Source organism: Panicum hallii, chromosome 7 (genome assembly GCF_002211085.1).
Source record: "Panicum hallii strain FIL2 chromosome 7, PHallii_v3.1, whole genome shotgun sequence".
Taxonomy (NCBI): Eukaryota; Viridiplantae; Streptophyta; class Magnoliopsida; order Poales; family Poaceae; genus Panicum; species Panicum hallii.
Window position 1 is genome coordinate 13,110,914 of NC_038048.1, and position 64,373 is coordinate 13,175,286.

Sequence of the window (64,373 nt, forward strand, 5' to 3'; positions counted from 1 at the left end):
TTTAAACTACCTTGGGGAATAATCTCAAGATTGAGTTTCCTCATTTGATGGCAAAGAGTGTCATTAAAATTGAATATGGTTAAGCAGTGACAATGTGACTTGCGGCTAAGTGCATCCGCAACCACATTAGCTTTGCCCGGGTGATAGTGCACCTCAAGGTCATAATCTTTGATTAATTCTAACCAACGCCTTTGCCTCATATTTAGATCAGCTTGAGTGAAAATATACTTGAGGCTCTTATGGTCAGTGTAAACGTTACACTTAGCACCCATAAGATGATGTCTCCAGATCTTGAGAGCATGAATAACCGCTGCCAATTCAAGATCATGTGTTGGATAATTTTGCTTATGAGTCCGAAGTGCTCGGGATGCATAAGCAATAACCCGGTTGTTTTGCATAAGAACACAACCAAGGCCAATTCCAGAAGCGTCACAGTAGACATCAAAAGGCTGGGTACTATCTGGCTGAGCTAGTACTGGAGCAGTCGTCAGAAGTTTTCTCAAAGTGTGAAATGCTTCCTCACACTTCTCGTCCCAACGGAACTTAACTTCTTTCTTGAGTAGCTCAGTCATGGGTTTAGCTATCTTGGAGAAGTCTGGAATGAATCGACGATAATATCCTGCCAATCCAAGGAAACTTCGTATTTGATGGACTGAAGTGGGAGGATTCCAGTCCATAACTTCTTGAACTTTGGTTGGATCGACCGATATGCCTTGACTAGAAATAGTATGTCCCAAAAATTTCACACTATCCAGCCAGAATTCACATTTTGAAAATTTGGCATAAAGGCGATGATCACGTAGTCGTTGAAGAACGACACGTAAATGATTAGCATGGTCTTCCTTGGTTCTGGAGTATATCAGAATATCATCGATGAAGACCACGACAAATTTATCGAGCTCCGGCATAAATACGGAATTCATGAGATACATGAAATATGCCGGTGCATTTGTAAGTCCAAATGACATGACCAGATATTCATAAAGTCCGTATCTGGTTGAGAAGGCCGTTTTTGGAATGTCGCTAGGCCTGATCTTGATCTGATGGTAACCAGAGCGTAAATCAATCTTAGAAAAGACCTTTGCTCCAGCTAGTTGATCAAATAAGATATCAATGCGGGGAAGAGGATACTTATTTTTGATGGTAACCGCATTGAGTGGACGGTAGTCGACACATAGTCTCAGGCTATCGTCTTTCTTCTTGACAAAGAGAGCAGAACAACCCCAAGGTGAAGCACTGGGGCGTATATAACCCTTATCAAGAAGATCTTGTAGCTGAACTTTTAATTCTGCCAATTCATTTGGAGGCATGCGGTACGGCCTTTTTGAAATTGGAGCAGTGCCGGGTTGAAGTTCAATAATGAACTCGATGTCTCTATCTGGGGGCATTCCAGGCAAATCGTCTGGAAAGACATCGGGGTATTCACACACTACAGGGATATCCTTAACTTTGATATCTGTGATAGCATATGTGCAAGGGTGTAGACATTCTGGCGGAGGCAGAACAAGAGTAATGGCTCCACAATATGGTGAATCAATTTCGATAACCCGGGAAGATATATCTAACTGAACTCGATGTTCAGCCATCCAGTTTGTCCCAAGTATGACATTGATACCCTCTAAATTGAGTAAAACCAAATCAGTTTTAATCTCTTTACTACCTAACTGAATTGGCACATATCTACTTATTCGGTTGGAAGTAACATTTCCTCCAGGGGTAGTGATCATATATGACCCCTGGATAGGACAAGATTCAAGTCCTAGTCGGGTTCCACAGTTGTTACTAATAAAGCTATGTGTTGCCCCAGAGTCAAATAAAGTAACAACTGGTTGGTGGTGAATAGAAAATGTACCCGACATGACAGGAGCTCCATCTGGAAGTTCTGCAAGAGTGGTGAAGTTAATTCGTCCTTGTCGGACCTGCATCACCGGCTTCTTGCCCTTATTCTGATTTCCCTGGGTGGAGCTCTGTCCTTGATTGGATTTCTTAGGCCGCGGGCAATCTCGGATGAGATGATCCGCACTTCTGCAATTGTAGCAGCGATAGTTGTTGCCTTTCTGTGGCACTTGCGGAATATTTGGCCGTTGGCCAGATTGTTGTGCTTGTTGCGGTGGCACAGGAGGTCTGAACCTTCCTTGCTGCTGAGGCGGCCTAAAAACCAATCTTCCCGTAGGGGCATTGCGTTGTGGTGCTCTGGGCGGCGTATTGGGAACAACCCGATACCTCGGTGGTTGAGCACTCGAGGTCCCAGCAGGGTTCTTCCGCTTCTTCTCGGCATAATGCGCCACAATGCAGTCTTCCTGAGTTAAGGCCATGTTGACCAACTCACTGAAAGTATTTGCCTTCACAAGGTTCAGGCGCTCTTTGAGTTTGGTGTTCAGGCCCCGACGGAAGCGGTCTTGTTTCTTAGTATCATTATCTGCATGATACCCTGCATACTGGCACAGATGATTGAAATTCTGTGTGTATTGCAAAACTGTGTTGGCACCTTGGGTAAGGGCCAGGAACTCGTTAAGCTTTCACTCCAATAATCCTGCGGGAATATAGTGCGCTCTGAAAGCGATCCGGAATTCATCCCATGTGATGACATGCCCTGCAGGTTGCATGGCATAGAAATTGTCCCACCAGATTCTAGCAGCACCACGAAGTTGTTGAGCAGCAAAAGAAGCCTTGCTAGAATCCGCACATGGTATGGTCAGGAGAGCGAACTTCGATTCAATGATGTGGAGCCAGGCATCGGCATCTAATGGTTCCTCAGCCTTACTGAAGAAAGGCGGTTGGGTACTGAGGAAATCTTGGTAACTAGCCACAGGAGGATTACGATCATCCCGGCCTCCTCGGAATTGTTGCTGCTGATTCTGCTGTGCTTGAACTAGCAAATTAAGCAATTCCGTTTGCCGAGCCATGACTTCGGCAAGGTTGGGAGGAGGTGGTGGCGGTTGCTGAGAACCGCTGGCCTGGTCAGCCCGGAAACCCTCCGGGGTTCCTCGTGTAGCACCAATCATCTGAAATAAAGTAGATGTCCATTGTTAACCATATATCCTTACTCCCAATTTCAGAAGACATAAACAATGCATATATTCCGCACCATCATCTCATCTCAGAATTAAAGATAATGAACAAGATGATTAAAACCGGAAATTATATTACATTGCTGACTCGGATAGTTCCCACTTTGCATATCGAAAGCTCACTACATAGGCCATCTATGTTACATCAAATGGCGCGAGGTTTGACTACTTAAATTATTACATTTCCTTGGATTACATTTCGAGAGTCGACGATTTACTAAAAATCGTCGAAATTTCCTACAGAAGACTGACTACCAGATAGAGAGTGATGGGGACTAAGAACAGGATCCCCATGCTCAGAATCAATTTCTGAGATACCCTCAATCTCCTCTGGGTCTTCTTCTTCTTCTTCTTCTTCAGGTACTATGGGTATAGCAGGGAGTATGGGTTGCTGCTGCAATTCTTCAATATGAGCCTGGGCATCATCCGCTTCGATCATCAGATCATGAATTTGTTCTTGCAGAAATTCGATAACAGCGTCACGTTGAGTGATAAGATGATCACTCTCAATGATCTGATCTTCACGATGAAGAATTGTTTCATCTCTTGCTACAATAATTTCATCCTTTTGGGTTACCAAAGCTTGTAACTCTTCTATTTGGGTTACTTGGTGATCAGCATTCCGATAGTGGCCTTGAGCCACACCAGTTATCTGACTTACCCCATGACGCAGTAGCATCTGGTAACGGTATTGCACATCCATAAACCTGGTAACAATACGGACGGTTTCTTCAGCTATATCTCCTAGCAAATGACCAAGATGATTTGTCCGAAAATCCCAGTCCGAATTACCCGGGTCTATGGTAGGAAACAACCCAATAGGATATGAAGCAACTTCAATCGGATGTTGATTGCAGAAGAGTTTGATTCCTTCTAAAGCGGCAGTTTCAAGAGTATCCACTAGACGATATCCAACCACTTCCACTTCTATGGGAGGCCATAAGGAGCGGAAAGGGTGTTGAGGAATTATCATCTTAACCCTACAGCGGAAAACTCCTTCTTCAAGATACTCTACCCCATCATACATAGGAGGTTCTGTATAATGAAACATACTCAAGGATTCCCACAAAAGACGAGGAAACCCTTCCCAATATAAACCATTGGTGTGAAAGTGCCCCTCCTGATCCCAAAAGGTACTAGTAGGAGCAGCCATCTGCGACAACAATGTAAATGGTAAGATATTTTTACCCTGTTGAGAAAGTTTACAAGGTAAAATGGATTAAGATAGCTAATTCTGATAACAGCAAAGGCTGGAAATCAGATGGATGCCTAAGATACCCAACTAAGGATTCTTACTTTCCCAAATTAAGAAATACCACATGTTACCTATTTCTTAGGAAGCATTAATTTAAATATTCAATTTAGTTGATTAAAGGATTTATGCATGCACGTACTAAGCGATCTCACAACTAAAAATAACTGCCAAGTAATCTTGGTCTTACGTGGTTAGTTATGGTGGCACAATATAAATACGTCTCTCCTTATTAACTAGTCGATAAACCCTATCCGTCCTAGTTTCGGAATCGTGGTTAGTGTACCTGCAGAAAACCACAATGCATATATATCCAATGAACCTTTCATGCCAGCATGTCATGAAAGCGTCCCCATTCATTACTGTTTACTATAGAAACAGCATCTGTACAATTACCGCCGTACAGACAACGTTAACATACATTATTGGATAACGTATTCACGGGGGTACCACAAAATGCGGGGGTATGAACAGCGATCGCCATACCCTGCGCCGAACCATATACTCCCAATGTAGTCAACCGAGGTTGGTATATTGGCAGCATCTCAAGTAGGCCACTGCTTGAGAAACAGCGTTCGGTTCGCATCACCGACAGGAAGGCCAAGCTCCCTCAGTTGGCTGAGGATTCTTACCTTCTTACCTCCCGATCGAAGATGTCGTTACATAATTGTAAAGTTGAATTGTGCATGAATTTAAATTTCAACTGAAAAGTAATGCTGGAAGTTAGTCGTATATATATATATATCACAGCCACCTTTAATTCCCATAATAGTATTACCCTAGGGCTTACGTACTATACATAATCCTTAACGAACCAACGTAGTTCGCAAATACTTGATTAATGAAATTTTATACTAAAAATTACTTTTTAAGGCTAATTATATCTCCAGGGTACACTTGTTAGCTCTGATACCAGCTGTGGCAGAACCAACCTGAATTATACTAGCTCAAGTACGCTAGTCCTCCCTGGAGGGCTAACTCGTACTTCAAACAGTATAGTACTATTGGTCTGTCGGGTAACGTCCCGATAAACCACCGAACTCAGGATCCAACAAGGTACCTCACACGAAGGTGAGTCCAGAGATATAATGCCAAAATAATTTACACCACAGGCAGTTATATTACAAAATGTATAAAATAACATTTGTCCTCACTGGGGAGAGTTTATTACAACACAAGTTCAAGTTTCTAGTTAAAGCAGCGGAATTTGAAAAGCGGAGTCGATATACACGGCGTCATTACAGATATTATGCTAGCCCTGGCATAATATCACTCGGCGGGGTCTGTGTTGGCCGGGGACGGATCCCATTCCACGGACCAACCATCAGGCAAAGGGTAAGGCCACGGTGTAATGAACGCTGGCTCATCAGAAGGGTTACCTGAAGTAAATTAACAAAGCAAGGCTGAGTATACTAATACTCAGCAAGACTTACCCGGAAATGGGTATACCTTAGCCCATAACTAGACTCATGATGGCTTTTAGCTTTGGGTAGGGTTTTCAGCTGAAAAGCAACAAAGAGTAGATCCTTATTTTCAATTTTTAGCTTTCAGATTCTAGTTGATTAACCATTCTAGGTAAGCACCTATAGCTATCCAAACATGGTAGAATCTTTACTCAAACATCAGCTTTAATAATCCCATAATTGCTCTTGTTACTCTATGTGATAAAGGGGATAAGCAGTCTCATACATCGTGAGAGGCGGACGATTCTGAATCGAGATTCAACCCTTGCAAGGTAAACCTAACACACACGCTTGGAACGCCACAGGGTCGTTCCGAAGCAACCGTTTGCCTTTCATTCCGACTCGTGGATCAGTGCCACCACAAGCGACTGCAGGTCATACGCACTACAAAAGTGCAGGAAGTACGTCTGTAGCGCGACTACAAAACCCGTACTCCTGGTTGCCCAGCAACACATATGCCTACACGTCGAATAGAGTAACCAAAAGAAGCAAATACATGTGGTGGGTGGTATGTCCACTCCTCGGGCCGATCGGTTACTAGGCTTACCGCTTACCATATTTCACGGCATGTGGTTAGTACTTTCAAACGCTTAGCCACCGCTACCACACACTGCGACCTTATCAAAATTCAACAACACAGACGGGGTATTATCTTGACCATGATACCTCATAAAACTCCCGTCCGGTATCCTTATAGTGATAACAGGAATGTAAACATTACAATTCCTATATCGCGCCAGTGACAGGAAATCACTCGACTTCTACCGGTCCTATAAGCAGAGCAGCTAGTCGGACTCCAGTTCTAGTGATCAATACATTGGTTCCTGGAATAATGCAACTAAGTTTTCAAACAACTCCTAAGAACGTAATGCATAAAAAGATATATATAAATAATATAGGTTGCAGTGTAGTAAAGTAGGGGTTATGTCCGGGGCTTGCCTTCGCTAGCAGGGTTGGGGTTAGTCAAAATATTTTCTTCCGAACCTTGGTTCGGGGCTTCAGAGAAATCTGCGACAAGAGTCCCGGGGTCTTCAGAATAACCTTCTTCTTGTTCCGGGATCAACTGATAATCCCCGTCAGCGAGAGTGGTCGAGTCTATATGAGATGCAAGGTTATTAGTTATAAATTTGTATAGATATTTTTTTATAATGATTCACAATAGAGTTGCAATCCAATTCTAAGAAAAATTACATTACGATGATAAGTTAATTACCCTGCACTGGGCAGTCATTTATCGAGTACTGACTAAACTAACTAGTCTCGTTAGGCAACCGGGGGGGGGGGGTTACCCTAAACATCCAATTTAATTATAATAAGTATTGTACCTAATTACCTTAAGCAACATTATGCACACTTAGCAATTCCCATGTATTAATTAAACATTGTAATTAACTTTAGGTCATTATTTAATTATGGTTAACCTTGAATTAATCTTAGACAAATTATAACTTAGTAAATTAAATTAATACTTATGAAAATTATCCTAAGTGGGTTTAATTGAAATAACTTTACTCTAGATATTTTATACAATAAATAACAACTTACCTAATTTTAAACAAGATTAAGATTTGAAATTTCAAGGTGTAATTATAACTAGAGTTTTATACTACAATTAGGGTTCAAAATTTAAGGATATGATAGACTACTCAAGTCTAGTATCCTGGAAAAGTTTCATAAATTTTCATGCATCCTAATTATTATTTATGATTTATCTAGGAATCTAAGCTTGAAATTTATAACTCAAGTTATGTTAGGTTTCTGTTCCTCAAATTTTTATGTTATATCACACTCATAAAGACTAAACTATAGTAAAAATTTCATCCTTAAATATGCATAGATACTTCTGAAATTAATTTGCCAAGCTTTTATTAACTTATAACACAAGTAACTAAATACTCTAGCTAGAGGGCTCTTCTAGACTCCAAAAATTTATGCAAGCCTTCTTAATTCAGGTACAATATATGCTCCAAAGATTAACATCAGTAAAGCTATGGATCATAAGATTCAATTAAAACACCCTTTTACTTGTATTTAGAATACAGAACAAACTAAGCCTTTTCATAACTTGACTGTGAAATAAAAGTTGTAGGACTTATCATAAGGATTCTAACCCAACAAGTTTGGTATTTTTCTGATTTTTCTACGAATTCTTACACATTTTAGAACTTCACTGGTTTGAAATAGAGAAAGGGACTGAAACTTTGCATAAAGGACCCTAACAGAATTAGATTGCTTGCAATCGGGTCCCTGCTGCCATGGCCGGCGGGGAGAGCTCTGTGCCGGCCAAAATCCGGCGATTCTCGGGGCCGGCGGCGAGGGGCAAGGGGAGAGGAAGCACCAGTGAGTCAAAGGCTACCTGTAGAGGGTCTCGGGGAGGTTGGAGATGGCCGGTGGCGAGCTGCCCACGGGAGCAGTAGCTCCGGCGAGCGGCGGCTCAAATTCCGGCGAGCTCGGGTGGGGAATGGGGATGGCGTGTGGTCTAGGAGCTCTAGGGCGAGAAGGGGACCCGATTCCGAGGCTCAACTCAGGGAGAGAGAGGTCGGAAGGGGAAGCTCGACGTGGAGCAGAGGGCGGCGGCAATGGAGGTGGGGCGGCGGCTGTTGATCCACGCACAGAAGCAAACCGAGTTGCTTTGTATAGATTACCAGGAAGTAAATGAGTGAGAAGAGAGGCAACATTGCAGTTGGAGGTAGCTACTTAGGCCCGGCGGTGGAAGAGCAGAAGGGCGCCGTGGCCAGTGGTGCTGGCAGCCCGCGGCAGGAGAATGGCGAGGTGGCACGCGAGGAAGGAGACAACGGGGAAGGGCTAGGGCGGTGAGAAGGCATTCCAGCGACGCGTGTGCACGAGTAGCAGCTGGAGGTGGAGCTCGGGCGCTGCGCCGGCGGTGAGCGGCAGAAGCAGAATGGAGCAGAGGAGAAGCAGAGGTGCCAGAGGAGGAAGAAGGTAGACAGGAGTCAGAAGGACTGATTCACAATTTTAGAAATTTCCAGGGATCCCTCTGTAAAGGAAAAATTCCCGTTGATACAAAAGCCTAATGAGAAAAGTGTTAACAGCAAAGTTGTAGAGAATTTCAAACTCTACAAGACTGCTTTAAGGTTCAAGTTCAAAATCTCAAAGAATATAGTTTTATTTTAAACTTTAGAGCACAATTCAAATTATAAACTTTGTCTTGTAATTCAAACAAATTGCTTTAATGTTTAGGGCCTTTTTGCAAGTTTTCCTGCAGTCATCATTACTAGTTCTTTTTACATTTTAGTCCTTAAGTAAAACTGAGTTTTACTTTTACCTTTTAACCATTTCACATGTAAACCCCTTATATTTTGTGTTAATTACACATAGATCCCTAGTTTCCAATAAAGTCCATTTTTCTTATGTTTTATTTAACTTTTGCATTGTTCTCTTGTACAATGATGTAGGTTTACCACTTAAAAGTACTTTTACACACTTATACTCAAGTAATTACATAATTCCTAAATTACAATTATACTCCTGATGTCTGGTACAACTTATATATATATTATAACATGCATACATAATACACCCAAACTTAGTATCTAGTTGTCTAACTACCTGGATATCACACGGCATTTGTCACGGCGGCGGCGTGGTGGCATTTGGGTGGAGCCGCAGGCGGCGTGTCGTGCGTTGGGAAGGCCAGAGGGGAGGGAGTAGGGCCGGGAGAGGTAGGGGGGCGACGCGTGGAGCGGCCAGGAGCTAAAGGTGGCGCCGGGGATGGCCTAGAATGGCGGTGAGCGGTGGAGCAGAGGAGCAGCTGGGGCGCTAGAGGAAGAAGAGAGAGAGGGAGGGGTCCGAGGGACTTGTTTGCAAAAACAGAAAAGTGAAAGGACCTCACTGTAAACTAAAATCTCCCACCAAACAAAAGCTCAAATGAAAAAGTAGTCAAAAGTAAAGTTGTAGAACTTTTCAAAACCTACAACATTGCTTTAGGGTTCAAGTTCACAAACTCAAAGGGTGAAGTTTTATTTTGAAATATTGAACCAAATGCAAAAATATAAAGTTTTTGTCCTAATCCAAATAAATTGCACTAAGTTTAGGGCCTAATTGCAAGTTTATCTGCAGTGTAATGATGACTAGCACTTTACACTTTAGCCTTTAGTAAAGTAAAAGTTACTTTTGTAATTCAAAACTTTTTGTATAAAAGGACTTGTACTTTTGTAAAATTACATAAATACCCTTATTTTCATAACTTTACACAAATTTCACACAATTCAAAACATACAAAATATTCTTCCTATTTTCTTGCTATATTTAACACCTAGGGTGTCACAACCTTCCCCCTAAAAGGAATCTCGCCCCGAGATTACAGGAATGATAAAATGCGATGATAGATACCTAAGAAGTCTTGAGGAAGTCGGGGAAATTCTTCTGAAGATAGTCTTCGGTTTCCCAAGTAGCTTCTTCTTTAGTATGATGATTCCATTGGATCTTAAACATTCTAATCTTTGCTCTTCTGGTACTTCTTTCCTTGGTATCTAAGATTCTGATCGGATGTTCCATATAAGAAAGATCAGGTTCGATGTCGATGGTTTGTGTATCAATGATTTCAGTAGGAACACTGACACACTTCTTCAGTTGAGATAGGCTAGCTGAGGAGGAAGTTGAAGTCGATAGGCTACGGGCCCACAAATTTCAAGGATTTCAAAAGGGCCAACGTAGCAAGGAGCAAGTTTGCCTTTGATACCAAATCGTTGAACACCTCGAGTAGGAGATACTCGCAGGTATACAAAATCACCACTTCAAACTGTATTGGTTTCCTCCTTTTGTCTGCGTAGCTCTTTTTCCTTGATTGGGCTGCTTTTAGATTGTTCTGAATGATCTTTACCTTTTCTTCGGCCTCAGTGACAAGATCAGGCCTAAAGATCTTCCGTTCTCCTGTCTGAGACCAATTCAAAGGAGTGCGGCATTGGCGGCCATATAATGCTTCAAAAGGGGCCATTCGGATACTTGACTGATAACTGTTGTTTAAGAGAATTCTGCCAATGCTAAGCATTTGTCCCAATTCTTATCATACTGGATTACACAGGCTCGAAGCATATCTTCTAGAATTTGATTTATGTGTTCTGTTTGCCCATCTGTCTGTGGATGATATGCGGAGCTTCGGATTAACTTGGTTCCAAGAGTTTGTTGAAGTTACTCCCAGAATTGAGCAATGAATTATGCTCCATGATCAGAAATAATCATCTTAGGTATTCCATGGAGACGAACAATTTGATCTAAATAGATTTCTGCATACTTTTTGGCATTATACGTAGTATGCACGGGAAGGAAATGGGCAGTCTTGGTCAATCGATCAATGATTACCCAGATGGAGTCATGTCTTTGAGAAGTGTTGGGTAAGCCAACGATAAAATCCATGCTGATATCCTCCCACTTCCAAGAACGAATACGTAGAGGTTGAAGAATACCAGCAGTCCTTAGACAACTGGCTTTAACTCTTTGGCAGATATCACACTCCGAGAAATACTTGGCAATTTCTCGTTTCATACGAGTCCACCAAAAGTTTTGTTTCAAGTCCTGATACATCTTAGTACTACCAGGGTGCATGGAAAATTTGGACAAATGGGCCTCGTCCAAAATCTATTTACGGAGCCTATGTTCTTGGGTACAACGATACGTTCGTTGAACCATAAAACTCCCTTCTGGTCTACCCGAAAGCACTTATACTTTCTTTCTCCTTGTGCTAACCTTTGTTTGATTATTCTGACCCCTTTATTATGCTGTTGTGCCAGAACAATGTTATCCCAAAGTGTAGCTTCAATTGAGAGATGGTTCAGGCTACCTTGAGGAATGATTTCAAGATTGAGCTTCCTCATCTCCTAACAAAGCGTCTCATTGAAAGCCTCTACTGACAAGCAAGAGCAATGTGCCTTACAACTAAGGGCATCCGCAATGACGTTGGCCTTGCTGGGATGATAGTGCACTTCTAGATCATAATCCTTAATAAGCTCTAGCTAGTATCTTTGCCTCATATTTAGGTCTGCTTGCATGAAAATATACTTGAGGCTCTTATGGTCAGTATAGATATGGCACTTTGTACCCATCAGATGATGTCTCCAAAACTTAAGTGCATGGATGACAGCTGCGAGTTCAAGATCATGAGTAGGATAGTTTTGTTCATAAGTTCTGAGCGCTCGTGATGCATAAGCAATCACTCGGTTGTCTTGCATAAGCACACAACCAAGTCCGATTCCTGAAGCATCACAATAGATGTCGAAAGGTTCTGAGACATCGGGTTGAGCTAAAACTGGGGCAGTGGTAAGATGTGCTCTGAGGGTGTGAAATGCATCTTCACATTTCTGATCCCAGGAGAATTTAACTCCTTTCTTTAGCCGTTCAGTCATAGGCTTGGCTATTCTTGAAAAGTTAGGAATAAAACGATGATAATAGCCAGCGAGATCAAGAAAACTGCGGATCTGATGGACTGATGTTGGAGGTTTCCAATCCATCACCTCTTGTACTTTATTGGGGTCAACAGATATACTGTCACTGGAAATAGTGTGACCTAGAAATTTAACAGTATCGAGCCAAAACTCACATTTAGAGAATTTGGCGTACAAGTGGTGGTCTCTTAGTCTCTAAAGACAATACGAAGATGGTTCGCATGATCTTCCGGATTTTCTAAATAAATCAGAATGTCATCAATGAAGACCACAACAAATTTGTCGAGTTCTTGCATGAAGACAGAGTTAATAAGATACATGAAATAGGCTAGTGCATTGGTAAGACCAAATGACAAGACCAGATATTCGTAGAGTCCATATCTGGTAGAAAAGGCTGTTTTTGGAATATCACTAGATCTAATCTTGATCTGATGATATCTGGAGTGGAGATCAATCTTAGAGAAATACCTTGGCTCTGGCTAACTAATCAAATAGAATGTCAATACGGGGCAGAGGATACTTATTTTTGATAGTTACCGCATTGAGAGGACAATAGTCTACACATAGCCTTAAGCTATTATCCTTTTTCTTCACGAATAGGGCTGGACAACCCCATGGTGAGGCACTTGGACGGATGAAACCCTTATCAAGGAGGTCCTAGAGTTGGATTTTCAATTCTGCCAGCTTATTGGGTGGCATACGATAAGGTCTCTTAGAGATGGGGGCTGTGCCGGGTTGTAGTTCTATAATAAACTCAATATCCCTATCCGGGGGCATTCCAGGCAAATCTTCTGAAAAAACGTCTGGATATTCGCAAACGATAGGGATGTCCTTTAACTTGATCCCTTCTACAGCATAGGCACAAGAGTTATTGCACTCCCGTTGTGGAAGATAGAGAATGGTAGCTTCATGATCAGGTGAATCTATCTCCACAGTTCGGAAAAAGATATCTAATGACACTCGGTGCCTAGTCATCCAATCCATGCCTAGGAGGACATCCATTCCTTCTAGGTCTAATAACAGTAAATCTGTTCTTACCAAATTTCTACCCATCTGAATTGGCACACTTCTACAAACTTGGTTTGAAGAAATTTTACCACCAGGAGTTGCTATCATATAAGCTCCTTTAGTATGATAGAAATCCAGGCCTGTCGGGTTTTATCCGGCTGCCCACCGAGGGATATACCCAAGGTGGTAGGTTTTGGGTTGGAATGCGCCGAGATCAGGAACTCGAAGGTGCAGACAACACAAGATTTAGACAGGTTCAGGCCGCAATATGCGTAATGCCCTACATCCTGTATGATGGTTTGTATTGCCTTGATGTTGATCTGGTGATCTTGGTTTTGAGGGGGTCCTGCCCGCCCTTATATCCGGGGGGACAGGGTTACATGAATCCTAGCCTGATACTAGCTTAGGAATCATACTCAAGTACAACTCGAGTAGTTTCCTTCTGTATCGACTAGTTCTACTCCGCATGCGGGTAGAATACAATATAAATAAGGTACAGGACACGTCCTATCCCCTAGCCCAATACGGACTCCTTGTACACAGCCCCGTGGCCCCGGGTCTGACAAGCCCCGAGTCTTCGTAGCTGAGTACTGCAGGCTCTTCGAGTATTCTGAAGCAGTCTTCGACTTCTTTCGAAGCTCCGTCTGAATTTTTCTTCGAGTACTCTTCTGACTGCATCGAAGCTATGAGGTGCTCATGCCCGAATTCTTTCTTTTGTATGGGGTGCGATGAATAATCGCACTCCATATGGAGTAGCCCCCAGCCTTAGGTTGAATTAAAGAATCAAGCTGAGGGTCAACTAATCTTGAGTCTTTTTTTCTTATCCTTCGAGTACTTTCGAAAATAGTAGTCGATGCCACGTGTCTCAAGCCCCGAGCCTTGAATCCAAATCCCTCAAATTTTGGAAAAAAGGATCCCAAAGGTCGTGGCAAAAATGTTCCCTGTTGAGAAAATATAGTTCAAGATGATGTAATTGGCAGAAATTGAACTCGAAATTCGAAAACCTCTTTTTTCGGGACAATTACCCTGAAAAAATGTTTAATCAAATAACTGCCAACAATCCACCAAAAAATCGCTCGTATTCCAAGTATTCCCTTGTGCGATGCTTCATCTTTTGCACAGTAAACCAATGCTGACCGCTGGTTATTTAACCTCGCAGTCAGTTAGGGTTCTTCCATACCTTCAGATCTTTCGCCACCGCCAGAGAAAAAACAAAAACCTCCACTAAACTTCACCCTGCCACCACTCCTCTACCACCCTGCATAGTCAAAATCCTTCGAACCATCGACCGTAGCCCCCGATGGTCTCGCAAACAACTCGTGGCTTAACAGATCCGAAATGGCGCCAAAGAAAACCAACCAGAAGGAACTGAAAGAGGCGCAAGCGGCAACCAGCGAGTGGTCAATTAGTAAGTGCTCTCGCCACCATCTCGCAAATTTAGTGCTGGGGGGTCTGCTTCAAGAGGAAATCTCATCAAACTGGCGCCTTGCCCTTCGCGATCCTTTCCCAATGGAAAATGTCGATGAGATCGTATCCTTTTGCTCTTTTTCTGAATGGGGTCTGGCCCTCCCCACTTGTTCATTCTTCCGTGGCCTTCTTTATTTCTATGGGATTGAGCTGCAACACCTCAACCCTAACTAAATTTGCACATCTCAATTTTCATCCACTTCTGTGAAGCCTTCCTTGGAATTGAGCCCCATTGGGCTCTTTTCCGCTATCTCTTCCGCATGAAGCCCCAGCCAACCACCAAAAATCCATCTGTGATAGGAAGTGTGGTATCAACTGAGGCAACATCCAGTGATAAATACATCTCTTACAAATTTCCTTCCAATATCCCCGGGTGGAAACAGCAATGGTTCTACATTGCGAACCACGCCCCCCAACTCCCTGTGCGATCAGGCAAACCTCCTGTTCAGTGCCCCGAATGGACACTGGAGCCCGCTGCAACAGAGATGGACCAGGTGAATGAGCTGCTAGAGTTGATCGCCGCACACAAAGAGACAGGAGTAACCGGGGCATCCGTGATGTTGTCATTCTTCAAACGCCGAATTCAACCCATCCAACAGCGCCATACATTAGGATTCGAGTACCTGGGTACTGAAGACCCATCTCGTATGTGCGCAGAGGAACTTGGAGATGACGCCGCACTTGTTCGCATCAAGCGAATTCTGCTGGATGTGGAAACCATCCCTTATGTTCCAGCAGGATTTACAGCCCAGAATCGACCGGTAAGTGTTCGACTTCTCGACTTCTCTTTTGATATGGAGAGCTAAAACTGATTGATGAACTTTGACATAGGATCAAACGGTGTTGTACTGGAGTTACCCGCCGCAACCCGATCTGCCTCGACCCTATCACACGTTGCCCAGCACCGCAGCCGAAGCAAAGAGAGCAAGAACCGCTGGCAACGAGTCGGCCAAGGGCAGCCGGGCAACTGGGGAGAGGGCGCAAGCAAACAACTCCTCCGGAGATGTGGAAACGCAAAGCCAGCACCACCGACCTCGCCGGGTAAGTGCTTCTCAAACTGTAAAAGTATCAAGTTGTTCTGCTGAATACTGATGACAACTCTGTTTTGTAGTCCTTCGTCTTCTTTGCCCAGCCCCCAGCGCTAGAGGGTAGTCGAAACACGCTCAATCGGGAATGATGCACCAGAAGCTAGACCCACAGAGGCTGATGGGGCGGACCCGTCACCTTCTCCTGCAGGTGAAGTAACGATCACCGTGGCGGGCGCTGTATCGGGGCAGCTCGCGCCCTCGACTGAGGCAGCTCCACCGCCAGCGGTGGGTTCCGTGGACATCGCCACAATGGGCGCTACGCCCGGGTTGCTGGCGCCCTCGGCCGAGGCAGCTCCGCCGCCAGCGCTACCAGCCCCCTCGACTTGTACGCCTTCACCTTCAACTGCAAAAGCCATGGTGAAGAAGCCATTGAGGCTGGTGTTCAAGGATCCAGCAATAACCTGGTCTCACATGTAAGCACTGCTCTGGATCCCATTGTTAGCCATGTATGAGATTCAAAATATCAAAACTTTATGTTGTCTGGAACAGGCCCGCATCGGCAGTGGTACTGGATGAACCAGGACTTGAGTTGGCTCCTCCAGACCCCGAGCCCTCGCCCGAGCTAACCAGCGCACCGAAACCAGCAGAAGAAATAGCTGCAACCTTGCCTGGTTCACCACCGCTCGAGCCCCAGCAAGCAGAACGTGAAGCCAGTGGCGATGAACAAGTCGAGGTCGCCGTTGACGGGCCCGCCGAGAGTGCAGGTAAAGTATCCGGCTACCCTCAGCCGTAGTCGTCACTTGTTTAACACTTACTTTCTTACAACAGCCGCCCAGCCCTTAATCGTTGAGGTGGTGGGAGCTGTGGAGGGGACTAGCGCGCAGCCCGCCCTTGGAGAAGAAGTCGAAAATATACTCCAAGCCATTAGCAAATTTAAGCAGGTAAGAGTCACATGCCCTACTGATGCTGAGTGTGGTTGAATCGTTCATCTCGATCCACCGGAAACATGCAGGACACGAGCAAGAAGACCCAAGAGCAAGCCACCAGGCTGGAAGAATCCGCAAGGCGCATTGACAAACTGACGCGGGAGTGGACCAGCCTGGAGCGTGCTAATGCCGAGCTTCGAGGCTAACTCAAAGAGCAGCGAAAAGCGCATCAAGGTATGACGGATCTTACGCGCAAGCTTGTATCATTAGCGATGATTGTGTATTCTGAAACCTGTTCATCACCGCAGAAATAAAGAAACTCATAAATTATAAAGAAGAGCTGCTTACTGACTTGAAGAACATGCTCAATCGCCGCGCAGATGAAGTCGAGAGTCTGCAGAAGGTGATGGCCGATACGGAGAAACAGTTCGTCAACTGCCTCCAGTAGATCAAGACTCTGGGCGAAGAGAAGGAGAAACACCAGAAAGAGCTGGAGGAGCTGAAGGCGGCAGCTCAAGAGCTTGTTGAGATGGTGGACCCACGGGAGGACAACTCCGAAGGTGAGCCCCCACTGGTAGATCGTCTTCATGGAGCACCACAAAGGATCTTGGACTTCGTCACCAAGGCCGCCGCCACCTACGTGGGTCACGCCTTAGGGCTAGTAAGATTATACTGGCCGAGGGCTCGACTTGAAGTACTCGCAGGGGTGTAGCTGCCGACTGCACTGATGAGAAGTTCCGTGAGTACTTGGTAGAAGCCAGGCCAGTAGCTGAAAAAATTGTAGAGAACATGGTCCAAAACTGAACCCTTAGTGTTTAAGCCTTTTGTAATCTAAGAGACCACAGTTATGTTTTATGTAGCCTTATGGGAACTCTGAGAGTATTGTCTCGTCTGAGGCAAAGACCTGCTACTTCTGAGTGCAACGACTCAGAAGGTAGCCGATATAGCTCTGCACGGGAGCTTGTCGGGTAAGCCAGATGAAGTCCGACCGAGCGGATCCAACTTGCCCGGAGCACGCAATATGTGGCGCAGCGACTAGGATGCCTCATAGCAAATAGTAAAAAACTACCCTGAGTATAACGATGTCAGGGGTAGTCGATACAGCCCAGCGAAGGGACAAGCCAAACAAGTTAGATAAAACCTGAACAAATCGAGCCCAACGAGTCTGGAAAAGACATGATTATCATCACGACGACACAAATGCGTGTAGCAAGAAGTCGATTTGAATAATATGGGCGTGGCCATAGCCTCCGCAGTGTATTCGAGAAACTACCTTTCAGGTCATGTGGCACAAAAAGCCGCCATACGATGGACCCAGAAAAGGAAAATAATCATGGCACGTACAGGAACTGGGGACAAGTCCCCTTAAGGGTAGAAACATCGCAGGTGTTGTATATTCCATGAATTAGGTACATCCTGACCGTCGGGGTGTTGTAGTCGATAAGATCCTGGTCTTGTAACCCTCTTGACGATGAACGGTCCCTCCCATCTTGAGTTAAGCTTGTGCAAACCCGACTCATCCTGAACACGACGAAGGACGAGATCGCCTATGCTAAATGACCATTCCTTAATGTTGCGATCATGATATCGTCGGATTCCCTGTAGGTAACGGGCTGACTGAACGAGAGCAGAGCAGCGAGCCTCTTCGACAGAATCCAGCTCCAACTGTCGTGCTTCGTCCGCCTCGCCTTCTTTGTACATCTCGACCCTTGGGGATTTCCACATGAAGTCCGCTGGGAGAATCGCCTCGAAACCGTAAACTAGAAAGCACGGAGTCTGCCCTGTGGCTTTGGATGGCTGAGTCCTGAGCCCCCAGATAACGTGTGGCAACTCGTGTATCCACTTCCCGCCCTTTTTGGTATTGGCATCATAAAGTCTTTTCTTGAGACCGTCAATGATCAAGCCGTTTGCCCGCTTGACTTGCCCATTTACCCTTGGGTGTGCCACCGAAACATACTTGACCTCGATGGATGAATTTTCACAGAATTCCCAGAATTGGTTGGCCGTGAAATTTGAACCCAAATCAGTGATAATAGTGTTGGGGAAGCCGAAGCGATGCAAGATATCAGAGATGAAGTCGACCACCCTGTCTGGAGTAAGCTTAGTGATCGGTTTGAACTCGATCCATTTGGTAAACTTGTCGATAGCCACAAGGACATGAGTAAACCCCCCTGGCGCCGTTGCAAAGGGCCCAATCATGTCTAGGCTCCAGCATGCAAACGGCTAGGAAGGTGGTATGGTAATAAGGTTGTGAGCCGGGACATATGATTGCTTGCCGAAGAACTGACAATTCTGACATCGTCGCACCAGGTCCTCAGCATCAGACATGGCGGTGGGCCACCAGAAGCCAGCTCGATACGCTTTGCCGACTAGCATGCGTGACGCTGCATGGTTACAGCATACTCCCTCGTGTATCTCTCGCAAAATGTCCTGGCCCTCCTCTGTTGTGACGCACTTCATAAGCACACCAGACCGTGCACCACGTCGATACAGCCTGTCTGCAACCAAGACGAACCCCTTGCTCTGTCGCATGATGCGGGCGGCATCAGCACTCTTGGGATCCATCCCTGCCGGTAAGACGAGATCTCGGATGAAGTCGATAAAGAGTCCTCTCCAGTCCTCGCCAACTAGCATAACCTCCCATGCTGGCTGTACAGAGCCAGTGCCGGTGGAGACCTGTGGTGAAGGGATGATGGACGGTTGCTTCAACTCTTGTATGAATACCCCTGCTGGGACTTGTGCTCGGGTTGAACCCAGCTTAGACAAGGCATCAGCAGTGACATTGTGCTCCCGTAGCACATGATGAACTTCTAAGCCAGAGAATTTGTTCTCTAGTTTGCGGACCTCTTGTACATAGGCCTCCATGGTCTCTTTGTTGCAGTCCCACTCTTTGTTGACCTGCTGGACGACCAAAAGAGAATCACCGTAGACAAGTAGCCGCTTGATCCCTAGTGATATCGCCAAACGAAGCCCGTGAAGCAAGGCTTCATACTCGCCTTCATTGTTGGATACCTCCTAGAGGATTTGGAGGACGTACTTGAGTTGCTCGCCTCTTGGGGATATGAACAACACGCCAGCGCCACCGTCGTCGAGCTTGAGAGAACCATCGAAATACATGGTCTAATCCTCTGGCTTGTCGACTGGAATTGAAACTTGATTTTCCCTCCACTCTGCCATGAAGTCGACTAGAGCTTGGGACTTGATCGCAATGCATGGCTTGAAGTCGATCGACAAAGCCCCTAGTTCCACTGCCCACTTTGAAATACGGCCCGTGGCGTCCTGATTGTGTAGGATATCCGCCAACGGGAAGTCCGTGATCACGGTGATCTGGTTTTCTTTGAAGTAGTGGTGTAATTTCCGTGAAGTAATCAGTATGCCATAAAGAAGCTTCTGGACTGCCGGGTACCGCACCTTAGATTCTGAGAGTACTTTACTGACGAAGTAAATAGGCCTCTGCACACCAAACACATGGCCTTCCTCGGAGCACTCGACAACAATGGCACTGCTGATAACATGGGTAGTTGCCGCAAGTAAAGTAAGAGAGTCTCACTCGGCAATGGTGCTGTGAGGATCGGGGGTGACTGTAGGTGCTGTTTGAGGTCCTGCAGGGCCCGCTCGGCTTCCTCTGTCCAGTGAAATTTATCTTAGCGCTTCAAGAGCTTGAAAAAAGGAAGTCCTCTCTCCCCGAGTCGGGAGATGAACCTGTTAAGGGCTGCCATGCACCCTATAAGTTTTTGCACATCTTTGATTGTGGCAGGTGCCTCCATATCAGTGATGGCTGTGATCTTTTCCGGGTTGGCCTCGATGCCCCGATTACTCACGACGAACCCGAGCAATTTACCCGAAGGAACACCGAAAACGCACTTGGTTGGATTGAGCTTCCATCGGTATTTCCGTAGGCTGGCGAAAGTTTCCTCCAGATCTGTGATCAGGCCCTCGAGACTTCTGGTCTTCACGACCACGTCGTCCATGTAGGCTTCCACATTCCGGTGTAACTGATCAGCGAAGCACATCTGGATTGCACGCTGATAGGTAGCGCCTGTGTTTTCCAACCCGAAGGACATCGTCTTGTAGGCATAAGTCCCAAACGGGGTGATGAACGCGGTCTTGATTTGGTCTTCCTCCTTGAGAGCAATCTGATGGTACCCTGAATAACAATCAAGGAAACATAGCAGTACGCAACCTGCGGTTCAGTCGACTACCTGGTCGATGCGAGAGAGTCCAAAGTGATCCTTCGGGCAATGCTTGTTGAGATCGGTATAATCGACACACATTCTCCATTCTTTATTCTTTTTCAATACAAGAACAGGGTTAGCTACCCACTCTGGGTGGATTACTTCTTTAATGAATCTAGCCGTGAGGAGTTTAGCTATTTCCCATTTGATAGCCTCCTGTTTATCAGGGGCAAAATGACGAAGTCGTTGCTTCTTTGGTACAGCTTGTGGATACACATTAAGACTATGCTCGATCAGCTCCTTGGGCACCCCTGGCATATCCGATGGTTTCCATGCGAATATGTCTCGGTTAGCCCACAGGAAACTGATGAGCGCGAGTTCCTATTTGTCACCCAAGCCCGCGCCAATGATGGCTGTCTTGGATGAGTCGCCTTCTTGGAGCTGGATCGACTTGAGAGCCACATCGCCTGTTGACTTGATGCCTGATTGGGTCGCCTTCTTCGTCGGAATGTCCAGCTCAGCTTGGGAAAGTTGCTGTGCGGCCGCGAGTACTTCGCCGGAAGCATCTGGCACGCGGGAAGTCGATGCATACTGGATGGCCTCTTGGTTGCAATCATAGGACTTCTTCAAGTCGCCTCGGAGCGTGAGCACGCCACTGCGTCCTGGCATCTTGAGAAGTAAGTAGACGTAATGTGGCACCACCATGAACTTAGTGAGCGCCGGCCTCCCCAGTATAGCGTGGTAGGAAGATTCGAAGTTGGCCACCTCGAACTTGATGAACTCGGTTCGGTAATTCTTCCTCGTCCCGAAAGTGACTGGGAGAACGACCATTCCAAGCGGGTGTGCAGCATTGCCAGGGACAATACCATAAAAAGGAGCCTTGCTCGGAACAAGCTTGTTGGTCAGGTCCAGACCCATCTTCTTCAGCATACTGGCGAAGATAAGATTAAGTCCGCTCCCGCCATTGATGAGAACCCGAGTGAGCTTGACCTCTGTGACCACGGGATCCAACACCAGTGGAAACTTCCTAGGCTCAAAAAAGCTGGTCCACTGGTCAGTACGGGAAAATGATATGGGGACCTCCGACCATCGGAGTGGTCGTGGTACCGCCAGCTCGATGGATAGAATTTCCCGTAGCAGCAACTTCTGTTCTCGCTTGGAACAAAAATCTTCATCACCATCAAAGATAACATTGATGGTTTTGGAGGCATCCTGGAACTTGGCTGTCTCAGATTTATCTTCTAGGTCCTCGTCTTCAGGCTCCTTGCCCGTCGACTTGTTCTTCTTGCTATTTCCGGGGGACCCAAAGGTGCGCTTGAGCTGAAAGCAGTCGATCGCTGCGTGTTTGGAGTTGATGCACCATGGGCACTACTTCTGCAGGAGCTTTTCAAACTGCTCCTACATGGTCGACTTCTTGCCCCACGAAGGACGTTCCACAGCCGCGACGAGATCATCTGGCTTGCATTTTCGGGAAGAACCCGAAAAGTCCCGCTGGCCTTTGTCAGCCCGGTTGTCGTTGTTGCACTTCTGGTTGAGGCCGGTGCATCTTGGAAACCTCTCGCGCATCTTTTCTTCTTGTTCGGACCAGTCGTGCATCATGTCACGTAGTCCTGCAACCGTCTTCAGCCTGTTACGCCCAAAATCACGATATATACCTGGGTCCGTTAGGCCGTTGTAGAAGCAGTCGATGATGTCCTCCTCCGTGATGTTGGGATGGTGGCCCGCAGTCGATGATGTAGGACCGGAGGAGTTCGTTACACTCCTGCTTGCACTGGGCGAGGTCGTGTCGGGTTCCTGCATGGGTTATCGCCCCCTGGAAGTTGTCGATGAAAACCTTCTTGAGGCCCTCCCAGGAGTCGATGGAGTCGTTGGAGAGGCTTTCCAGCCAAGTCAGCGGTGCAGGCTCCAAAGCCATCAGAAAGTAGACGACTTTGGTAGTGTTGGAGCCACCGGCCACCTCAACGGCAGTGGAGTAACAGCGGAGCCATTGTTGGGGAGCCTGCTTACCATCATACCTGGTGATGCCGATCGGCTTGAAACCCTCCGGGTACTTGTAACCGTTTAATCTCGTAGTGAACGCAGGAAAACGATTGCTGCAGTCAGCATCGTCTCGCTCAGCTACCTCATGTTCCCGCCACCTCGAGTCGAGGACTGACCGGACATCGCACCCTTCATTGATCTTCTGGCGAAGGTCCGGTTGTTGTCGTGGGCGGTTGGGCTGCCTCAGGTTGTTCGCCGGAGGTGGCTGCCGCCTCCCTCCGGTGACCTGACTCCCACACGCGCCATCGTTGTTATTACTGTGTTGGGGTCACGGGCGATCGCCTGTTGGTCGACTTGGGGCCTGGCTCCAGCTGTCTCCGACGCGCTCGTCCCCGACAAGTGATGCCGGGGCCTGCTGGTCCAGCTGGATCCATGCCCGCTGGGCGTAGCGGAGTGCTTGTAGAACATTGGGATCATTACTTCGCTCGAGTAGCGCTGTTACCCGAGCGATGTTGGCCACAGGAGTCCTGAAGCCTCGTTCATCTGCGGCAACGAATTCAACGTCGAGTTTGCGCTGTGCAGAACGTACGCGCTCGTTGGCCTGCCTTCTGCGAACCGCACGAGCTCTGTTCCTGGCACGCCGCGCGTCGCGCTCGGCGTCGTTCTCGTCGACAGCATCGGTAGTGTCTTCATCTTCTGTTATCCCGTCAAGTGCGCCGATGGGGATGAGGGCATCGTCGTCCCCCTCCTCCGCCATCAGCACCTGGCGGGTTGCGAGTTCTTCAGAGGAGGCTTCGACTAGTTGAGTCGAGCCCTCGGTGATGGTAGCCAACGCCCTGCCCTCCTGGAAAGGCAAAGGTTCAAGGTGGGCCACCAAGCGGTCTTCATGTCCAAGTAGATCGGACAGATCCATCCCCTTCCAATGAACGATTCGTCCTTCGGAGGTGGTGGTGATCATCAGCCCACAAGAAGCCAGGTGATCCTCAGCCCCCCGACATGCGGTGGCATCGGAACCCCCAGCCTGGAGCAGAGAGTCCAAGTCCTCCTCCAACACGGAGAAAGGAACAGTAGTGACAGACTCTGCCTCAGTTTCCCTGGCAGAATAAAAAAAATGGCAACTCGTCGAGATTATCGACAAAGTCATCGAGCCTTGTGGCGAGTGTTTTTAGCTTAATGGTGTTGTCGATGATGTGCCGACGGAATCCACCTGTGCCGTTGGCAACGCAGACCCATGAGCCAAAAATGAAAGTTGTGCCCTCAGGGAGCACGGGACTGGGGAACTTGAAAAGAGCCATCGAATTCTCCAGCGGATCTTTGATGCGCACCCCTACCTGGCGCGCCAGCTGTCGGGTTTTATCCGGCTGCCCACCGAGGGGTAAGCCCAAGGTGGTAGGTTTTGGGTTGGGATGCGCCGAGATCAGGAACTCGAAGGTGCAGACAACACAAGATTTAGACAGGTTCAGGCCGCAATATGCGTAATGCCCTACGTTCTGTATGATGGTTTGTATTGCCTTGATGTTGATCTGGTGATCTTGGTTTCGAGGGGGTCCCTGCCCGCCCTTATATATCCGGGGGGACAGGGTTACATGAATCCTAGCCTGATACTAGCTTAGGAATCGTACTCAAGTAAAACTCGAGTAGTTTCCTTCTGTATCGACTAGTTCTACCCCGCATGCGGGTAGAATACAACATAAATAAGGTACAAGACATGTCCTATCCCCTAGCCCAATACGGACTCCTTGATGTACACAGCCCCGTGGCCTCGGGTCTGACAAGGCCTACTTTTTTTCCACATTTGGGACAGATAAAACTATGGGTGGCACCAGAATCAAAAAGTATAATCACGGGTTGATGGTTTATAGAGAAACTACCCGTCATTATTGGCGCACCCTCACGGAGTTCGGAGAGAGTGGTGAAGTTCACCCTTCCCTGGCGGACTTGTACCACCTGCTTCTTGCCCTTGCCCTTGTTGTTCAGGTTGGATGCCTGCTCTTGGAAAGATTTTCGGGGTTGAGGACAATCTCGGATGAAATGAGACGAGCTGCCGCAGTTGAAACAACGATTATTGTTGTTTCCTTGGTTGGATGGCGGAAAGCTCAGCCTCGGGCCTTGCTGTTGTTGCTGCTGGGGTTGTGGTGTCGGTGGCCGATTAAGGTGAGCCTGTTGGGGAGGTAGGTCTGACTACCCATCTGCCTGGTAGATTGTTTCGGGACGGGGTTCGGGTAGCACTGTTCTGGACCAACCGATACCTTGGCGGTTGCGTATTTGTAGACCCCATGGGTGTTTCCGTTTCTTTTCTGCCCGGTGGGCTGAGATGCAATCCTCTTGAGCAATGGCCATATTGACCAATTCATTGAAGTTATCGGCCCTTACCAGGTTCAGCCGTTCCTTAAACTTGGTGTTTAGGCCTCGACGGAAACGATCTCATTTACGGGCATCAGTGTCCGCATGACAACCCGCGTACTGGCACAGATGATTGAAAGCCTGTGCGTATTGCATGACAGTGCGGGTTCCCTGGGTTAAAGTCAAAAATTCATTGAGCTTTCGCTCAATAAGTCCCTCTGGAATATGATGCGCTCTGAAAGCGGTCCGAAATTCATCGCATGTGACACTATGACCAGCTGGCTGCATGGCGTAGTAATGGTCCCACCATATGCGGGCGGTGCCGCGAAGTTGTTGGGCTGCGAAGAGTGCCTTATTCGCATCTGAGCATGGTGCAGATAACAATGCAAATTTGGGTTCTATAGTACGGAGCCATGTGTCAGCATCGAGAGGTTCATTTGCCTTATGGAACAGTGGGGGCTGAGTGCTAAGAAAGTCTTGGTAACCAGCTGACGGATGTTCATCACGGCCTCAGGACATGTGATGAGACTGATTCATCTGGGCCTGTACCAGCTGATTAAGAAGTTCCGTCTATCGTGCCATGACTTCCAATAGATTTGGCGGGACTGGTGGTGGTTGTTGAGAACCGCTAGCTTGGTCTGGCCAGAAACTTTCCGGGGTTCCACGTGTAGCTCCAATCATCTAAAACAAAGGAGATGTCCATTATCGACCACATTCTTAGTCCTATTTCCAGAAGGTATACCACTGCTAAACAGATATGTAATTTACATATTCTGTTTAACTGGCTCATTCCTGGTGCCAAGATATGGAAACGAGACAACGGAACACAAGGCTTAGTCTATAGAGCAGACACTGGTTATCCTTAATATGTTACATCAGAGTGGTCCAATTGCTACAGGTCAAGCCATACGTACACAGGCCATCTATATTATAGCAAATGGCCATGGGTCTAGGTAGACTACTCACTACTCATGTCACAGCATTCTACACTGGTTACATTTGAAGAATCGACGATTTTGATAGACTAAAAATCGTCGAGGTCGCCTAAGGAGGACTGACTACCGGAAGAGGAGTGATCTGGCTGAGGGTTAGGCTCCAGGTTTCTGTGGTCGGAGTCGAGATCAAAAACTCCCTCGATTTCCTCTGGGTCTTCCTCTCTATACTCCACTCCATCATACTGTGGAGGCTCGGTGTAGAAGAATAACCTAAGTGATTCTCATAAAAGATGAGGAAAACCCTCCTAGTGCAAGGCATTGGTATGGAGATGCCCTGCATGATCCCAAAAGATGTTGGAAGGAACCGCCATCTGAAATAGGAATTCAGATGGTGAGATTTAGAGGATGCAAAGAATTTATCTAAGGTTACCACAAGAATCTTATTGAAACCATACTAGAGACAACACTCTATACGTCCTTAAAAGAACAATACATTCAAGCACTCATTTTGTTTGATTCTGGATTATGCATGCACGTACTATTCGATCTCACAACCAAAACAATTGCCAAATATTTTTGGACTTACGTGGTTAATTTCGGTGGCATAACACATACGTCTCTCGCTAATAACTAGTCGATAAGTCTTATTCGTCTTAACCTCTTAATCGTGGTTAGTGTACCTGCAGAAAACCATATGTATATAACATGAACCTTTCATGGCAGCACGACATGAAAGCGTCCCCAAACAGTACTATTCACTATAGAAATAGTATCCGTACAATTTCCATCGTATGGATGACGTTAGCATACGTCACATCTGCGACGTATTCACGGGGGTATGAACAGCGATCACCATACCCTGTGCCGAACCATATACTCCCAATATGATCAACTAATCGTTGATATATTGGCAGCATCTCAAGTAAGCCACTGCTTGAGAAACAGCGTTCGGTTCGCATCACCGACGGGAAGGCCAATCTCCCTCAGTTGGCTGAGGATCCTTACCTTCTTACCTTCTTGTCTCAACGTTGAAGAACAAAACAATATGAATAGATATCTAGGATTGGTTGTGCTTGAAAGTAAGTTTTGACAGAAAGTAGTGCTGCAAGTTAGGGCTGTCTATACATATATACATATTAGTAGCCACCTGATTACTCCCATAATCCCCTAGGGCTTTACGATCTAAGGGCCTGTTTGGATCCAAAGGCAAATGGCAAAAGGGCAAATGGTAAAATTTTTGCTCCTATCACATCAGATGTTTGGATGCTAATTAGAAGTATTAAATATAGTTTAATTAAAAAAACTAATTACATAGATGAGGACTAAATGACGAGACGAATCTATTAAGCCTAATTAATCCATAATTAGCAAAATTACGGTAGCATTTGCCCTTTTGCATTTTGGGGTGTTTGGATCCAAAAGTGCAAAAAAAAAGTGCAAAAGAGCAAAAGTTTTGCACTTTCTCTTTCTCTTTCCCTGGGATCCAAACAGGCACTAAGCACCAACCTTAACGAATCCAATGCACTTTGCAAACTCTTTTGTTAAGCAAATTTTATCCTGAAAACATTTTTAAGAGCTGCTGCAATCTGTAAGCATAAACCTACAGCTCTGATACCAGCTGTGGCAAAACCGCCTGAATTATTCCGGCTCAAGTGCGCTAGTCATCGCTATACAGCCGATACTAACTCAACGCACTTCAAACGGAACAATCCATTGGTCTGTCGGGTCTCCGCCCGATGCAACCACGGTTCAACAGGATCGAAGCAGGTTTACCTCGCATGAAGGCGAGTTTACAATCGCACAACAGCTCACCAACTTTTAATTCACAGAATATTAAACATTATTACAAACCGTTTCAGACTTTAGTACACTTATACAAACATTGTTTTTAAAACCACAAGCTATGCAAGCTTGTGGGGAGTCACAGCGGAAGAAATTGTCACGCGACTACACACGTTGTGAAAGTTGACACCAGATTCAGCCCAAATACGGTGTCATTCCGGAGAGTCACTGCCAGCCGGGGACGGATCCCACTCCACGGACCAGCCAAACAGAACAGAGGTGGGCCATGCTGAACCATCCGTGGGGTTCTCAAGGGTCATACCTGAAAAGTAGACTAGCAAGACTGAGTATACTAATACTCGGCAAGACTTAACTGGAATCGGGTATACTTAGCCCATAACTAGACCATGTAGGATTTGAGAGGTTCTGGTTTTCTTCTTTTGCTGAAAAGCAACAAAGAGTATAATCTAATTTTCATATTTTAGCTTTCAGATTCTAGTTTTATTAACCATTCTAGGTAAGCACCTATACTAGGCAAACAAGGTAGAGATTAGCATCCATCAAGATTAAATTAACAATAGTTACTGTTCTTACTCTATGTGGCAGAAGGAGCAAGCAGTCTCAATCTCCACGAGAAATGGATCGAGTTTCATAACCTTGCAAGGGTAAACCTAACTCACACACTTGGAACATCCAATGATCATTCTGAAGCAACCATTTCCTTCATATTTCGGGTTATGGATTAGGGCCACTACAAGCGACTGTAGGACCGTATGCACATCCAATGTGCAGGACGTACATCTATAGCGTGATTATATGATCGTACTCCTGTCTGCCATGCAGAACATACTCCTACACGTCGGTGCGTGTGCATAACAAAAACCAATCAATCGAGTGGTGGAGACATGTCCATTTGCCGGGCCAATCCGATACTAGGCTTACCGCGTACCATATTTATGGCATGTCGCTAGTACTTTCAAACGCTTGACCACCACTACCACACACTATGACCTTATCCACTTTTGTCAATACAGACGAGGTAACCTTTCCGAGTCATGATACCGCACATGACCCCGTCCATCGTCCTTATGGTGATTGCAGAATAGTAAACATTCAACTTCTATATCGCGCGAGTGACAGGAAATCACTCGACTTCTGCCAGTCCTATTAGCAGAGCATCTATTCGATAAGGACTCAGGTACAATACAAAGGTTCCTAGGATTCATGCATCTAGGGTTCCATATCAACTCCTAGACTTAATGCATAATATAGATAGATATAACTTTATAAGTGCAATAATTTGAAATACTGGGTTATGCACCGGGGCTTGCCTTCTTGAGCGGGGCTAGGGTCAGTGGTGTTAAAGACTTCCGAACTTTGGTTCCGGGCTTCAGTTATAACTTCGGCGACGTTCACAGGATCTTCAGAAAATCCTGGCTCGAGTTCTGGGACTAGTTCGTAGTCTCCGTCATCGAGTGTCAGTGACTCTACATGATATGCAATGATTCAACTTAGATGGTTCTTGAGTTAAGAGTTTTACTTCACCATAAAGTTGTAATCCAACAATTTGATGAACACAATGTCACAAAACAAGAAATTTGCATTCAAACCTATTATTTGTATCTCAATTCAATTACCATAATTAGTTGAATTATTTGAATTAAGTTCAAACTTCAAGTTTAAATCTAAACCTTAGGCAAATCAGAGCTATAAATCTTGAAAAATTTACTATGAACTATTTAATTACAGAACATACCATGGTAAAAAGATCTAAGTATGAAAGCCTTAGCAGCATGCTTGAATGAATTTAAACCATTTCAAGCTTGATTTGTATAAGTTTAATTTAATTCAAGCTAGAGTTTAGTACTGCACTTGAAGTTTGCACACAAGCTTACTCATACCCTAAGCAGGCTACATACCAAAAATCACAAATACTAGAGCTAGCATGCATAAGTTATGCTCAAAATACCCTTTTGTTAAGTTCCAAACCAAACTTTAGTAACAAAAGTTGTAGAATTTACTTCAAGGATTCAAACAAAACTAGTTTGACATTTTTTTGAATTTTCTACACATTTCTATAAATTTCTAAAGATCACTGATTTTGAAAAGAGGGGAGGGACTGGAATCATGCAGCCAGGCCCTCGGAAAGATTTAAATCATTGCAATTGGGTCCTTGGCTTGTCGACACAGAGGCTGAGATGTGCCAGCCAAATTCTGGCATCGGCGGTCGCCGGCGTGGAGGGGAAACCAGTAAGGAAGGTCCAGGGGACTAGGGCGATCCTAGCTAGGGGTGATGTGCAGGTTGGAGTTGGCCGGAGGGGGTGGAACGGCGGTGAACCGAGGCGGCGGCGATGGAGCTCAACCACGGCGACAGTGTTCCGGTGTGATGGCTCACCGGCGGCAAGTCAGAGGTGGGGAAAAAGCTCCAGGGAAGCAAGACGGTTCCATTGATCACCTTGGCGAGGGTCGAGGGGGTCGGGAAGGTAGATCTCCGCGGCAGACCAAGGTGGTGGCGGAGAGGTCAGTGGCGAGCGTCGAGACGGCAAATATGGAGGTCAAAAGTAGTCGAGTGAAGGGCGGTGACCTTCACAGGATCATGGCGAAGCTAGAGGAGGGGCTGTTATGGATCGGGAGGAGCTGTGGTGGTCTGCCCACGGTGAGCAGAGAGGTTGCCGGAGAAGAACTTGAGTGGTGACGGTGGATTCAAAGCTCAGTGTGGAATGCGAGTGCTGGAGAGCGCGAAATGGAGGGAGGGGAAGCTACTGAGTGTTTTATACCAGCAGGGAAAGGTGGGGAAGCACGCACGGGGACTAGGCATGACGGCAGCAAGGCGGCGGCCGGGCAGAGCTCGAGCAAAGGCGGGGCGGCGTGGCACGCGCAGGGAAGAACCAGAGGGGAGGAGCTAGAGTGGCGGCCGGCCTAGAGGCGACGCAGGGAAGCTATTAGAGTAGAAAATGGCACCGGAAGAGCGGCAGCGATGGTGAGCAGCGGCGGCGATGGCAAGCAGCTGCTGGCGGCTCGGGCGGCGGCGTGGCGCGCTCGGGGAAAGCCAGCAGAAAGGAGGGGAGGCAGTAGGCGGGCTTGGAGGCGACGCGTGGAGCGGCGCTGGAGCAGAAGAGAACCTCGAGCGGCGCAGCATGACGGCCTGCGACGGCGCTGCCGTGGGGCAGAGGAGGGGGTGCAGAGGAAGAAGAACAGTAGGGTGGCGCTAGGGGCTGATTTGTAGTTTCAAAAGTTTTAGGGACCTCACTGTAAATCAAAATTTCCCACTATTCTAAAGCTCAACTGGGAAAATGGTCAAAACAAAAGTTGTAGAACTTTTCAAACCCTACAATTTTCATTTAGGGCTCCAAACCAAAAACTCAAAGGATAGAGCTTTATTCTAAAACATTGGGCTAAAATCAAACTTTCTAAAGTTTTGTCCTTATTAGGGTAAATTTTATATATTTTTGGACTGAACTGCAAGTTTAGGTAATGTAATGATGACTAACATTTTTACACTTTGATCTCTAGTAAACTTTAAGAGTTACCTTTATAATTCAAACATTTTACACAAAAGGACTCATATTTTTAAAATAATTACACCTAGGTCCTTATTTTCATATATGCACTCAAATTCACACATTTCAATATATACATTTCACATCCTTTCCTAATATTTTATGATTTTGACACCTAGGGTGTCACATGTACACTAATTACATCTGAACTATCGACGATTTAGGTGAACTAGAAATCGTCGAGATCGTCTACGGAGGACTGAGTGCTGGAAGAGGAGTGATCTGGCTGAGGATTGGGTTCTAGGTCTCCATGCTCGGAATTGAGATCAGAAACTCCTTCGATTTCCTCCGGGTCTTCTTCTGCACCTTCAGGTACTACAGGTACAGCAGGAGGTACTGGCTGTTGCTGAAGTTCGTCGATGTGAGCATGGGCATCATCAACCTCAAGAATAAGGTCATGAATTTGCTCTTGGAGAAACTCAATGATCATGTTGTGTTGAGTGATTATTGCATTACTCTCATTGATCTGATCCTCCCGGTGAAGAATGGTCTCCTCTTGTGCTGTGATGATTTCCTTCTTCTCCGTGACCAAGGCTTGAAGCTCTTCGATCTGAGTAACTTGCCGATCAACATTTCTGTAATGACCTTGAGCTATACCAGTCAACTGACCCATACCACGGCGTAGCAGAATTTGATAGTGGTGCTGGACATTCATGAACCTAATGGTGCCACGGAGTATTTCTTCAGCTAAATCTCCCAACATGTGGCCATAATGGGCTGTCCTGAAGTTCCATTCGGGATCACTGGAATCAATTGCAGGGAATAGGCTGATGGGATGCCCGGCAACTTCCATAGGATGCTGGTTGCAGAAAAGGTGGATGGCCTCCAGAGCTGCAGTCTCGATGGTGTCGAGGAGATGATAACCAACCACATCGACCTTGATGGGCTGCCACTGAGAACAGAAAGGGTGCTGAGGAATAGTCATCTTGACTCTACACTAAGGAACACCTTCCTCCCTATACTCCACTCCATCGTACTGTGGGGGCTCGGTGTAGAAAAATAGCCTAAGTGATTCCCACAAGAGACGGGGAAAACCCTCCCAGTGCAAGGCATTGGTATGGAGATGCCCTGCGTGATCCCAAGAGACGTTCGAAGGAGCTGCCATCTGAAGCAAGAATTCAAATGGTGAGATTTGGAAGAATGTTGAAAACTTAACTAAGGCTATCACAAGAACCCTATTGAAACCAGACTAAGGATAGACAACACTCTATATACCCTTAAAAGAATAACACAATCAATGCACTCACTTTACTTGATAATGGATTATGCATGCACGTGCTATTCGACCTCACAACCAGAACAACTGCCGAATATCTTCGGACTTACATGGTTAGTTTCGGTGGCATCACACATACGTCTCTCACTAATATCTAGTCGATAAGTCCTATCCGTCTTAACCTCTTAATCGTGGTTAGTGTACCTACAGAAGACCACATTTATATAGTATGAACCTTTCATGGCAGCACGACATGAAAGCGTTCCCAAACAGTACTGTTCATTATAGAAACAGCATCTGTACCATTACCGCCGTACAAACAACGTGAACATACATCATCGAACAACGTATTCACGGGGGTACCGCAAAATGCGGGGGTATGAACAGCGATCGTCATACCCTGCGCCGAACCATATACTCCCAATATACTCAACCTAAGTTGATATATAGGCAGCATCTCAAGTAGGCCACTGCTTGAGAAACAGCGTTCGGTTCGCATCACCGACGGGAAGGCCAAGCTCCCTCAGTTGGCTGAGGATCCTTACCTTCTTACCTTACCATCGAAGGTGTCATTACAAAATATAAAGTTGGGTTATGCATAAATTTAAGTTTTAACCGAAAGTAGTGCTGCAAGTTGGAGCTATACTCTTTACATATATATATTAGTAGCCAACTGATTACTCCCATATAAATCCCTAGGGATTTGCGTTCTAAGCACCAACTTAACGAATCCAACGTACTTCATAAATTCATGTGTTAAGCAAGTTTTTATCCTGAAAATATTTTTAAGAGCTGCTGCAGTTGTAAGAGTAAACCTACAGCTCTGATACCAGCTGTGGCAGAACCGCCTGAATTATTCCAGCTCAAGTGCGCTAGTCATCGCTATACAGCCGATACTAACTCAACGCACTTCAAACTAAACAACCCATTGGTCTGTCGGGTCTCCGCCCGATACAACCACGGTTCAACAGGATCGAAGCAGGTTTATCTCGCACGAAGGCGAGTTTACAATCACATAACAGCTCACCAACTTTTAATTTATAGAATATTAAACATTATTACAAACCATTTCAAATTTAAGTGTACTTAAACAAACATTGTTTTGAATGACTAGCTAAAAGCCTTGTCCAAATTCATAGCGGAAGAAAATTAATACGCGATTACACACGTCGCGAAGGTTGACACCAAATTTAGCCCAAACATGGTGTCATTCCGGAGGGTCACTGCCAGCCGGGGACGGATCCCATTCCACGGACCACCTAAATAGTACAGAGGTCAGCCATGCTGGACCATCCGTGGGGTTCTCAAAGGTTATACCTGTAAAATAGACTAGCAAGACTGAGTATACTAATACTCAGCAAGACTTAACCAAGATCAGTATATTTAGCCCGTAACTAGACCATAGAGGTTGGAGAGGTACTGGTTTTCTTTTTGCTGAAAAGCAACCAAGAGTATGATCTACTTTCATGTTTTAGCTTTCCGATTCTAGTTTCATTAACCATTCTAGGTAAGCACCTATACTAGACAAACAAGGTAGGGATTAGCATCCATCAAGATTGTTTCGACAATAGTTACTGTTCTTACTCTATGTGGCAGAAGGAATAAGCAGTCTCAATCTCCGCGAGAAACGGACGATTTTGAATTAAATTTCCAAACCTTGCAAGGCAAACCTAACTCACACGCTTGGAACATCCAAGGATAGTTCAGAAGAAACCGTTAGCCTTTCATTCCGACTCATGGAATAGGGCCACCACAAGCGACTGTAGGACCGTACGCACACCAATTGTGCAGGACATACGTCTGTAGCGCGACTACATGACCGTACTCCTATCCGCTGCGCGGAACGTACTCCCGTACGTTGGTGCGTGAGAAAAACCAAATTATGAGTGGTGGGAGGTATGTCCACTCCTCGGGCCGATTGGTTACTAGGCTTACCGCTTTACCATATTTCACGGCATGTGGCTAGTACTTTCAAACGCTTAGCCACCACTACCACACACTGCGATCTTATCAACTTTTATCAAAACAAACAGGGTAAACTTCCAAGTCATGATATTGCACATGACCCTGTCCATCATCCTTATAGTGATTGCAGAATAATAAGCATTCAACTCCTATATCGCGTGAGTGATAGGAAATCACCCGACTTCTGCCGGTCCTATTAGCAAAGCATCTATCCGATAAGGACTCAGGTACATTATATTGGTTCCTAGTATCCATGCATCTAGGGTTCCATTTCAACTCATAGACTTAATGCAAGATATGATATATAAGTATAAAATTTCATAAATGTAGTAATTTGAAATACTGGGTTATGCATCCGGGGCTTGCCTTCACCGGTGAGGCTGGGGTCAGAGACGTTAATAAACTCTTCCGAACTCGGGTTCGGGGCTTAAGTTAAATCTCCAACGATGTTCCCGGGGCCTTCAGAAATTTCCACTTCGGGTTCCGGGAGGATCTGATAATCTCCGTCGGCGAGAAGCGTCGAGTCTACATGTGATGTAAACTATGCAGTTTAGAAGATGCATAGACTTTTATTCTATTTCACGATAAAGTTGCAATCCAATGAAAACATAGTTCACTCATCAAATATATCATTCACTCTTCTACTGGGCAGTCATTTATCGAGTATAAAGTAACCTAGTTAACTACACTAACAACATGTTTAAATTCATAAAATAACTAGGGCTGGTTTCATTTTAACCCAATAGATATGGTTTATAAACTATAAGCATCTGATCTTCCGCATTCCACCAATGCTTGGTGTTCTTCAACCGTCGGATCCTCTTGTGCTCTTCGTTCTCGTCCTGGGGAGCGTCCACCGTGCGCTCATTGGCGGATACGTCCACGAGTAGTTCGGCATCGTACTCTGGACCCGGCTCGTCGACCTCCTCCGCGTTGCGGAGGGTAGCCATGTAGACTTGGTGATCTGGTGAGGTCTCAGCCGTATGGCTGTACTCGACTAGCTTTGTGCTGCCCTCTTCCTCTTCAGTGATGTGAGAAAGGGGCATGCCTTCCTAGAAAGGCAGTTCCTGCGTGAAGGCCACAAGGCGGGAGTCGTATTCGAGTAGCTCAGAGGGCTCCATGCCCTTCCAGTACACGAATTGGCCTTGCAGTGTAGTGGTTATGGTCAGACCCAGGTGACTACAAAAAAGGATTTGGGGTCATCGTCTGAATCTGAGTAGTTGTCGAAGACAGGCCCCCCCGGCAAGCGGTGGCTCCCTCATCTCCGATTTTGAGCAAACGATCTAAGTCCTCCTCCAAATCAGAGAGGGACTCAAACCGCATAGCCTCCTGGTAGACCGAGGCGGCATTGCATAACCCGAACGAGAATCGGGTATGCCCCTCCTCAGATCGGGTTGAGTCTGATCTGGGAAGTACTAGTGCAGCACGAGTTGAAGTCACATCGAAAACGGACATCTTCTCAATCTCCCCAGCGAGATCGGGGAGCAGCATCTCGTCGAGGTTGTCGACGAACTCGTCAAGATGGCTACATCGGGTTGCTGCAGAGGCCTCCAGCTTGTTGGTGTCGGCTAGGTGGTTGCTGAAGCCACCTGAGCTGTTGGCGATGTAGATCCAGGAGCCAAAGATGAACATTGTGCCCTCATCAAGAACGGCGCTGGTGAAGTCGAAAGATGCCATCGAGTTCTCCGGTGGATACTCGATGAACACCCCTACCTGACGTGCCAGCTATCGGTATTTAACCTCCAAGCCCGCCAGGGATACTGCCGAGGTAGTAGATTGTAGGTGGGGTGTCGCCGAGATCAGGATCTTGAAGGTGCAAGGAACACAAGATTTAGACAGGTTTGAACCGCCGAGAGCGTAATACCCTACGTCCTGTGTGGTGATTTGTATTGCCTTAGGTGTTGATATTTTTCGAGGAGGTCCCTGCCCGCCCTTATATAGTCTGGAGGGATATGGTTACATGGAAATCCTAGCTAGATAGGAGGTTAGAAGTCCTACCCGAGTACTACTCGGGTAGTTTCCTTCTGTTCTGACTAGTCCTACTATGGTACGAGTAGTTACAACTGATGTAGGGCGTGGGCCATATTCCATCCCTTATCCTAGAATATGTACGCCATCTGCGCAGTCCTATGGCCCTAGGTCTAACAGACTCCTTAATATAAGACACTAAAGTCAACATATGCCACAGTTACACATGTAAGTAAAATGATCTATAATGTGGAATGGTCTTTCCGGCTAGAATTGGGGCACATTGACACCTCTATAATAGGCCAGCAACAAAAAATGTATCACATGCAAAGTGTGGTAACAAAGTCTAAAGATACTCCTGATTAACAACCAAGTGCTTACATGCATAATGATGCCTTCTTTAGAGTACCCTCCACTAAGTCCAATGGCAAAGGTTATTAAGAATGTGTAGATGGAACGCCTAGCATAGAAGCTAACCTTCTAGACAAGGAAGCAAAATTGTCTCCTGGTATTTACTATTGATAATGACATGTCTTGACATGACTTCTAATGATCATGAACATTGAATGGTAGGCAGATGTTACCTCGGTAAATGCACTTACAACTATTGTAAAATCGTTTGGAATGGGAGCTTGAGAAACCAGAGCGCACAAACTGTAGTTTTGACTATGTAAAAAAAAGGAGCCATCACCACATATATATATATATATAGGGCTGAGGGCAAAACATGTTAGAACCACAAAAATTGCAAGTATGGAGAACCGATCGAAGGAAGAACAACCGAATTATACTGGATGGGTGAACCCTTCAGCAAACACTCAAAATGGAGGTAACCCACACCACCTGTATTTTTCTCAGTTCATCTGTCTAGGGCCCAGCAAAGATCGTGAGGCCAGAGCAAAGACACTAAAGAGATGTGCAATTGCATCAGCTTTGGGCTCCTCGGAAACCACTCCAGAGGTTGCCGAAGGCATATTACGTGAGGTCTATAATTTTGAGTATCCTTGGAAAGCAGTTCCACTAGGAAATAGAACATATCTTATTGAGTTCCCATCCATAAGCATCTTAGAGAAGGCTGCGATTGGTCAAGTATTATTTGGTTCGAACAATGCACTGGTGGTAAGGAAATGGCAGGAGAATATAGGAGCATATGGAATACTGCAAAGGTTTTGGGTGAGGCTTAGAGGATTGCCTAGAGAATGCTGGGTTTGGGATGATGTAAAGGGTATTATTCTTGACCATTTTTGTATGCTAGAAAAGATTGAGTGTAGTGAAGCTACAAAGGACAGCCGTGATTGTGTGAGGTTGTTGCTGCTGGGTCTGTGTGTTGTCCAATTTTTGGTAGAGTTAGCATCAACACTAAGCTCCACAATGTGTATATTCATGCTGAAATTGGACAAGGTATGAATCTTTCAGAGTTGGAAACAAAGTACGCTAACCCTGAATTCACACCTGGATTGGAAGTACCATCAAAGAACAAATGGAGGGAGTTTCGTGTGAAGAGAGGATACGTTGTGCATAATGACAGTGCAGAGTCCGCTGGTAGAGCATTCCAATCCATGTCCTTCACTGGGCCTTATGTTCCTAACAGCCTAGAGAGTTACTCCAAAAAAATTGGTCCCTCATGCCTCTTTCGGGAGGGATGTGGGAATGACGATGAGGTAAACTCTAAAGGGAGCTTCACTGGTTTGATCCGCAAGAGGAATAATGAAACAAACCAAGGTACTACATGGCATCTTAAACACAATTTCGTAGCTCTGTATTGATGTTTCATCTATTGAGTCATATAAAAAAAGCACAACATTTAGTAATGGTGCATTCAAATTAACAGAGCTCAAAGGAGGGGCTGCACAAGGGAGCACAACGGGAGGAGCCAAAAGATATATTATCCAACAGAATCTATTAATGAATATCAAGTGTGAACAATTATTTTATGATATTTTTAATACATAGTAACTTTGAAATTTATGCATCATAGTTATATTCTTGTTTTATATGCATGTTTGCGTTACTCATTGCTAGGCAATCTCTATGTCATCAAGATATGCATACCTCCCACTTATATATATTTTAGTCATGTTTTACTATAAGTGGTTGGTCTAAAGAGGTCTATGTTATGCGAGGGTAGTAATTGCTTATGTAAGATATTTGGATTGCAGGAGACCACTAGAACTTTTTCCAGATGATTTCTGGACAAGCACTGATGCAGGAGAAACTGGGGCCAAAGAAAATGATACAGATAGCACTGATCTAGTAGAAACTGGTGCCAAGGTGAATGCAAGGGGCAAACGAGAGCTAGGAGCATAGAGTGTGTGGCTAAGTGCATGTACTATCTAAATTTGTCTCTTATGGTAATTAAGAGGGTCACTATCTGTATGGAACCATATTTGGATGAGTTATATGTATCAATTAATGTACGATGTACTCCTTCCATCTACTTTTATAAGGCGCACACGCATATTAAGATTCAAACTTTGCAATCTTTGACCAATAATTTGACTATTAATCTTTTATTTTTATAATGTAAACTTTATATGTTTGGATTCATAGTCAAATATACTTTACCATGCATATAAGTTTATAATTTTAAATAATATAATATATGATAAATGAATGGTCAAAGTATTATTTAGAAGACCATGCCATGTTATATTGTACCTTATAAAAATAGAAGGAGGGAGGATTTGATAAATAGGTATTATTGTGCGAACCTAATGGTAAGGAGAGCTTGTTTATTATATTCCGGTGAATCATACTGTTGTGCTCATATTTTTATATCAAAATGCTAAGGTGAGGGCCTCGTAGACTTTACTCTTAAAGCTGGTAGCTTTCAAGTAATTGATTCCCTAGAATATATACCTAAAATTTGAAGGCAATTTCATAAAGAAATCATATGAAATAATGGCACCAGACATGGTTGCATTACAGAAGAAAGTCTTTTAACATCATTACAACTGGCTAGGAATTTTTAGCCGAAGATAACAAGATATTTATTCAAATTTATTTTGCACGTAATTATATAGCAATAAACCAGTACAACAGATAGAGAATGGCTCTGAAAACTCTTTGACTAGGACTGGCTTTATACATAGGTGACAACAAACCGCCAATCCAACCAATAGCCAGTGGCCCTACTGCAAACGTTCTACTAAAGTAGATCTGTACATAATGCTAGGGCCTAAACATTTAGTTGATAGAGTAGACTTCTAGGTACAAATTATTCATCTCCATAGCACATGACAAGGTAAAACGCCAGCCATGGAACACTTATTTAATGAAAAGAGCAGTTGGAGTAGATGATAGTTGGCAGCATGGATCACAGACGTGCAGATTCACTCTTCACTGCAACGTGAAAGTATTGAAGGTCATTAGATTTCTCTTGTATTAGTTTCCTAACAACATTAAATAAATAACCAAAGTTACCGTGCCTTCTCTTTCTTCGAATAAAGCAACTCCTTGCGAGCAGTTCTTGAACGTTTGCCTAATACATTCCTGCATGGTAAGGATCCAATTAGAATTCTTCTAAACCCTAGACCTTATGCTGAACATGACAAAACTATCTCTGGGGATAAATTTCATACCCTTGTTCCTCACGAGTACCAGGAGAAACTGCCTCCTTCCCCTTAGTTGACGACTTTTTTTCAGGAGTGGGGCTTTGACTGTTAGGAGGTGGAGTGCTTTCATCTCCAGGATCAATGGAATTCGCAGTTAAGCTGGGAGAACGACCATCATCTGGTTCTTTATCAGGAGTGGTACTTGATGGTCCAGTGCTAGCCGTGGCAGCAGGATCCTTCTTAGGAAATATTCTTGAGAGTGACATTAGCACCATCCCTTTGTATCCTTGGAGGCATAAACACCCTCCTAGCTTGAAAACACAGTTGTCCAGTCCTAAAAGTTTGCACACTAATTACTACCTGGAACACATAGCTGCGACCAACAAGAGCACGAAGGGCTCCAGGCAGTAGAATCTGATTAGACGAACTTTCTTCCACGAGTTCAACAGCAGTGCGCCGCACAACCTGCTCAGCTACGCCCCCAAACATAAATATTTTTGTTCGGCCAGTGGCATCCTCAATCACTAAATTTAGCTTGTACCTGTGCATGTAACAGAAAAAAGGTTGAGAAAACAACATTTAATCATGAATGAAAATGCTAGATAGGGCAACACCATTGGATTGAAATAATTTTTACCTGGGAACGACAACCACCGGTTCAGTTTCATTACAGTTGGTACATTCAAAACCTTGGAGAGTTGGCTTCAAGCCCTTTTTGCATATACTGCAACCTTTATACCACCAACCATTTGTGACATCAATTTCCTTTATACTTGCGTGACATGTAAAGCGTACATCCTAATGCAGGGTATGGAAGGAAGGGTAATTATTATGCTGCGAGGCACCATGTTTAGAACTATACAGAAGGAGCAGGAAATACATTACTGTCATAGGGATTTAATGACAAAAGCTCAGAAACAGTCTTTCTATTAGCATTTTCCTCGTCAACACCACCTGCTGCAGCGTCACCATCGCCTGGCAGGAGCAGAACTTCAGAGCCTCTTCCTTGTAGACTGCAAGGAAATTCATGAAGACAACACAAAGATTCAAACAAATCTGTACGTGGAATTTACCCAAACCAAAAGAAAGGGGGCCGACAGGATATCAATATATACCTAGCACGGAAAGCATTAACCTCAGGAATATCAATGTTTATATACCATTTTGTTGCAGGATTACTCTGGCATCTAGGAGCACCTACAAGTTTTAAAACAAAAATACATGAATAGATCAGATCCAAAGGTATGATTCAGACATTGGGAACAATGGATAGCTCATTACAAGTTAATACCCACCTATTACAAGTTAATATCAAATCCGGTAGTCCCAGTATGTGCTCCACCATATACCCAAGATTATGCATACACACATACCATCACAAGCCCATATATCACCGATGATCCACAAAGAGCAAGTTTTAACACCAAATTAAACAACTAGTCATTACAAGAGTATTATAGAGGAAGGTTCCAAATCCGAAATTTAAAGGTTCAATACGAGATACAAGCCTTGGGCTCACAGTTACATTAGAGAGGGGCATAACCATAAAGTTTAATATTCTACATGATATCCCCAAATACGAAACGATTGCGCAGCGGAAAACATAACAAGATAGATCAATGGCGTCTTGCTCAAGGACACCATTAAAACCGCATCGGCCTACTCCTCACCCGCGCCGGAATCGGCGGGGTAGAAATGGCCAAACACCACTTCTGGCTCACCTGCAACTTAGTAAATAAAGCAATATGTGTACAAAGGTACTCGCAAGACTTACGCGATTAAATAATAACCAAGGATTATGCATACAAAGGCTCACAGAAGAGGCTTTAGGGTTAAGTAATATTAGATAAGCATAAACTCCCTAATTCCACCATCTAGCTTCCTAACATTTTAATTTAACTTGCCCAACCGACCTCAAGTTTTAGTTAATTAAATCTACCAGCCACTATGCATCAAAAAGAGGTAACACGTACCCAACAAACAAAACTGATACTTCTACGAAGAATTCATAGGATAAAGAGCTTGCTCATAACCAAGAGCGCAGCAATTCGAATTGATTCAATAACCTTGCAAGGGTGTACTTCTTTACCCACACGACACAAGGACCATGCGACTCACTCAACCGATCACGTTGAGCAAGGGGGTACCCGCATCAACCTTTCCCGACAAGTTTCAACTGTTGAACATCACGCCTAACTTGCGCGGAGAGTTACCTAGGTCCACCGGGGACACCCCTAAGCCTCTCTACAAAGCCCTTTGGCCACGCATCTAGGATCGTGCATCAAAGATTAGAACTAGAGGGTAATCGGTTTATCCACCCCACGAATGGATATGTGGTAGTGTCGGTGTTTTACCGGCTGCCCACCGAGGGGTATACCCCAGGTGGTAAGTTTAGGTGAGGAGACGCCGAGATCAGGAACTTGAAGGTGCAAGGAACACAAGACTTTAGATAGGTTCGGGCCGCAAGGCGCGTAATACCCTACATCCTGTATGGTGGTTTGTATTTCCTTAGCTGTTGATGTTGTGTTTTGAATGGGTCCCTGCCCCCCCCCTATATATCCGGGAGGTCAGGGTTACATGGATCTAGTCAATACTAGCTAATGAATCGTACCCGGATATAACTCGGGTAGTTTTCTTCTATACCGACTAGCTTTATCTCCTACTCAAATGAGTAGAAAATAACATAAATAAGAGATAAGAGGGGTTTTATCTCTTAACCCTGTTTAAACTACGTTATGTACACAGCCCCGTAACCCCGGGTCTGACACGTAGTACAATAAGTGCTCAATTTCCGAGGTCATCCACGGACGGTCCTTAACCAATTCAAGCGGACTATGCCTCCGAGACTCCTTTCTCTAGGCCCTACCTTCCGCTCGAATCATGACATAACTTCCCAACTAAACCCTTCCGAACTTCCAACATTTCAACCGAACAAGCGCGGAAATAGCTAAAAGTGGTGTAGTGGGCAAGGTGACCCTATTCCAATGTTTCTTGCAAACTAATGACCAACTCTAAGCATGGCTAAGCATTTGCTTGATCAATTAGGTGTTAACTACCCATGTCAAGGACATGAAAGTAAAAGCAAGGGAAGTCATAGCATGAAATTAGGATTGACGATGCAATAGATAAACATATAGCATAAACATATATACCCAAGTGAAATAACTAATTCTAAACAAGTTAAGCGGGTCAAGGGATCATGCTTGGCTGCTTGCCTTGGTATTCTTCTTGTTCAACAACAAACTCGGCTCCCAGCTCGGCCTCGACAGTCTCGGCGGGCTTAACGAGTTCGTCCTCCGGTATCTCGGTCACTATAATGCATGAATGAGATGTGTGCATTAGGATGATGCCAATGATATAAAAATGAGATGACATGCTATGACATGGCAATAGAAGAAAAATATCACCCCAAACAAGGCAGCAATACAACAATAGCACAACAAAGCTCGATTACTAACTTTTAATCCTAGGGACCAATAAGCGAAATTTGCTCAACAAGGTACTTAACAAGCATAACTATGATTTAAATTATGCACATAGGGAATCTCAAAAGGAACTCATGAGATTTGAATTTGCAGCAAAATTATCTTTCTGGAATTACTTATGTTATTTACAATTTTCAACTACTAGAATCAAGTTAAATCTTAAAAGATACTCAAAGCATTTTCATAAATCCTTAAAGAATTACCAGAGACAAAAGACATGATAGCAAAGGTAACAGAAGTAGTTTTTCCATTTTATAAATTTTCAAACTAAAGTTATGAAATTAATAAGCTTACAGGGCAGAAAAAAATTAAACACATTAAACCCTACAAAACAGCCTAGGGTTATATAGACAAGTTGCACCATTAGATAGAGCATTTCACAAGGAACCTAACAAGATTTAATTTGGCATTTTTGGAGCATTACACAGCAAGATAAGCATTTAACTTGGTTTAGAAAGAATACAATATAACTAATTGTACAGTGCTTAAACATGTCCAAACTTAACTTTCCTATGTAGATCTATTGCAGAGGAATCAAAGGAGTCTAATTTCACAATTTTTGGAGACCTAGAACATTTTCTATGCATCTTACAAGATCACAGCCTAATTTAATTAAAGGGAAACGGGCTGCAAACGCTAGATCCACCTGGATCTAGCGCTCCTTGGCGCCGACAGGCGGGCCCAGGCTGCCAGCCCCACCACAGGTGGCGTCAAGGCTAGCCGTAGCCTTGACTCGCCACAGGCGCGGCCAGCGCATGCCCGCGACACGGCCCGTGCGCGAACGCGTGCGCGCACGTGGCACGACCCGGGGCGCGAACGCGGCGGAGGCGCGCGCGCACAAGCGGCGAGGTGCGACGGGGAAGCTCACCCACCGCACCGACGGGCGGAGCGAGGCGGCGAGCGGCGGCGTGGCGAGGAGCGGCGGCGGCGAGGGAAGCGCGTGCCGGGAAGCGGTTGCGGGCGGGGAGAGAGACGGCGGAGGGTTGGGACTGGTTGCGGAGGAGGAGGGGGCGGTGTACACGCGCGGGATCGAACGGGGGCTCACCAACGGCGGCGTATTGCAGCGGCCGGCAGGTGGAGGGAAGAGGACGCGGCGGGTGGAGGAGAGCTAGGGTTTGGCTGGGAAGAAGAAGCAACGCGTTCGAACGAGAGAGGAGAGGGGAGAGCGGGCGGGCGCGGGGTGATTCCCGCTCGAGGCCACGCTGGCCAACCAGCGGGCGCCGAAGCAACGCCAGCCACGCGGCCGGCCAACGGGCGGGCGCGGACGCGCGAGGAAGATGGAGGGAGGGGCTAACGCGCGGGCCCGGGCATGTGGGGAGGGCGCGGTGTGAGGCTGACAGGTGGGGCCGGCAGGGAAAAATCACCCGAAAAACAATGCCCAACTTCTAAAGTCCAAAACTGCTACTTCCTAGGCTCCAAAAATCGCCAAAACTTTACTATATCTAGATCACACTACCAAGAACACAATGCAACAACAAATACTGAAAAAAAGCTATTAAAGTTTGGTCACAAATATTCCAACAAGCTTGCAGGTTTTCAAAGTTTCCAAGAATTTTATGGCTCGGGATAATGTTGACAATTCACCATTTGAATTCTAGTATTTGAATAAAATGTTTAGGAGCATATCTACTTAACAAAATTGGAACTTTCTTCACAACCTTCACTCAAACAAGACAAGAAAATTAAGTTCACTAATTCCACAACATGCACATGATGCTTGATTGTGCTTGGATGATGCTCATGATGGTGTGGTTAACTTTTTAATCATGCTTAAGTGTTTTGGGTCGTCACACAAAAGATGTTGCGTGCTCACCCCATAAAGTCACTGATAAAAGCCGGTCACTGGAAATCACAAATACAACTTATTGTGATAACCTATTTGCAAAAATATTTCTAAATAACAATTTAAATAATTAATAGAAGAAACTAAACCTTAAGTCACGCAGTTCTAATTCACGCCTTGCAGATGGGCCATTCAAACTGCTAGAATGCACAACTGGGTGCACGGCTGTAAGTTGCCCAATGATATCTGTTGAAAAGCTATATTGTCAATTATTGTAATATATACTATTCTATGTCTTCACTGATTAAGAATTTAAGTTTCACAACTTATATTTTATAAAATCAGGAGGATGCATACCTATTAAACCTTGTCCATGTCTTGCTCTATGATCTAGATCATCATAGTCCACAAAGTTAAAAATGTAGCGGGGAAGATTGACCGACACCTCAGAACATATTTCTTCAATAATAGTCCACGAAGTGAAGAAGTTGGTATATGTACTGGGTATAGCTTTGAACTTTCTTTCTTGCTTACTGACTTGGAAATTCCTTATATAATAACGATGTCCCTCCACTACAGACTTGGAAAATTTGTTCAGGTCTTTCTATCCAATGGAAGCCGTAATTCCTTGGCCCTGCAGAATAATGACGGAGTAAAGATGACAAGGTCAGCTATGTTGAGAAAAAAAGTAGATGTGTTATGTGACGTACCTCTTCATCAATTAGGACAAGTTCTAAGGAGGAAAAATCTTTCCCCTTTGAAGTCCCAGATACCTGCCACATCCTAGTGATTCTAACCTTGATACGCCAGTTATGCCTGGTTGGGTTGATCTGTGATAACAAGTTGTACTCCATCTGCAGTTTGTATAATCATGGAGGGGGGAAGGAATAAACAAATTCAAGGACACCTTTTAGATGTAATACATCTAAAATTAGCGGAGCATATTGCCAAATTAGATTTTAACCAAAAAATGTTAAAAGCATGCAATGTTCTGATAGACATGAAACATATACAGAGAGATGATTTGTGCGATGCATAGAGTTGAAAATTACCACAGTGACCGCAGAATCTCCTTGTAGACAATGTTCAAGGTGACACTGTAACTTTGATCCGTATCATCATCAATTAAAAACTTAAGCCCATTTCTAGATGTTACGCGTGATATAGCAACATAGAGTTGTCCATGACTAAAAAAATGGGCGTGGCAGGTATAGACCAACATTCTGCAAAGTTTGTCCTTGACTTTTATTTATGGTCATTGCATAACAAAGACGAACCGGAAACTACCGCCTACTAAGCACAAAAGGCCATTTAGTACTTGATACATGTAAGGAAATTCGAGGAAGTAGCACCTTGTCACCAATGTATGATCCAGTTATTATTTGAGCCTCCAAAACTCGATCACCTAATTGTGTTATGATAAGACGAGTACCATTGCAAAGACCAGCACTTTGATTCAAATTGCGCAAAAGCATCACAGGTGCACCAATCTTGAGCACAAGTTTATGATGAGGAATACCTTTGAATTGTAAAGAATTTAGGAATTCAACTGGATAAAGCAAGTCTAAATTACCATATTCCTTTGAGGATTCAACCAAGGTATCTGAGCTAAGATATACCTTTTCATGACCTGGTATTAAAGAAAGGACATGGGTATTAATTTTGTCAATGGTGTCAGTTTTTGGAGTAATGATAGCTCTTTCCCATAAATAGGTTGGATCAGAGTATGATGTCTCTAAGCTTGGGTATGCAAATCTTATTATATCATGAGTGGCTGAATCCAACCTTGGAATTAAGATGTCATGTGTTATCTCTACCAACTCAGAGTCCCCATCATCACTATCTACAGCATCTTTTGCAGTGTCATCTCCAATTCTCAACACCCAGTCATTAAATTCTTTCACCTATTCAGTAGGTAAACCACTACCTGCCATGGCAAGCAGGCGCATGTTTATTGTAAGCCTTACAAGCTTAACATGCTTCCAAATGTAGGAGTTAGTAATGGACGCATCTATCGTGTCTAACCTACTCCCACCCTCAACCACAGGTAATACCCGGCGAAAATCGCCACCAAGTAACACTGTTTTGCCACCAAAAAGCTTGTGAAAACTGGAAGAGCCCACTCCACCAAGAATGTCACACATACTACGGTCTAATGATTCAAAACTATGACGATGAGTCATCGGGGCCTCATTCCATATTATCAAAGAGCACTGCACTATTAAATCAGCAAGGAATGACCCCCTTTTTATTTCGCAAAATGATGACTCATCAAGTTATAGGAATTTTAAATCGAGAATGTGCAGTACGCCCTCCTGGGAGCAACAGCGCAGCAACCCCAGAAGAGGCTACTGCAAGGACAATAAGTTTTTCAGACCATCGGCGTAAAATAATCGCATTCCAAAGAAATGTTTTCCCAGTGCCACCATAGCCATAAACAAAGAAGCATTGGCCAGTCACTACCGGATTCAGGGGCTTTGCCGAGTGTAACACTCGGCAAAGGGTACTCGGCAAAGATTTCGTCGGCAAAGACGTCTTTGCCGAGTGCCTTTTGTCGGGCACTCGGCAAAGGCTTTGCCGAGTGCCAAAAAGCACTCGGCAAAGAGAAGCACTCGGCAAAATGTAAATCGGAAAAAAAATCCAAAAGATGAAATAGGAAAAAAAATTTATTAGGGGAGGCATGCACAGCCAGCTAGTGACCCATCTAATGGGTTGCATATTTTTTCAGCAATTTTCCATAAGTTGTCGATGATAGGATTCGAACTTATGACCTCCTGCACACAAACAACTCCCTCTACCACTGCACATTGAACCACGTCTATCAACATTATGTTTTTATTCTCCACATATTATAATTAACCGAGTGTAAATTGTTTGTTTGAGATAGTAACTAAATTCAAATGAAAAAGTTGTTAACTACAAAGTGGCATAACTTTTCGAGATCTACAACTTTTATTTTGGTAGTTTCTTCATCCGAGATCGTTTACAAAATTTGAATTTCAAATTTGAAAACTTCAAACGTATTTTAATATGACACAATGACTTCAAATCAAAAAGTTATCAACTACAAACTTTCATAACTTTTTGAGATCTACAACTTTAATTTTGATGGTTTTTCCATTCAAGATCATTTGCAAAATTCGATTTTTAAATTTTCTATATTCAGATGTAGTTTTTGTTGACAAGATGACTTCAAATTAAAATGTTGCCAACTGTAAAATCTTATAACTTCTCAAGATCTATAAAGTTTATTTTGGTTGTTTTGTCATTTCTTCATCTGACATGATAATTCTAATATTGTTCATAAATCTTATATCTCTCTCTTATAGTTTCATAAACTACGACAGAGATATATATGTTTTGTGAACAAATTTATATTTATTTAATCAAATGAAGAAATGTCCAAAACAAGAATTGTGCATCTTTACGAGTTATACAACTTTGTAGTTGAAAATATTTTTATTTGAATTAATTTACTACTTCAAAATATGATTTGAAAATTATCTTTGCCGAGTGCCTGAAAAAGGCACTCGGCAAAGAAGCTCTTTGCCGAGTGTCTGAAAAAGGCACTCGGCAAAGACGTCTTTGCCGAGTGTTGTTTTCGGCACTCGGCAAAGATGCTCTTTGCCGAGTGTCCGAAAAAAACACTCGGCAAAATACTTAACACTCGGCAAAGATCTTTTTTCCGGTAGTGGGTCCTTTCATAAACTGATTGTAGGACAACATCATATATTTGTTTCTGCTCCAAATTTAACTGGCTCACAAGGCTATCATGCAGAATCATTCTTCACCTTGGTAAACCATAGTCAGCCATTGACGCACCATTCTTACTGAATAAATTATCAAGCTCTACCAGGACATTGTTTATAGATGCTGTTCAGGGACCATAAAATGGCATTTGTATCATTCTCTGAACTTTATGATGTATATCATCAGTGAAATATGTATAGAACTCAGTAAATAGAGAAGCTGCATCACAAACAGAGAAAAAAGAATTATGGTAACAAGGAGTTGGCGCATCTGAGCAGCTGATCCCCAGAAAGATGCTTCCCTAAGAGCCTCACGCCACTCGTTGTCATCTCCAAGAAGGCCAAGTGCCTGACTTGCATCTTTAAATGTCGGGTGCAAAATACCACCAATAGTTCGAAGGTCCTCATAAGATGTAGCACCCTTGGCAACATTTAGGAGCATACGGAGGTAATAAACCTCACCACAGCTAGGATTTATATAGATTGCCCTCCCAATTTTTTTAATCCTTTTCGGGGATGTCAAGCTCTATTCTTATTGTTCCAAACCCATCTCGTTGGAAATTCTATATATGTCAAATCTCGGGCAGATGGGAACATCGTATTAGCAGTGAACCACTCGCTCAGTCAATGTTGTTTGTGTGGAACGAGGGTCATCTACAATATCAACTAACGGCCGCTTAGCTGGGTACACAAGGTTGTTCATCAAAGGCAGGTGTACAGCTAACCTCTCCACTGCTGGTGTCCTATAGTGTATAAAACTCAAATATGCGCCAGATAGCCTCATGTGAAGATAAATAACGACAATGTACTCACGAACCTCATCAACTTCATCAGTCTTTCTTTGAACACCTACTGGTTCGGTACTGACATCACTACCACTAGGGTCCTAATGTGAATCGTTCCTAGGCATGTTAGTGTCAAAGCTCTCGATCACAGCTCTACCACGATCTGGCCCCTTAGTGATGTACTTAAACAAATACTTGATTAGATGGGTTTGGTTGCACCATTCCACATTTATATGAGCCGTAAATCTCTTCAACAAAAATAAGTTATACGGAATAACCCATCTGCTGTCAAGTTTAACCCCATACCACTCGACAGAATGACCGGACTCGGAACGCCTATACTGCACAAAGCCATCCTCGCCAACGACTGTGTTTTGTTGGTATGCTTTAGGGAATAATTTTGAGCACTTATTATTCTGCATACATGGACATTTTTTGTTAAGCTCCCCACAAGGACCATGCACCATGAATTCATCTACAAGACTATAACCCAAAGGATCTGAAACTCTATCAGGTATCTCTGCACTAATTATGGAGTCAATAAATGAAGGGGGTGGGTCTTTGGTATTACCTTCAAGCCAAACCAAAATATGAATATGGGGCGAACCGCGCTTTTGGAACTCAACGGTGTAGAGTAATGAAATAGAAAAAAAACAATAATAAGGACGTAAAGCATCAGTAAACATTATATTTGTGGAATGAAAAAACTCGGTAATAGTTGTATATAAGTTAATTCTAATGTGCAGCATTTAGGTGTTGCTAGTACTATGCATTAGTTTCTAAGTTTTCTACTTATAGTAATATATGCGTGGAGAGGCAGGGTAATAAGGGCACATGGCATGCACCTAGGAGATGGTATAGCAAAAAGATGTGCTACTGTTTCCTTGCAGCATGCATGCAACATCGGGCAGAAGGGATAGCAGGTTTGGCAGCATGCATTTACACTGATGGACCTACTTCTGGCATGCATACTGCTAGCTTTTATCAAGGATGCCCTCCACGCCAAAGAATAGCAGCAATTCTGGCAACGCATAGTGACCTACTCACTGCATGCACGCTGCTAGCTAGCCTCATGGATTTATGCATCCTCAGGGTGGGTAACTATTTCCTGCATGCATGCTGCTAGCTTCCAACTTGACCAAGCAAAGTACAGTTGCAAACCACCAAAAAATGCTAGTAGGTTGGTTTGTACTTAAGATCTGTAAATTAAGAAAAAACATTATTATTGAGTAGTGGACGGGATCAAAATGCGGTAATCATATATACCTGCTTTTGCCTTCCCAAAATAAGTACCCTTCTTCTGCACGGAAACAAGCTCTTCAACCTTCAATTTGAAAACGCGACTAACTATGTCAGGTCTAGCGCTAGGTTTCTGTCCTGGAATAAAATCAAGAGCATCAGCTATTTCCTGCCATTTTGGATTACAAGTGAAAGTGATGAACAGGTCTGGAGGTCCATAGAACCTACAAATCGCCATTGCATCCTGATAGTTCTGTACCATATATCTTTTACTCCTAGTAAAGCTCGTGGGCAATATAACTTTCTTACCAACATTGTTTCCATCAAAATCACCCTTGTGCAGTGCATCATGTATACCTTGGTAAATCACAGACCTTAGGTTCTTATTGTTTTTAATGATAAACCTAACCCTATTTTCCTCCACGGATGCAAACGTGTCAACTATGTACTGCTGGAATAATCAATCACCACATATCAATGTAGTTTCCTCGCATCTACGTTGTTGTAACCAGAAAGCATAATATTCCAGCATGGTAACCTCAGCTCTAGCTCTAACCGGCAAGATTCCCGACTGGCTATATTTGATCCCTAGTTTGAAGCCTTCTTCACCATAGGGAAAAAGAATTGGGTATTGCAAAGCCATATAATTGGAATGAAGGTTGCTAATTCTTCTAAGCCCACCACCTCTATCCTGAATTATTATATCAGGGCTCTTCTTTTCCTCTGAAAAATCACCAACTATCAAAGCAGCTGTCTCGGACCCTGTTGGTGCACTGTACTGAGGTGCAGCCTTGGACCTATCATGCAATAACAGCCTAAGGTGCAAGGGCTGGCAATTGCTCTGAGCCAACATGTCCCTAGCCACCCTAAATGAGTTTACCAGTTCGTTTGTTTCATCAAACATCCTCACTAAACCCTCAACAACTACACTATCAACCTCATTTCCACTATCACAATCCCTATCTCTATCAAAAATTGATATTCGATTTTCAACCTCATTTTCAGTATTAACAATATAAAGTTGTGCATAAACCGGGGGCTTACCCTCTTCTGATAGCAAAGATCCAATTCGATGATGAACCTGGCCATTAATTTTAAATACATATGGTCCGGGGCCCTTGTTTATACTCATGTCAATTTTAACTCCCACTGATGTAAAAACAAACATGGAATTGTATGAACGTATGGATTTAAGAAAGTACCTAGATAAAATATCACCATTTGGATTCAACAACTTAGCTAGAAATGGAGGAGGATCTTTTAGAAGAGGCAACTGGACCTTACCTCCTCTACAACAAAGATGAAAACGGACACGACCTCCTTCACCTGAATATGATCTCATCACACGTTCCTGATACCAAAACTGTGCACCACAGTGCTGGCACTCGTGCACGGGTGGCCCGTAGTATGATATCTCGTCAGGAATGGCTATAATATCGAAAATAAATTAACAATGAACAAGTGAAAGACGTGTTTTTTTTGGAGAGCGGTATCATGGGGTCTCCTACAACCTATAACTCATCCTGATTTAATTTTCTTTTTGAAATATGCACATACAGCAATACTTACCTGCTTTCTTTGCCCCTATTCGAGACTTATCGGGGTCTTGTGTCTCCTCTAAGGTTCCCCTCATAGAAATTGTAACCCCACCTACAATAATAGTTGCAAATTAATTTGGCCACTCAGCTTACACACTTGTCATGGACTAATCTAGGATAATCTAGAGCCGCATAATTCTTAAGTCCCAACTACTCCTTTTTAAAAGTAATATACATATATAAATATTACCTCCTTTTTTGTTTTTATTATAGATCTCCGACGCTCTTGCCTCTCACGTATACTATCCCCAGTAGATGGTGCAACACAACCTGCAGCTATAGTAGCAAATCAGTCGCATACAAGCACCTAGTAAGTATACAATGCAACTTCAAGGGGGGAGGAAATGTCAAGACACCTGGCTCCAAGGCTAGTCCCTTTTCACTTAACCTCTTCCTCGTATTGCTAGCAGGGGTATCCTCCATGAAACATCAGCGTACCTATATAGAGAGCATGAACTTATCTCATTAGGGTACCTAGATACACATTGATGAGGGCACACACACATCAATACCAAAAGATCTGCTGGTCATCAGAAGACAGGACTATCAGCTCTTAATGTAATTCCTTGAACACGTACACAATCTTTTGGTCTTCCCCTTTATTTCCTTGCTGCTGCTGTCTTTTAAAACAACACACAAGATTATGTCTTTTTTCAGAATGCATTGTCTTAAAGAAGTGAACATTGTGCTCATGCCTGGCATGTGTAGAACTGTAGATAAGTTCTCTCTCATGCACGCAGAAGTGTGCACACACAAACTGGATTTATCCATTTAAACTGCTTATTTAATTATTGCAATTGATATTCCAGCATTTTTCCATCTCCTTGAAAAGGGTGTTGAACAATTGTAGGCAAAATTCTGCAGGTGTTTCTCTTGTATGAATTATATGTTTGTAACATATATGAAATTTAAATTACGGTAAATTGTGATAAAATAGGTTCCTCCTATGGGGCTTCTTTACCCAAGGGTTCTTGTTCCAGAAGAGTACCCTCCACCTCCTCGATCTTGGTGATATTTTGTTTTTCTTAGTTTGGTGATTATATGATTGCTTCATACGAGTTGTGTGTGCTCCCAGGTTCCAAGACTATAATGACATGCTGGAAGATACTTGGCAAACAAGTGACAGTCTTTACCCTAGTGGGAATGGTGGGTATGGCATGTGGGACAATTACCCGATGTTTCCCACTAGATTAAAGAAATTTGATAACATTGGCCTCGTAGAAGCCATTGTTAGTAGCGTTCTTTCGAAACGTAATATCTTTCATTCTTTCTTGATTTATCCCTTACCTGAAAGAAAACTTTTCTAACAGTAACAACTACTGATTACAGGGCGTGCTGACCTTCAAAGGAAGCTTTTCCGTAGCATTCGGCTGGTAAAATATCAGGCTTATTTTCTCAAATAAAACCAATATTGTCTATGACTCGTTAGAGGGATTACTCTAATACGTGCCTTTTACAATACAAGAAAATAGCTTAATTTCATCGGCCAGAAACCGTCGAAAAAAGCCAGAAAACCATCAAAAATATATATATTCGTTGGTCGGCCAACGAAAATAGGCCGACGGAATAAAATCGATGAAAATGAACGAATTTTCCTCGGCAACCGACGAAAATACATTTATTTTCCTCGGCCAAGACAGCCGGCGAAAATATATATTATATTTTCGTCAGCCAGCACAGCCGATGAAAAAGATATAGTTTGTTTCGTCGGCCTCGAAGACCGACGAAAATAATCGTAGTTAGTTTTGTCGGCTTCCCTAGCCGACGAAAATATTGAGCGCCTGCTAAAAAACAGCTGCTGCATACTAGTTTTCCAGAATTACAAATAGCAGTTAATTAACATAAAAATAGTCATCCATAAGCACAGCATACCACAGCATTCATACATCATCACACAATCATGAAATACATTCCATAAGTGCAATCATGAAATCCATAGTCTAAATGACATATATATGTCAACCAAACCTAAAAGCACAAATCAACGAGGGGTAATATTATGTCCGCTGCCACCATCACCTCTAGAAATATTATGCGCTGTCGATGGTGGCGTAGACGGACTGCCAGAAACTCCTCGAGGATGACTACTCGTCGAACCCTATTAAATGTATATAGTACATATATATAAGAAAATTTGAGCATTGCTAGTTACACGAAAGAATTACCACTTGTGGAGATGGTACATGCATGTAAGGTACAAAAGTCGGCGGTGGTGGAGGAGGCGAAGAAGAGGCGGCAAATTAAATTGTGATCCAAGGGTAGCCGCTAACATTTCCTAAAAAACCGATAATAGATCAAGTATCTTATACCAATGAAAAGTGCACAACGACTTGAAAAATATCAAACTTGCATAGTACCTGAAGCTGCCGTTGCTGAGCGAAAAACCTTAGTAACGATTGTGTCCTTGCAAAAGATATCTCTTTGACTCTTGAACGGGTGATCATGAGACAAGAACCGATGGTGACAATCAAAAAAGTAGAATTTGCCACCATATTTCAAACGAAAGCATATGTATCACCCATGCATACCGGACAACATTGACAACTGTGCGTGCTCCATCTCGAGAACATTCCATATGCAGGAAAATCATGAATAGACCAAAAAAATGCTACCCACATATTGAAGTATTCCTTCCTACTGCTGTCATATGTCCTAACTCCATTTCACAAGTCATGCAGCCCATCAATCAATGGTTGCATGAACATGTCCAAACGCTTATTGGGATTGTCAGATCCTGGTATAATGAGAGTCAAGAACACATACTCATCCTTCATGCATAATGATGGTGGAAGATTGTATGAAATTGTAATCACTGGCCAACATGAGTATGGGGCAGCATTTGAGTTAAAGGGAGTGAAGCCATAAGTGGCCAACCCAACATGCACATTCCAAGGGTCTCTTGCAAAACTTGGATCATAATGATTGAGGGCCTTCCAAGCTGTACCATCAGATGGATGATTCATGCATCCTGTATTATTACGAATTCCCTCTTTGTGCCATCTCATATTGTCAGACCCGGGGCCACGGGGCTGTGTACATCAAGGAGTCCGTATTGGGCTAGGGGATAGGACGTGTCCTGAACCTTATTTATATTATATTATACCCGCATGCGAAGTAGAACTAGTCGATACAGAAGGAAACTACTCGAGTTGTACTTGAGTACGATTCCTAAGCTAGTATCAGGCTAGGATTCATGTAACCCTATCCCCCGGGATATATAAGTGCGGGCAGGGACCCCCTCAAAACCAAGATCACCAGATCAACATCAAGGCAATACAAACCATCATACAGGACGTAGAGCATTACGCATATTGCGGCCTGAACCTGTCTAAATCTTGTATTGTCTGCACCTTCAAGTTTCTGATCTCAGCGCATCCCAACCCAAAACCTACCACCTTGGGTATACCCCTCGGTGGGCAGCCGGATAAAACCCGACAGCTGGCACGCCAGGTAGGGGAGCGCATCAGAGATCCCCTGGAGAACTCGATGGTTCTTTTCAAGTTCCTCAGTCCCGTGCTCCCTGAGGGCATGACGTTCATTTTTGGCTCATGGGTCTGCGTCGCCAACAGCGTGGGCGGTTTTCGTCGGCACGTCGTCGACGACGCCATCAAGCCGAAGACATCCGCCCAGGACTCGACAATTTCATCAACAATCTCGGCGAGTTGCCGTTTTTTGATTCTGCCAGGGAAACCGAGGCAGAGTCTATCACTACTATTCCTTTCTCCGCATTGGAGAAGGACTTGGACTGTCTGCTCCATGCTGGGGGTTCCGATGCCACCGCATGTCGGGGGGCTGAGGATCACCTGGCCACTTGTGGGCTGATGATCACCACCACCTCCGAAGGACGAATCGTTCATTGGAAGGGGATGGATCTGTCCGATCTACTCGGACATGAAGACCGCTTGGTAGCCCACCTTGAACCTTTGCCTTTTCAGGAGGGCAGGGCGTTGGCTACCATCACTGAGGGCTCGACTGAACTAGTCAAAACCTCCTCTGAAGAACTCGCAACCCGCCAGGTGCTGATGGCGGAGGAGGGGGACGACGATGCCCTCATCCCCATCGGCGCACTTGACGGGATAACAGAAGACGAAGACACTGCCGATGCTGTCGACGAGAACGACGCCAAGCGTGACGCGCGGCGTGTCAGGAATAGAGCTCGTGCGGTTCGTAGAAGGCGGGCCAACGAGCGCATACGTTCTGCACAGCGCGAACTCGATGCTGAATTCACCGCCGTAGATGAACGAGGCTTCAGGACTCTTGTGGCCAACATCGCTCGGGTAACAGCGCTACTCGAGCGAAGTAACGATCCCAACGTTCAACAAGCGCTCCGCTACGCCCAACGGGCATGGATCCAGCTGGACCAGTAGGCCCCGGCATCACTCGTCGGGGACGAGCGCGTCGGAGACAGCCGGAGCCAGGCCCCAAGTCGAACAACAGGCGATCGCCCGCGACCCCAACGCAGCAATAACAATGATGGTGCGGGTGGGAGTCAGGTCACCGGAGGGAGGCGGCAGCCACCCCCGACGAACAACTTGAGGCAGCCCAACCGCCCACGTCAACAACCGGACCTTCGCCAGAAGATCAATGAGGGGCACGACGTCCGGACAGTCATCGACTCGAGGCGACGGGAACATGAGGTAGCTGAGCGGGACGATGCTGACTGCAGCGATAGTTTTCCTGCATTCACTACGAGATTCAACAGCTACAAGTACCCGAAGGGTTTCAAGCCAATCGGCATCACCAAGTATGATGGTAAGCAGGCCCCCCAACAATGGCTCCACTGTTACTCCACTGCCATTGAGGTGGCCGGTGGCTCCGACACTACCAAAGTCGTCTACCAAAGTCATAGCATGAAATTAGGATTGACGATGCAATAGATAAACATATAGCATAAACATATATACCCAAGTGAAATAACTAATTCTAAACAAGTTAAGCGGGTCAAGGGATCATGCTTGGCTGCTTGCCTTGGTATTCTTCTTGTTCAACAACAAACTCGGCTCCCAGCTCGGCCTCGACAGTCTCGGCGGGCTTAACGAGTTCGTCCTCCGGTATCTCGGTCACTATAATGCATGAATGAGATGTGTGCATTAGGATGATGCCAATGATATAAAAATGAGATGACATGCTATGACATGGCAATAGAAGAAAAATATCACCCCAAACAAGGCAGCAATACAACAATAGCACAACAAAGCTCGATTACTAACTTTTAATCCTAGGGACCAATAAGCGAAATTTGCTCAACAAGGTACTTAACAAGCATAAATTATGATTTAAATTATGCACATAGGGAATCTCAAAAGGAACTCATGAGATTTGAATTTGCAGCAAAATTATCTTTCTGGAATTACTTATGTTATTTACAATTTTCAACTACTAGAATCAAGTTAAATCTTAAAAGATACTCAAAGCATTTTCATAAATCCTTAAAGAATTACCAGAGACAAAAGACATGATAACAAAGGTAACAGAAGTAGTTTTTCCATTTTATAAATTTTCAAACTAAAGTTATGAAATTAATAAGCTTACAGGGCAGAAAACAATTAAACACATTAAACCCTACCAAACATCCTAGGGTTATATAGACAAGTTGCACCATTAGATAGAGCATTTCACAAGGAACCTAACAAGATTTAATTTGGCATTTTTGGAGCATTACACAGCAAGATAAGCATTTAACTTGGTTTAGAAAGAATATAATATAACTAATCGTACAGTGCTTAAACATGTCCAAACTTAACTTTCCTATGTTGATCTATTGCAGAGGAATCAAAGGAGTCTAATTTCACAATTTTTGGAGACCTAGAACATTTTCTATGCATCTTACAAGATCACAGCCTAATTTAATTAAAGGGAAACGGGCTGCAAACGCTAGATCCACCTGGATCTAGCGCTCCTAGGCGCCGACAGGCGGGCCCAGGCTGCCAGCCCCACCACAGGTGGCGTCAAGGCTAGCCGCAGCCTTGACTCGCCACAGGCGCGGCCAGCGCATGCCCGCGACACGGCCCGTGCGCGAACGCGTGCGCGCACGTGGCACGACCCGGGGCGCGAACGCGGCGGAGGCGCGTGCGCACAAGCGGCGAGGTGCGACGGGGAAGCTCACCCGCCGCACCGACGGGCGGAGCGAGGCGGCGAGCGGCAGCGTGGCGAGGAGCGGCGGCGGCGAGGGAAGCGCGTGCCGGGAAGCGGTTGCGGGCGGGGAGAGAGACGGCGGAGGGTTGGGACTGGTTGCGGAGGAGGAGGGGGCGGTGTACACGCGCGGGATCGAACGGGGGCTCACCAACGGCGGCGTATTGCAGCGGCCGGCAGGTTGAGGGAAGAGGACGCGGCGGGTGGAGGAGAGCTAGGGTTTGGCTGGGAAGAAGAAGCAACGCGTTCGAACGAGAGAGGAGAGGGGAGAGCGGGCGGGCGCGGGGTGATTCCCGCTCGAGGCCACGCTGGCCAACCAGCGGACGCCGAAGCAACGCCCGCCACGCGGCCGGCCAACGGGCGGGCGCGGACGCGCGAGGAAGATGGAGGGAGGGGCTAACGCGTGGGCCCGGGCACGTGGGGAGGGCGCGGTGTGAGGCTGACAGGTGGGGCCGGCAGGGAAAAATCACCCGAAAAACAATGCCCAACTTCTAAAGTCCAAAACTGCTACTTCCTGGGCTCCAAAAATCGCCAAAACTTTACTATATCTAGATCACACTACCAAGAACACAATGCAACAACAAATACTGAAAAAAAGCTATTAAAGTTTGGTCACAAATATTCCAACAAGCTTGCTGGTTTTCAAAGTTTCCAAGAATTTTATGGCTCGGGATAATGTTGACAATTCACCATTTGAATTCTAGTATTTGAATAAAATGTTTAGGAGCATATCTACTTAACAAAATTGGAACTTTCTTCACAACCTTCACTCAAACAAGACAAGAAAATTAAGTTCACTAATTCCACAACATGCACATGATGCTTGATTGTGCTTGGATGATGCTCATGATGGTGTGGTTAACTTTTTAATCATGCTTAAGTGTTTTGGGTCGTCACACAAAAGATGTTGCGTGCTCACCCCATAAAGTCACTGATAAAAGCCGGTCACTGGAAATCACAAATACAACTTATTGTGATAACCTATTTGCAAAAATATTTCTAAATAACAATTTAAATAATTAATAGAAGAAACTAAACCTTAAGTCACGCAGTTCTAATTCACGCCTTGCAGATGGGCCATTCAAACTGCTAGAATGCACAACTGGGTGCACGGCTGTAAGTTGCCCAATGATATCTGTTGAAAAGCTATATTGTCAATTATTGTAATATATACTATTCTATGTCTTCACTGATTAAGAATTTAAGTTTCACAACTTATATTTTATAAAATCAGGAGGATGCATACCTATTAAACCTTGTCCATGTCTTGCTCTATGATCTAGATCGTCATAGTCCACAAAGTTAAAAATGTAGCGGGGAAGATTGACCGACACCTCAGAACATATTTCTTCAATAATAGTCCACGAAGTGAAGAAGTTGGTATATGTACTGGGTATAGCTTTGAACTTTCTTTCTTGCTTACTGACTTGGAAATTCCTTATATAATAACGATGTCCCTCCACTATAGACTTGGAAAATTTGTTCAGGTCTTTCTGTCCAATGGAAGCCGTAATTCCTTGGCCCTGCAGAATAATGACGGAGTAAAGATGACAAGGCCAGCTATGTTGAGAAAAAAAGTAGATGTGTTATGTGACGTACCTCTTCATCAATTAGGACAAGTTCTAAGGAGGAAAAATCTTTCCCCTTTGAAGTCCCAGATACCTGCCACATCCTAGTGATTCTAACCTTGATACGCCAGTTATGCCTGGTTGGGTTGATCTGTGATAACAAGTTGTACTCCATCTGCAGTTTGTATAATCATGGAGGGGGGAAGGAATAAACAAATTCAAGGACACCTTTTAGATGTAATACATCTAAAATTAGCGGAGCATATTGCCAAATTAGATTTTAACCAAAACATGTTAAAAGCATGCAATGTTCTGATAGACATGAAACATATACAGAGAGATGATTTGTGCGATGCATAGAGTTGAAAATTACCACAGTGACCGCAGAATCTCCTTGTAGACAATGTTCAAGGTGACACTGTAACTTTGATCCGTATCATCATCAATTAAAAACTTAAGCCCATTTCTAGATGTTACGCGTGATATAGCAACATAGAGTTGTCCATGACTAAAAAAATGGGCGTGGCAGGTATAGACCAACATTCTGCAAAGTTTGTCCTTGACTTTTATTTATGGTCATTGCATAACAAAGACGAACCGGAAACTGCCGCCTACTAAGCACAAAAGGCCATTTAGTACTTGATACGTGTAAGGAAATTCGAGGAAGTAGCACCTTGTCACCAATGTATGATCCAGTTATTATTTGAGCCTCCAAAACTCGATCACCTAATTGTGTTATGATAAGACGAGTACCATTGCAAAGACCAGCACTTTGATTCAAATTGCGCAAAAGCATCACAGGTGCACCAATCTTGAGCACAAGTTTATGATGAGGAATACCTTTGAATTGTAAAGAATTTAGGAATTCAACTGGATAAAGCAAGTCTAAATTACCATGTTCCTTTGAGGATTCAACCAAGGTATCTGAGCTAAGATATACCTTTTCATGACCTGGTATTAAAGAAAGGACATGGCTATTAATTTCGTCAATGGTGTCAGTTTTTGGAGCGATGATAGCTCTTTCCCATAAATAGGTTGGATCAGAGTACGATGTCTCTAAGCTTGGGTATGTAGATCTTATTATATCATCAGTGGCTGAATCCAACCTTGGAATTAAGATGTCATGTGTTATCTCTACCAACTCAGAGTCCCCATCATCACTATCTACAGCATCTTTTGCAGTGTCATCTCCAATTCTCAACACCCAGTCATTAAATTCTTTCACCTATTCAGTAGGTAAACCACTACCTGCCATGGCAAGCAGGCGCATGTTTATTGTAAGCCTTACAAGCTTAACATGCTTCCAAATGTAGGAGTTAGTAATGGACGCATCTATCGTGTCTAACCTACTCCCACCCTCAACCACAGGTAATACCCGGCGAAAATCGCCACCAAGTAACACTGTTTTGCCACCAAAAAGCTTGTGAAAACTGGAAGAGCCCACTCCACCAAGAATGTCACACATACTACGGTCTAATGATTCAAAACTATGACGATGAGTCATCGGGGCCTCATTCCATATTATCAAAGAGCACTGCACTATTAAATCAGCAAGGAATGACCCCCTTTTTATTTCGCAAAATGATGACTCATCAAGTTATAGGAATTTTAAATCGAGAATGTGCAGTACGCCCTCCTGGGAGCAACAGCGCAGCAACCCCAGAAGAGGCTACTGCAAGGACAATAAGTTTTTCAGACCATCGGCGTAAAATAATCGCATTCCAAAGAAATGTTTTCCCAGTGCCACCATAGCCATAAACAAAGAAGCATTGGCCAGTCACTACCGGATTCAGGGGCTTTGCCGAGTGTAACACTCGGCAAAGGGTACTCGGCAAAGATTTCGTCGGCAAAGACGTCTTTGCCGAGTGCCTTTTGTCAGGCACTCGGCAAAGGCTTTGCCGAGTGCCAAAAAGCACTCGGCAAAGAGAAGCACTCGGCAAAATGTAAATCGGAAAAAAAATCCAAAAGATGAAATAGGAAAAAAAATTTATTAGGGGAGGCATGCACAGCCAGCTAGTGACCCATCTAATGGGTTGCATATTTTTTTCAGCAATTTTCCATAAGTTGTCGATGATAGGATTCGAACTCATGACCTCCTGCACACAAACAACTCCCTCTACCACTGCACATTGAACCACGTGTGTCAACATTATATTTTTATTCTCCACATATTATAATTAACCGAGTGTAAATTGTTTGTTTGAGATAGTAACTAAATTCAAATAAAAAAGTTGTTAACAACAAAGTGGCATAACTTTTCGAGATCTACAACTTTTATTTTGGTAGTTTCTTCATCCAAGATCGTTTACAAAATTTGAATTTCAAATTTGAAAACTTCAAATATATTTTAATATGACACAATGACTTCAAATCAAAAAGTTATCAACTACAAACTTTCATAACTTTTTGAGATCTACAACTTTAATTTTTATGGTTTTTCCATTCAAGATCATTTGCAAAATTCGATTTTTAAATTTTCTATATTCAGATGTAGTTTTTGTTGACAAGATGACTTCAAATTAAAATGTTGCCAACTGTAAAATCTTATAACTTCTCAAGATCTACAAAGTTTATTTTGGTTATTTTATCATTTCTTCATCTAACATGATAATTCTAATATTGTTCATAAATCTTATATCTCTCTCTTATAGTTTCATAAACTACGAGAGAGATATATATGTTTTGTGAACAAATTTATATTTATTTTATCAAATGAAGAAATGTCCAAAACAAGAATTATGCATCTTTACGAGTTATACAACTTTGTAGTTGAAAATATTTTTATTTGAATTAATTTACTACTTCAAAATATGATTTGAAAATTATCTTTGTCGAGTGCCTGAAAAAGGCACTCGGCAAAGAAGCTCTTTGCCGAGTGTCTGAAAAAGGCACTCGGCAAAGACGTCTTTGCCAAGTGTTGTTTTCGGCACTCGGCAAAGACGCTCTTTGCCGAGTGTCCGAAAAAAACACTCGGCAAAATACTTAACACTCGGCAAAGATCTTTTTTCCGGTAGTGGGTCCTTTCATAAACTGATTGTAGGACAACATCATATATTTGTTTCTGCTCCAAATTTAACTGGCTCACAAGGCTATCATGCATAAGAAGTTTTGCAGAATCATAAGCTAATTCCTCAGCAAGTAGTCTATTTTTCACCTTGGTAAACCATAGTCAGCCATTGACGCACCATTCTTACTGAATAAATTATCAAGCTCTACCAGGACATTGTTTATAGATGCTGTTCAGGGACCATAAAATGGCATTTGTATCATTCTCTGAATTTTATGATGTATATCATCAGTGAAATATGTATAGAACTCAGTAAATAGAGAAGCTGCATCACAAACAGAGAAAAAAGAATTATGGTAACAAGGAGTTGGCGCATCTGAGCAGCTGATCCCCAGAAAGATGCTTCCCTAAGAGCCTCACGCCACTCGTTGTCATCTCCAAGAAGGCCAAGTGCCTGACTTGCATCTTTAAATGTCGGGTGCAAAATACCACCAATAGTTCGAAGGTCCTCATAAGATGTAGCACCCTTGGCAACATTTAGGAGCATACGGAGGTAATAAACCTCACCACAGCTAGGATTTATATAGATTGCCCTCCCAATTTTTTTAATCCTTTTCGGGGATGTCAAGCTCTATTCTTATTGTTCCAAACCCATCTCGTTGGAAATTCTATATATGTCAAATCTCGGGCAGATGGGAACATCGTATTAGCAGTGAACCACTCGCTCAGTCAATGTTGTTTGTGTGGAACGAGGGTCATCTACAATATCAACTAACGGCCGCTTAGCTGGGTGCACAAGGTTGTTCATCAAAGGCAGGTGTACAGCTAACCTCTCCACTGCTGGTGTCCTATAGTGTATAAAACTCAAATATGCGCCAGATAGCCTCATGTGAAGATAAATAACGACAATGTACTCACGAACCTCATCAACTT

The 64,373-nt window shown here is 44.2% G+C and overlaps 1 pseudogene; it reads right to left on the bottom strand.

Moving 5' to 3' along the window:
• Positions 1-39,872: 39,872 nt before the first annotated feature.
• Positions 39,873-46,216, bottom strand: LOC112900494 (annotated as a pseudogene).
• Positions 46,217-64,373: the final 18,157 nt, after the last annotated feature.